This window comes from Schistocerca piceifrons, chromosome 3 (genome assembly GCF_021461385.2).
Source record: "Schistocerca piceifrons isolate TAMUIC-IGC-003096 chromosome 3, iqSchPice1.1, whole genome shotgun sequence".
NCBI lineage: Eukaryota > Metazoa > Arthropoda > Insecta > Orthoptera > Acrididae > Schistocerca > Schistocerca piceifrons.
The window spans coordinates 184,023,578-184,095,666 of record NC_060140.1 but is presented as its reverse complement, the minus strand read 5'-3'; the positions used below and the strand labels follow the sequence as shown (position 1 = coordinate 184,095,666).

The window sequence follows — 72,089 nt, the reverse complement described above, 5'->3', positions numbered from 1 at the left end:
GTACCACTGCGGTCGTGCGGTAGCGTTCTCGCTTCCCACGCCCGGGTTCCCGGGTTCGATTCCCGGCGGGGTCAGGGATTTTCTCTGCCTCGTGATGACTGGGTGTTGTGTGATGTCCTTAAGTTAGTTAGGTTTCAGTAGCTCTAAGTTCTAGGGGACTGATGACCACAGATGTTAAGTCCCATAGCGCTCAGAGCCATTTGAACCATTTTAACCACTGCTAATCATTCCCTTTCCTGTTCCACTCGGAAATGGAGCGAAGGAAAACTGATTGTGCGCTTTCTTATGAGCCTTGATTTCTCATATCTTGTCTTTACGGTCCTTAGGCGAGACGTGAGCTTCTACGTTCATGGCAGCAGAATGATTCTGCAGTCTGCCGCAGATAGTGATTACGCCGAAAGAGCATCTTCGCTCGATAGATATCCGTTTGAGTTCACGCAGCGTTTCCATAATATTCGCGTGTTGGTAGAACTTACCGGTAACAAATATGCACATCTGTGAACTGCATCACTCACGCAGTACTCCAGATTTGATCGCACAAGTGTTCTTTCCTCTATCTTCTTCACAGATGAGCTACACGTTTCAAGAGTGCTTCCCATTAACGGAAATCGACCACTCACCTTCATTGCAACCGACCTTAAGTGCTCGCTCTATTTCATGTTGCTTTGCAACATAACACCTTCATAATTAATCGACTGTACTGTGTCAAGCAGCAGAACACTAACACTGTACTAAAGCATTATAAGATTATGCGCTCAAAAACTATGACAATCAGTTTGATGTAGATAGTATTGTTGAATAATAGATAATGGAACAGTGGGTTAGCAAAACGATTATTTAATGAAGCATGGTATCAGTGAGTCACCTAAGATTAGAATGTTATTTAGTAGACTTAGAACACGAACTAAATTACTTTTGTTACCATGAGATGGAACATCTGCTCTCGCCAGCATACAGTGTTAACGGTGGCGAAAAATTCAGTTTCGCAGTTCATCCCTGTCTTGTGATATCGAGTGAGAACCAGCAGGACATTATGAGGGTCATAAGACAGATAATCATATGATTTAGACAGCTATGATTGTTCTGCATTTTAATGGACTATCTACAGTCGCAGGTTCGAATCCTGCCTCGGACATGGATGTGTGTGATGTCCTTAGGTTAGTTAGGTTTACATAGTTCTAAGTCTAGGGGACTGATGATCTCAGATGTTAAGTTCCATAGTGCTTAGAGCCATTTCAACCATTTTTCAATGGACTACCCTGTCCGTTTTACAATCCATAACAGATTATCTGTACCAAACTGACCAATAGCCGTCGTTTTATTGCGACTTTAATCTCGAGCGAGAAACATACAAACGCACAGACTGACAAACACCGTGCGAGGTAATGCAGTGGTTAGCACAGTGGGCTCGCACTCGGGACGACGATGGTTCAAACCCACTTCCAGCCATTCAGATTTAGGTTTTCCGTGATTTCCCTAAATGGCTCCGGCAAAAGCCGGGGTGGTTCCTTTGGAAGGACAGGGCCGATTCCCTTCCACATCCTTGTTACGAGTTTGTGCTCCTTCTCTAATGACTTCCTTTTTCAGACTAACAAACGAGTCAGGAAATAGATACCTGAGAAAATACAACACATGTGGTTGACCTATATATTCCCATCACATGTGTCCAGAACTTCCCAGCTGTCAAAATAAAATACAAGCACAGTTGTCTAACCATACAATGAAATTTCTTAAATATGTAGAAGCAGACGAACATTGCTGGCCGGCCGGTGTGGCCGTGCGGTTCTAGTCGCTTCAGTCTGGAACCGGGTGACCGCTACGGTCGCAGGTTCGAATCCTGACTCGGGCATGGATGTGTGTGATGTCCTTAGGTTAGTTAGGTTTAAGTAGTTCTAAGTTCTAGGGGACTGATGACCACAGATGTTAAGTCCCATAGTGCTCAGAGCCATTTGAACCATTTGAACGAACATTGCTTACACCGAGTATTCTGTACTATATGTCGGCCATTGTACTGGTGTAGAGGGGGATAGTTGCAAAGCTAGGGTTATCGCACGTCCGGAAAAAAGGACAAGTTATTCTCTTTCCTCGGATTTTGGATTGTCTGGAATGCTTTTTAAAATTCCATAAAATGCCGAGCATCTTTCTCTGTATGAATGTAATATTTAAAATGTTATGGCTCTGAGCGCTATGGGACTCAACTGCCGAGGTCATTAGTCCCCTAGAACTTAGAACTAGTTAAACCTAACTAACCTAAGGACATCACAAACATCCATGCCCGAGGCAGGATTCGAACCTGCGACCATAGCGAACTTGCGGTTCGAGACTGCAGCGCCTTTAACCGCACGGCCACTTCGGCCGGCTAAAATGTTATGATTAATTTTTATTAGCTTTAGTTAATTTTTCTCCTATTATGAACGTATGCGTCTGATTGCGTTAACAATGACAAATAATTTCAATTACAGCCACCTTGAAACATGAAAGAAACGTTTCCAATCGGTGCATTACTAACATAAGAGACGCGGCTCATTGTTGGACAGTTATAGTTGGACCGTGGCGTGAGTAGGAAGAAAAAAATGCTATTGTCATGTCTCTTTCTGTTAGATAGTATTTCTGTAGCACAAATTTCTGGAGAAAATCTGCAGTTAACACATTTGTACAGTGAACTAAGTGACTACTGGTCTGAAACTTTTATATGTTTACAGTTACTATCTGTAGTTGCATCTGTAGTTGCTTAAAGTGTCTCAAAACCGCTGGGTAGTGGTTTTATGGGGCAATGCAAGTGTCAACTCCGGGCGTTCATATTCCTCCAGAAGAAAATAACATATTTCTATTACTGAAATGTAACTTAAACAAAAACCTCATGGGAGTTCTAGTTCTTCCAAAACTGAATGGTTAAGCAAATTTCCTGCTCTAGAATGGTTATTAAAATGTTCCCTACTGTAAATTGGTACTTTCTCTCCCCACGATCTAATTGTGTACCATACAAGGATTCTTTGAAAGCGAATCCGTAGAACTGCATCTTTGGTCCCTTTACTGTGCGACGTTTATATTTCATTACAATATCTCAGCAGAGGGAGAAGATAATCATTCCAGTGTGGAAGCAAATGACACAGTTTCTCTAAACGAGAGACAAAGAAGCTAAAAGTAAAGTAACTGTCTTACAGAATAAGAAATGTGACATTTCCCTGAAAATATACACAGTTTGAATGAACTCTATATTGCTTATAAAAGCAAACTGTTCTACCTTGTGGAAGTATTCCAGTGCTTCCAGCTGATGAAATTTGAAAACATAGCAAAATTAACTTACTGGCTATTCTACGCTGTTTCATGAATTTTGCAATTTACAGCGTTACACCAGCTCACGTATTTGTGACATAAACTGAACGTCACGTCATTTCAAGTTTAAACATGCCCACACTTCGTTATTTGTGACTGAAACCACATTTTACGTAACGGTATTTCGATGTTAGCTAATATTGACAATAGTTAGTGGATAGAAGTCTCAGGACTCCGTCCAGTACAATAATTTTCGTTATGTAATTTCAATTTGAAACTCGCTTCGTGAAATGTCACTAAATTTCAATTTACGAACGTTAAAGTTCGGCAAATCTCTAATAATGCATTTGATGCTATTTTCAGTATTGTAGTATTAGTTTACACCTGGATTGACTGTCATATGAAGCAGTGTTCTCTAGTGGGGATGGCGGTTATGACTGAAACAACCTATTTTCGATTATTTTTTTCCACGCCAGTTTAACCTTATTGCTAAAATTGATTAACGTAACCGGTGGTAATTGGTTGAATACTAGAAAAATCCACCAGTTTTCTCGTATTGATTCTAACTCCGCTAAAAATCATCTTGTGTTCAGGGATCATATCAGTATTTGGGCGCTACGAACCGGTGTTGAAGAAGTGTGTTTCTGATGTCAGTTTGTCCATTGTCAAGAGTTACAAACAGATAAAGGCATATTATATAGACGTCGACAGTAAATCAGGTACTTGCTGATTTTATTGTGCCTTGTGAATGAACAGTTGATAAGTCTTTAATTTATTGTTACCATAATCTCCTTCCTCTTTTATTATTTGATAGAAGTGGAACACAAATCTTTAATATTTCACAGCAAATGAAGCATTGCACTTTATTATTACATCACATCGCAAAAATATTTCCAGACTAGGGTTGGTGCAATTCTGCAATGCAACGGATGTCCGGCGTCGACAGCGAGAAACTGCCGTATAGACCAGGTGGGGGCAGGTCTTCCGGCCGGCCGGTGTGGCCGTGCGGTTAAAGGCGCTTTAGTCTGGAACCGCGTGACCGCTACGGTCGCAGGTTCGAATCCTGCCTCGGGCATGGATGTGTGTGATGTCCTTAGGTTAGTTAGGTTTAAGTAGTTCTAAGTTCTAGGCGACTGATGACCTCAGAAGTTAAGTCGCATAGTGCTCAGTGCCATTTACAGGTCTTGCACACTGCACGTACACACGTACCTTAAGCCACGTCACACGGCAACAGTGACATATTTTTTCAGCAGTGCCGTCCTGACTATCATGCCATGTGTTTGTTGCACGTTTCTGTCGGCATTGTTACTAAAATAGCACTGATTGCTTTTCTCATTTTCTGTAATAACACAGTATTTCAAAATAACGTATATTTTACGTATAAAAATTACTTTTTTTAAGGTTTATTTAAAAACGAAAACTTTTAGCATTGTCGCTACGCCTAATTGATAAAAAAACACTTATTACAACTGAGACTAAACAAATACCGAAAAATATCTGTTATTCCGAACTAAAATATTAGGAACTAAAATAGCAGTTTTAACCAGTCGATTTTTTCCATTCCTGTTCTCTAAAGGTCTCTTGTGGTAATGCATTTTGTTTAGTCAAACGACTGTACAGAAAAAGAGATTCGAGAAACTGCAAGAAAGTTACATTATGTGGCTAAATTGAAGTCAGGCGGCAAATAATGCCAAACGGATAATTCGGATACTTTTGAGCATGACAGAACAATATTCACAAGGAGACAAGTTGTTCACTTAACAGTGAAACAACAACGGATAGTTAATTTATGTGACGATTGAATACCTCAGTTCACTTCAACGTATTAAAACTGCAGCTTTTCATCACTCTACCGTATGTAAAGCAATGATGTACACTCTAGTTTACTTACTTACTTTTAACTATTTGACAGATAGCAACACGTTGTAATCTCTTTTATGAATGCGCTTCATTCATTTTGCGTCTGTTTTAGTTAATCATTTGTTTTGTCTGTAATCCATAAGCGTGATGAATGGTCGCAAGATATGTAAAGAATAGCTACTTACGGAAGTGCGTTTGTGGAATGATAACTGAGATGCAGCAGGTCTTGAGTGTTTACGTTCCTCAACCTTTTCTACTCCTTTTCAGGAGAAGGAAATAATACAAGCAGTAAAATGTTGAACGTGCGTAGTAGTCGAGTTTTCATCCGATCTGAGCATAGGAACAAAAGAAAAACAAAAAAAAACAAAAAAAATGGTTCAAATTGCTCTGAGCACTATGGGACTTAACTTCTGAGGTCATCAGTCCCCTAGAACTGAGAACTACTTAAACCTAACTAACCTAAGGACATCACACACATCCGTGCCCGAGACAGGATTCGAACCTGCGACCGTAGCGGTCGCGCGGTTTCAGACTGTGGCGCCTAGAACCGCTCGGCCACCCCGAACATAGGAACAGTTAGCTGCCTTTTTCGCTATTGACTCTAGCACATGTGACATCGCCACATGATGCATCTACAGAAGTAGTCTGTAGAACTGTTTTCAGAGGTTTAGATTTCAAACAGCTTTTGAATGACATCTACCGCAGTTTTTAGCGACTCTTTAAGTTTACTGACAGTTCTGCAGTTCAGTGTTACTCTTTTCTGTGACCACTGCTAGTTTCTACGGTAAAGCTAACAATTTCATTAGGTTAATGTTGTACAGAGCGTCCACGAAGTCTCACCGCAACGGAAAGCTCCGCGTCCCTCGCTTTGCGTGGCGCGGAAGGTTGGCATCACATTCATGTCGCTGTACAAGCTAGGGCCCGGGATTTACTGCTAGTGGCTATAGGTGTGTTGGCAGATGGGGTTCAGAATTATTACCATTAAAAAAATGAAACAATTAATTATATTGATTCAGTTAAATACACTGTATTCACCAGTATGACATTACATGCTGGAAATGTCCTCGTTGTTGAAGGTTTAGCTTAACAATTTTATATTTATTTGCGAACACCTTCACCAGTGTTTCACGTATAATCGAATGTAGATAATCAGTTATCGCTGTCATCAGTTCCTTTGTTGTCTTCGGATTGTTTTAATACACAAATGCTGTAGACTCACCGCAAAGGAAATAGTAGGGCGGAGGCAGATTCGGTGGGCGCGGGGCCAGAGACCTACCGCACTTTCTCTGTCTCCAAATATTTCATCCAAAATAGGAGGAACTGGTGTGCCTTACAAGCAATAGCGTTGTCTTGTTGGAAAAGTGGATGACTGATCGCATTTCCATTCAGCAGGGCAATAAATGGGTAAATTATCTGGGAGATATAGAAATCGGAAGTGACGGTAGTATCGAAAAAGATCGGCCCTATAATTCGCGTTCCTGTTATAGCAATCCACACCACGATTTTCTCTGCGTGCAGTGGCGTTTGTCTTAAGACATGTGGGTTTTCTGATGACCAAATTCGTGAATTTTTGGAATTAATAGGAATAGGTGAAACCAAGCCTCATTACCGAGTGAGGTGGCGCAGTGGTTAGCACACTGGACTCGCATTCGGGAGGACGACGGTTCAATCCCGCGTCCGGCCATCCTGATTTAGGTTTTCCGTGATTTCCCTAAATCGTTCCAGGCAAATGCCTGGATGGTTCCTTTGAAAGGGCACGGTCGACTTCCTTTCCCATCCTTCACTAATCCGATGTAACCGATGACCTCGCAGTTCGGTCTCTTCCTCCAAACAACCCAACCAACCAACCAACCAAGCCTCATCGGTGAAAAAGGTTCGATCTAAAACACCAACATAACATCAGTTAAAAAATCTCTGAAACCATCCCCAGTTCTTTGGTTACGGCTTTATGTGTCGTACGGCAGACTTTAGCCTCTTGGGATAATCCCCTCACTGATTTTATTGGACTCTGCAACATGATGTCCGAAATGTCGCCAAGCTTCCGTTCTGTTAAAATCGTTGGCTTACCATTACATCATGAACTGAACCTGTTGTCTGGAATTTGCGAATTAAATCACTTCCAGTATCACGATGTGGACAACTCGAAGCAGTAAAACGCAATCTAAATTGCCGCCTCGCATGTCCCGTAAAAGTTTCCTCCCGCACGGAAAACCTCTTCCACTACAAACGCTCTCTTTGCAGTAGTAAGTATTCTCATTACACTCAGCCTATGCGAGAACTACACACAGCGCTGATGCAACACCACTGCATTTCCACAGAACATGTGTAGGCGAGACTTTGAATGTGTTGCCAATCTTAAGCGCCCCGCAAGACGAGACACGCGAAGCCCGTCGCTGCGGAGAGACTTTGGGGACGAACGGTGCTTGCGTGCACGTTTCACTTTCTGCTATCTCACCCAGACATCGAGTGTCAATTATCTGTTTATTTGTGGACAAATTGGGTGCTAAGTGTAATATTTCACTGCTAATAGCGGCGGAACAGTAATTGCGAAAGCTGCTTTTAATGAAGTTTCTGCCGGCCGCGGTGGTCTCGCGGTTCTAGGCGCGCAGTCCGGAACCGCGCGACTGCTACGGTCGCAGGTTCGAATCCTGCCTCGGGCATGGATGTGTGTGATGTCCTTAGGTTAGTTAGGTTTAAGTAGTTCTAAGTTCTAGGGGACTGATGACCACAGCTGTTAAGTCCCATAGTGCTCAGAGCCATTTGAATGAAGTTTCTCATATTATTTGTTCATATTCAGTTCATGCGTAAATTACTAATTACGATCTCGAAATAAATTATGCAATACGCTTCCCTGTTGAGTCAGTAAGTCTTTTCATTCAATTACAAAGACATGCGCTGCATCCTTGAGACCACGTAATAGCTGCACAAGTTCGGTCACCTCACCTTCAGACAATTAAACTTATTTCGCAGTTTTGATTATTTTTCTGTTGATTGAAGCAAGAAAGAAAAAGAAATTCATCGTATCGAGCGTGGGGCGGAATCTGAAAAATGGGCATACCAGGAGAATGTCAGCCGTACTACAATTTTTTTGGTGTCGCGAGGCTTAATTGTAGCCTGTAATAATGCGAGGTCCCGTGGCGGTAACGTGCAATAAAATGTTCTCGTGCTTGCACCTTCTTCTGGTAGTAATGAAGTCACAAGCTTTCGACGAAGTATTTCTCGGTCATTGTCAAGTGGGAATGACAGCCATCTTGAATACCGCTCCCATCGAAGTCGGCAGCTTGAGCACTGTATAATGTTGTACCGTAGCTCAGCAGCCCTCCTGTGGATTGCGAACTTGCCAAAGACATCATTAGTGTCGGGCGGGAGCTTTCGAGGTGCCTAGATGCAAATTCAGTGACCTCTACCTTACTAAATTTTAAAGTAGAAGTAAAAAACGGTATAGGCGTTCATAGAACGAAAATTCGACCAATTACTATGCGATTATGTGGACCGACATTAGGAAAACAGTTTTGCGTAGTATTTTTATCTTGAAGTAGCTGTTGTAACAGATAATAATGCTTTTTACTTGAAGATTGCTGTTTTTCATTTTATAGGTGTATTTTGATGATTTTGCACCTCAGCCAGCAGTTCTGAATGAATATTTCCTTTTGACCAACATTGTATCAATAAGTGTGTGCATTTGATGTCTTCGTTATTGTAATTATGAAAAAAAATTTTAAATCAATATTGGGCACTGCCCAAAACAATTTGTGAATTTTTTTGTGGGGAGCATGGGGGCTATGTAATTAGGCTGTTTAGGTTTTTATGATGGTAACGCCGCGTAGCGCTCTGTATGAAAATCACTGATTGTGCTGTGTGCAGTCTGTGGCTGGGTGGCATTGTTGAATATTCGCTATTGTAGTGTTGTGCAGTTGGATGGGAACAACGCGTAGCGTTTTTCAGTTGGAGGTGAGCCGCCAGCAGTGGTGGATGTGGAGATAGAGATGCCAGAGTTTTGAGAAGTCACTATAAGCGAACTATGTGGACGTGTGTCTGCCAGAAAAAGGAAGTTTGTAAAGATGGTTGTCATGAATTGATAGATATATGTGTGATGATTTTTGAACACTATTAAGGTAAATATATTGTTTGTTCTCTATCAAAATCTTTCATTTGCTGACTATGCCTGTCAGTAGTTAGTGCCTTCAGTAATTAGAATCTTTTATTTAGCTGGCAGTATTGGCGCTCGCTGTATTGCAATAGTTCGAGTAACTAAGATTTTTGTGAGGTAAGTGATACATGGAAGGTATAGGGTATTGTTAGTCAGGGCCATTCTTTTGTAGGCTAAAAATATTGTGTCAGTTTAGTGGTGATCAGAATAAGTAAAGAGAAAACTGTTTGAGTACGTTGAGTTTTGCTCACCTGTTTGAAAATCAAATAACGTAGAGAAGTTTACCAGCACAGTCATTCATAATTTTTCAAACAGGACGTTTCAATGTTGTCAGTCAGAGGTTTATAAAAATCCGTTTTTTATATTATAACGCCATTCCTCACTAAGGTGCATTTCAAGCAAGGTTGTGAAGGCTTTATTGCAGCGGTTGAATGCGCTTTGGAAGCATATGAACAACATGGGTGTCTTTTTTGTTATATATTTAAAGAAGCCTATATCAAGCGCGTAAAATGTCTCACCTCTTACAAGTATCTTGCGCATGTTGTTGGTAGATCTCTTGAGTATGTATCTCTTGCAGGCAGAAGATTAGAATTTGCAGGCATTCAGAGGCCTCTATTTTTTCTGCTCCAGATTTTTCTGAGTGCACTTCATTTTACAGCGTATCTTATAATCTAACAATGGCTACTACTGTAAATATCTCAACAGTAGCACCGTTAACACAATAGATTACAGTTAAGCTCTTGTTGTGGTTAAACAAATGAAAAGTGATGGCTGGCAATCTCATGGACAAAATGCTGCGTATGGCTGCAGTTGTGGAGATTGCACCCTTTGCTATTCAAAGTGCAACAGATGATCAAGGAGATTGCAATCTTTGCTTCTAACCGCAGCTTTTAGTAGGGAAATAAATCCACTTACAGCTGCTTTTGCTTCTTTAAGCCGCTGAATGCTGCTAGAAAACACCAAGGAGAATCCCTTATTGCCGTAAGGAGAATTCTGAAAAAAAATTTGAGGTTGCTGATTTTGCTTCGAGCTTCATTTGTACGTTTCAAGGATGTTGAGTATTATGCCGGCAGTAGAACAGGTAGAAGTTCCATCCAAACGCACGGCAAAGCCAAGACAAAGGCGCAGATGACCCGACTTCCATAGATAGGGCTTTATACGGAACGTGACAACTTCGGGTACTCACCTAATCCTTCAAAAATTCTCAGACAGACTATGCAGACCATTTTATTTTCCGACAGTTTACTCCCTCCGCTGATCGTCTCACCGTTGCCAGCTAGTGTTTCACATATGACAGTGAGTCGAATTAAGAAAGAGAAGTCCAGTTAAACTGATGAATATCAAACCAGACACATGATCCACCAAAAGGGCGTTTCTCATAGAGGTTACAATGTACTTCTTGGAGCTAAATGAGCGTTCATACTCAGCTGTTGATACAGTAATATTGTTTGGAACACAAAGCTATGGGAATAGATCACGAAGTTTCCTTTTAATGTTTCTGTATTCCTTAACTACATGGAATCACTTATAATTTTCCTGTTATCTGAGATTCTAAATGTTTGCAGAAATGAGATGTACTTTCTTCTCCATGCATACTGTCTAGTCTCTCGGGCCTTTCAAATAGACTGGACACACCGAGCGAGGTGGCGCAGTGGCAGCACACTGGACTCGCATTCGGGAGGACGACGGTTCAATCCCGCGTCCGGCCATCCTGATTTAGGTTTTCCGTGATTTCCCTAAATTAGTCCAGGCAAATGCTGGGATGGTTACTTTGAAATGGCACGGCCGACTTCCTTCCCCATCCTTCCCTCATCCGATGAGACTGATAACCTCGCTGTTTGGTCTCTTCCCCCACACAACCCAACCCCAATAGACTGGACACTGTTGGATGTCACAGAAAATCATTATATCTATTGCTGTTTTGCAAATCTTGATTCATTCCACTGTAAGAAAACTAAGTACTTAACAATCTTGATTCTAAATTGCCAGCAAAGCTCCTGTAAAACTGTTCTGCATGAACGATTTTTATTTTATTGGATACTGACAGAGGCACAGATTTGAATTTACTTAATTCAGTCATACTGTTAGCTGCTTTGGCATAATCGTCAGGATTTTGCTGCAACAACTTAAATATGGTAACACTCCTATTTATCAGTTTAACTGCCGCTGGCAGTGTCCCTTTGGTTCTCAGGAGATCGATTGTTTGGACGTGAGCAACAGTTTTTCCAGAAACATCTGAAAGTAATTTATTCCATGGTCTTCCCAGATTATGATAGAGGAAAGCAAAATTTTTAAGTTGTACTCCTACACAACTGTTTCTGCTTATCATTGTTGAGGCACCATCACATGAAAACATATAAAACATTCTTTACGATATTCTTCACTCATTCCAAAGAACATGAGCTTTTTAAGAAGGGCAGTAGAAATACGAGAAGCTGTTCCGCTCTCCGGTTCAATCAAACCCAGCAACATAGTTTGACAACTGTTAGTGTCCGCTGTGGAGAGTTTTAAATACACAACTAGTGTCTGCGTTTTGCTTAGTGTGGTTAGATTAATCTATTAATATATTTGTTCTCCTTTTGTTTTCTACAATGTGTTACACGGTTCTTTCATGCATACTTTTAGCGATATGAGATGGGATATTAGTGCAAGAGAAATTTGTGTGTAGGATTCCTCCCATATTAAGCCCATTAAGAGTTTGGAGATCTGTATCAACACGCATATACGGTCTCTGATATTATGTAATTTTGTAAGCTATTCTAAAAGCATGAGAAACGATTTCAACTTCTTCTTGTTCCAGTCTTAAAACTCCTTGTTCTGAGTATTGTTTTTTGCTTAATTCTACTATTTATGTTGCTGATATGTGTGATTTACTTAATTTTTGTTCACAAGTTTTTTCTTCAAATTCTGTTTTGTAGTTCTTTATCGTTTCCACAGCAATTTATTTTTTCTTCACCCATTCCCTCGAAATTTGAAGTCCCTGAGGCTTGCGAGGAATGAAATTTGCTTCTGAACACATCTTACATCCTAAGACACCTTCATTAATAATTATCCATGGATTTACCGCACTAAAGTAATTCCAGTGATCTGAAGTTCATCAGGGAGGCAAAACAACGGTGTCGTTAAATGAACTCTTTACACAATTTATTGGAAATCTTTCAGAGGTTTTGCACTTTCCTCTGCGGCATGGGTCTTTTTGCTGCATTTTCGGCACTAGTACTATTTTTAATCGAAAGTTTTGTAATATTAATTTCGCCTTCACCGGTTTCAGATACATCAGTAAACTCATTTTGCTTCTTATTTCGTGACCACATACATAACATTTAATTCCTAACAAGCTACTGCAATCGAAATTCTGTTTCATTTTTAACCTAATTCTACATACATCAAGTCTCTTTAACATAAAACATAAATGAAATCTTTGTTTCAATGCTAAGTAGCGCTGAGTATTACCGATAAACATTTAAGTTCATTTGATGCAATCACACGACAGTGGTTAACGCCAGACGAACTAATTCATTATTGAAGCACAGTTTTCTTTCTAGTCCTTTGTAACGTGCGACAAAACGAAGTATTTTTCTTCAATATCATCCATTATTTGGCGTATCGTATGAGATGATTTTCCATTACCTGACCAATTCAGTAAATTTATAGAATTTTTAAACAACTGTAGGATTAGTATTTAATAGCTGGTTCATACCGCTATAGGTTTTGGAACTTCCGGTACTCTATTCAGGCAGTTCTACAACTACCGATTCTGAGTGCCGGTGAGTACTGGTCCAACTAAAGCCCTGCTCTCAGGGGAGAAAACAACAGTTAACAAAATAAAAAAAAAAATATTATCCAGGTGCCCCCGATTTCAACATGAGGCCCAAAACTCCACACTGTAAATAGGGCACATTGCGGGACCACAAGAAGAGGCTTAGATTAGGGGTAGGCCGCACGGAACACCAACTTGGCAAAGGGAATTTTCAGGAAACATGTAGCAACAGTAATTTGGAATATACGAATAACGCTAAAGTCCGAAAACTGAGAGAAATACTGGAGAGGTCACGAAGTTTAAGTACAGTTGGATATGATTGTGGGTCCGCCTTGATTCAAAACACTTTTTGTTTATGTCATTCCCAAAACTAGTTTCGGTGAAATATCGCGATCTTCAGTGCGTGTCTTTATTTTTAAATACGAAAAATTAACATCGTCAGTTACATTGCGAAAAGAAGCATTATTATACGTGCACTGTTTGGTTTTACATGTATATATAACTATCTTTATAGTACCTTTTTACTTTGATGTCATTGCATAATTTCTGTTTGTTGCCGTTTTCAGCACAAAGCGTGTTATCTGTTAAGTTCTGAGCGGCCATCATTTACAAATATGAAAATGTGAACTTAAAAAAATCTGTTACTACAAACGGAATTTGCGACTGTGTTGTGATACAATTCTTGTAGACAGTATGTTGTGTGTTCTGCCGTGTAGGTCTGCTCACGTAAATTGTGCGGCTTTAGTTACTCCGCGAAACACAGAAAAAGCACAACTCCTCACTTTGGCAGTACTTCAGATGTAACACCATCTTGCTGTTGACATGTGTCGCGAGATGTATCGCTTATTATGTCAAATTTTGAAAGCTGTAGCCGAAATTCTGACGACTTCTGATCCTTACAAATGTCGAAGTGTGGGAGTAGGCGCCTGGCGCAGTATGCATGTGTTTGTGTGAATGGGGGTGGGGGATGTTATTTCTTATCTGTATCTGTTCTCTTAAAGCAATAAAGAGTGTGTTGTTGCAATGTGTTTCACTTTAATTTATAATGTTTTTTGTCTTCCACAAAAGCCTTTTGTGCGTAAATAGTGTTCTAACGGTAATTTGGGGTGTAAGCTGTTGCTGTGTTTCAGAATATGCAGGTCAGATTCAATATTTGCGATATGGTTGTTTCCATTTATTAAGTGTTCCGCGAAAGTGGAGTATGTGCTGTCATGTGTTCTGTGTACCTTGTTCCGAGGTTCATACATCTTTGTCCTATTTATTGGAACTGACAGAAGTTGCATTTGAGATGGTATTCTACCGCACTGCTAAATTTGTCTGGAGTACTGTTGCCTGATCTGAGTCTTTTTTGTGTCCCGTTGTTTGTTGTGAGTGCTATTTGATTACATTGTTTCTTCATTATGTTTACAATTCTATGTACTGTTTTATTATGGTATGTTAGCACCCACGATTTATTTCCTTTTGAGATGTGGCGTGGTCTGCTGTGTTATCTATGTGTTCTGCTTTCGTGTTTTCATACCCTTTAGCTGTGCACTTCCATTATCTTCCAGTTTTAAATTGTTGTTGATCTTTTTTATGGTTTCTGTTTTGTATTCATTTTCGACAGGAATTTCTTTTAGTTCCTGTGTGCGGCCTTGGGGTTTTATAAATATTTTATTCAATCTGTGGATCATATGTGTGAAAATGACATACTTATGTGTTGTTAGGTGACTGATTGCGTTATGGATAAAAGAGCTGGTGGATGTAGATTTTCTATAGATGTAAAATTCATGTTGGTTGTCTTTCCTTTTTTTTTTTTTTTTTTTTTTTTTTGTAACCTCCAGGAAATTGTTTTGGTTCTGAGCACTATGGGACTTAACATCTGTGGTCATCAGTCCCCTAGAACTTAGAACTACTTAAACCTAACTAACCTAAGGACATCACACACATCCATGCCCGAGGCAGGATTCGAACCTGCGACCGTAGCAGTCGCGCGGTTCCGGACGGAGCGCCTGAACCGCTAGACCACCGAGGCCGGCGGATATTGTTTTCTTAAGCTTCTCTTGTGAATTGTATTTGTGGGTGTGATGTGTTGGTTTTATTGTATATCTCTTCTATCCTACTTCGAGTTTCACTTATGAGAGAAATTATATCCTCTGCATACCGGTACCAAAATATTATTTTGTACTCTTTTTATTTCGCAGTACTGTTGAACATTACATTTTCTATATATGTTGTGGTTATCCTGTGGAAGAAGAGAAAGCTTAGTAAGAGGCGATGTCACTTCGGAAGCTGGACTGATGTTTGCACGAAAATGTTTTGTAACACTCACTCACTTTGTTCTTCCGACGTGGCAGTCTCGCTGTGATGAGCTGAGCAACGGAAATGGAAACACCTCAGCTCATCACAGCGAGACTGCCACGTCGGAAGAACAAAGTGAGTGAGTGTTACAAAACATTTTCGTGCAAACATCAGTCCAGCTTCCAAAGTGACATCGCCTCTTACTAAGCTTTCTCTTCTTCCACAGGACAACCACAACATTTATGAAAAGACTATATAACACCAGTATGACCTTATAGTGAAATTGTTTTTGTAATGCCAACTAGCCGGAAGGTGAGGTAAAAAAACCTTTACATATTTCTTGAGACAGTCACGGTCGAAAAACAGTCAAAATGGCTTCAAATTTCTGTATGTTATTACTTTTTTAGCAATCAAAGGTTACTTTCGTATCGACTAATTTATAAATACCCTGTACATCTCAGTGTCACATAAGAGAGTTTAACACGCAGCCACAAACATCTTTCATCATTTTCCTGATAAAATAAATGTCTGATGGATAGTAAAGAATATTTTAAATATAATCTTAAATCATTTCCCGTGAACAAGTCCTTCCATTCTACAGATAAATATTTAATTAAACAGAAGTAGCAGATGTAGTGTAGTTCGTTATTAAATCTGTGTTTCATAAATTTAGGGCACTATGCTGATTAAGAATCTTTAAATCGAGTATGTGGCATTCATAAACAAGTCATATATACACTGTCTGCGAATTGACTGATATCAGATAATTTGGAACATGTAGTTAACTAGTGAACTGCTAATGAAACTATTCTTCAAAAGGGAAACGTTTTATTTCCTCTGTGTACCTCCAAAAAAGTTTAGTGCCATACATCGCTTCACCGGTGTCCATAAAATTCAGACAATTTATAAAAGTAACGAAACGGCTAAAAGTTACAGTCGAATGTTATGAAACTTTGCTGATGTGTACAAAGCATGATATGTGTGAATAAAGTATGAAAACACACTACCAGGTAAAGGATTTACATTCGGTCATTGGACATGTTTGACTGTAGAAAATGGCTGCATCTGCTTGTTATAAATGTAACTTGCAAAGCCCGTCACAGCAAGGGTCTTGGGAGGAGGATTTCTAGTAGGAACGCGCTCCTAGAGAATATCAAAACTTGCAGCAGCAAAGCTGGCCTCTTCATACAGAGACTTGTTTGAGATATTATTCCATAGGAGGAGCCCTGTGTGGTCAATAATTGGCGCCTTGTAATAGTAACTCATGAGATATTGTCCGTTGCAAGGACGTAAATAAGCTTTTTTTATGCCACCGCTATGGACTACTTACAATTTAAAATGGAAAGACCTGTCTGCACTTTCACCTGAATACATATCACTGTCACATGTAGCGCCTGGTCCAAAGTCATCAATTTCAATGATTATTTGCCGTTCGGTTGTGGCTTCTCGCTCAATCGAGGCATATTCATTGTCGTTTTTCATTGCATCCTACACTGGAACTCATCCGCACAGCTTTTCTGTTGCCTGCTGTACTTACTGGAATGCCCATTGAAAATGTTACGTGGCACATGTGTTTGTTGTCTGTAGACACACGATCGTCTTAAAATGCTCTTCACGCAGATCTCTGTGATCACATCCTTTCGACAGTTACACAATGGCCAACAATAGTTGTAATGGGGTTTTGGTCTTATACTTCTGAGGACATAACAACAAGTACAATGATAGCTCATTATCATCCTTGGTTAAGATCTGCGGTTGGCAATGCTGATTAGAAGTTGATACAGTCTGTGGACAATTGCGAGCGAAACATTTAAACACCTCGCCAGTGCTGTTTCACGTCCTCTTAGTTTGCCAATGGCCTTTCGTCTTAATTCCTTAGGCCTTGATTCAATTCAGTAAAGTTAGATAACCTACTTCTTTATACAGTGCCAACTGGTATCTTATTTTCTGAAATGCAGTTGTTTGATATACAGAGTGTTCTGAAATTCCCATTACAAACTTCTAGCACTAGTAAAGGGTAGTGAGTACAGAATATTTCGAACAGGACTCCATGTCCGGAAACGCACCGTTTCCTTTCTGCAATTGTTTCAGTTCGAATGCATCCACGTCTGCTGAGGGAAAGAGAAAAGCCTCGTAGTTGCTTGTCCTGGTATGCAATGTCCTGGTATGCAGCAGGATAGACAGGATGACGTACGCTTCTTGTGCGGTAGTAGGCAAAGTTTAACTTACGAGACTCCTGTAGAGACAGAGGGAGATCTGTTGACATGAGTTCTGGCCGCTACGCTAGAAAAAAAGTGTTAATACAAACAAATATGCGTAATCGATAAAAGGATGTTTCGTTACGTTTCCTTTCGAATTGTTTCCTAATAACTGTTCTACGTCACGCCTCATTCAGTTCCTGAAGCAGAAGCGGATAAGGTTAAACATCTGAACTGAAACAGCCGTAGAAATGGGTTCCTATTCAAAATGTTATGTACTCAATCTCCTGTACAAGTTCTAGAAGTTTGTAGCGGAAGCTTCCAAACACCCTGTATACAGATGACATTAACGAATATTCAGCGCCACTGGTTTGCACGGCAAATTTTTATGCATCACTATTGTGGCAACTGTTTAAAGTAAACTGAAAATAAGTATTTTTCGTAGTTTTGCTCCAATTTTGGAAACAAATAAAGATAGAAAAACAATGAGCATTCTGTCAGAAATGTTTTTAGAACTGATATGTTGTCTGCAGCAGACTACAATTGAGCTTTTCAGAGTGGGAAAAGATCACAAAGCCCTAATTAATAACAGACGAACAGGTTTCCAGCGACTTCGAGTGGTTCGATCAAATATCCCATGGTCATTGTGAAATGTGAAAATCTTGCTTTGGGCTACTTCTTCATCTTCTTTGATACTACAGCCCTTTATGGGCTTTGGACTATTCAATAATCTGCCTCCGCATAACTCTATTTACTGGTTCGCTCCTCCATTCACGGGCTTCCATTTTTGCATGGTTATCCAACACGTTGTCCATTTAGCTTCCTCTTTGTTGACCATTCCTTCTAATGGAATATAGTCTTCCTTTCATTATACTTTTATGAACCCTCTGATCTGCCATCCTCTCTACATGTCCTAATCAATGTGTTCTCTGAGATTTGATGAATTTAACTGTATACGTAGTTCATGATTACACCTTTCTCTCCAATTCTCTGAGAATCTCTCAAGCCCTTATATTTTTCGTTCATATGGTCATAGGTTCTTTATACCCCTTCGCGTCACTGTCCACACCTGAGCCCTAAATGTAACAACTGGTCGTTCAGGGAAAATATGCTTTTAAGTTTCCTTTTCTTAAAATTGGAGAGTTTTAAGCATCGATAAATTCGCAAAATAGACTGTATTTGTTGCTTGTCTCCTTTCTCTAATACACTGCCTTATTTTATTATCGGTCACTAAAAGGACACCTAAATAACTGAAATGGCTGATACCTTTCAAACATTTATTGGAACTGGACATTATCATGTTGTATTTTCATTTGCAGTGAGTACAATTTTTTCCCCTTCTGATCCTACTACTGCACATAACTCATTGAGGGTGTCTATGTCTCTCGTCACAATTGCAATATCATCTGCATGTACACATATCCGACTGAATTTCAATGTTTTTTATGAGAAAAGATCTCCAGCTATGAGACTGTGAGGTTGAAGCTGTTAGTCATTTTATTATCTATCTTTACTTTTGCCTTTGTTTCCTTAAGTGTTAACTAGTATTAATTTGTCTGAGATGCCTGGTATTTGTAGTGCTTTATATGTAGCTTTTCTGTTAACACTGCCAAAAGTTAGTTTAGAATCAACAAACGGGAAGTGGAGAGCTATGTCTTGTTCAGAAGATATTCCCATTATTTTCCTAGTGACAATTAATTGGACCAAAGTCGGGAAACGACATTGTTGTTCTACAAGTATATTTTCAGAGCACCTTTTATCCTTGCAAAAAAGCACACCCATAAATACATATTCAATAGTGCTATCTGTGCCTCTATAGATTTCACATGACTGATGTCCTGAATGAGTTCTGACCCTACTTTGTCTTCACCAGGTGCACGATTATTTTTCAATGTGTGTATCATCGACTCCATCGTGTTTGGCTCTTTCCCTTTCCTCTTCTCTTGTCCTAATATTCTCTTGTTCCTGTGGAGTTCCTGGTGTCTGATCAGAGTTGATGTGTAGAATGTCTTCAAAATATATTACTCTTTTGTGAATGGTATTTGTGTTTTTCTTTAATTATCACAAAATCTCTGTTTTTAAATGAATTTAATGTTGGTTGAATTTTTTTCCTCATCTGTCCGACTTTTTTGGTTCGTTCACTGCCTTTAGTACTTCTGTCTCCAGAAATTGTCAGGCATTCTTTTTTATTTTTGGTACATAGTCTTCTGGTATTTGATCTTAATTATTTATACACTTCTACATTTCTTCTTGTCTTTTTTGCAGCCATTTTCAATCTAGCTGTATTTGTATACTCCGTTCTCAGTGTACTTTCGTCATCAAAGCAATCCTGCCATTCGTTTAATTTTATCCTAACTGTTTCTTCTGGTGCATTTTTCACCGTTTTCTGAATCCTCTTTCGCCTGCGATTCTGTACATCTATAACTGACGAGGCATGACGTGTTCTTACTGTAAAACACGGGATAATTTGGTTTAACACTCTGTGACCATTCGATTTAAATGTTCCTTTTGTGCGGAAAACAGATACTACTAATGAGTAAATTATTTCTAGCGGCAGTCTGAAATAGCATTACTGTCTTCGAGTAATACGTATGTCACTGATACTCGTGTGCATCCATTTTGGCCAACCTAGCAACAGCTCTTATTTTTGTATTTTACTACTCGTAGTGTAAAGGTCATTATAAAACTGTTTTTTTATTCCTTCTTATATTTCCCCTAAACGTGTTCATGCTGGTGTTATCCGTATATTCCTGAATTTCACTTATTATTCTCAGTCTGTTGAGTCTTTCGTTTATACGTTCAAATCGCTATAGATTCCAAAGTGATATCGCCTCTTACTAAGCTTTCTCTTCTTCCACAGGTGAACCACAAAATTTATGAAAAGACTGTATAACATCAGTATGACCTTATCGTGAAACTGTTTTTGTAATGCCAATTAGCCGTAAGGTGAGGTATTCCCTCGAAACATGTCGCAAAATAAACAAATAGTACAATAGTTAACAACAACAAAAAAACCTTTACGTACAGAAATGTTTGATACAGCACTCCCGGCGTAGGTTCTAGTCCTCTCTCGGGCATGGGTGTGTGTGTTTGTCCTTAGGATGATTTAGGTTAAATATTGTGTAAGCTTGGGGACTGATGACCTTAGCAGTTAAGTCCCATAAGATTTCACACACATTTGAACATTTTTTTGATACAGCACTGAACGCAGTATATCTTCAAGTTTTATTTACAAATGTTCAATGTGGTTACCTTTTGTAACATGACAAATGGCCCATCTGTTATCAGTTTCCTGCCAATCCCATCTGTAATCAGTTTCCTGCCAAACCCTATGAAGCAAGCCTTGATGTATGGCGACAACTGCTTCTATTAGCTGTTGCCGCAGCTCTAAGCGGAGGAACTAACGCTCTGTCTTTAAATTAATCCAGCGCACTGAAGTCCGTTGGGGTTACATCAGGTGATCGTGGTGACCCAGGATATTATTCCACCACTTCCAATCCAAGTCAGCACATTGCTACGGAGATACGCAACAACTTAACGCGCCATCTTGCTGAAAAATAAATTTTGTGCCCTTATCCTGTTGTAATTGAGACATTAGATAATCTTCGAGAATGTCCAGGTACAATACGCTTCTTCCAGTTGACTCGGCATGAAAGAAAGGACCGTAAATATCGTTACAGCTTACAGCCCAAAGAACGTTTACTTTTGGCGAGTCCAGTAGACGTTCGATTACGTGGCGTAGTTTTTGCTCAGCCCACACTCGAACATTATGCCGATTCACTTTACCTCAGGTACGAAAGGCGGCTTCGTCACTTAACACAGTTTTATTAAGAAAATCATCTTCAGCCTGCATTTTGTAAACAATAAGCTCTGCTTATTTTTCTTTGTCACTTTCTCTTGAAGCTTGCAACAATTCCAATTTGGAGGATTTGAATGACAGGCGTTTCCGTTATACCTTCCGCACTGCAACACTAGACATATTCAATTTTAAACTGGCACGGCTCATTTACCCGGACTACGAACGTAAGACTGCCGAACATGTTCAATTATTGCATCAGAGACTGATGACCGGCGTCCTATATGACACACAGCCAGTTTCAGTTGAACGATTGTACCAATTAATAAAAGTTTGTCTTCGAGGAGGTGGCTTACGGTGTTTAGGCCTGAACTGCCTCTGAACTCCAATAGTGGCTTTCGATTCATGAAACTATAAACTACACTGCCCACGCTCTGCACCATTATACGATTCCAAGATGACTACCGCCATAACTCATCACGCACGCCACGTGGCGGGAAAATCGGGAACTAACAGTGTTACGCGGGAATAAAACCTGAAGGTATACTAAACTCAGCGCTGTATCAAGCATTTCTGTAAGTTATTTACCCGTCTATCAATTAAAGGTTACTTTATAACTAATTTAGAAACACGCTGTATCTTAATGAGTAATGAAGATCCTGTTTGCCTCTAGTGTTGCAGTTGTCGACATCACTATTCTTGTAAAATTGTGATGGGTTATTTATCATGTCTTTCATTATCATGAAGATGCTGTCAGAACCTCCAAATTCTTGAAGAGGCGGCCTCGAGATAATTTTGGGTGAACACATTATTCTAACGAATCGCTTTTGAGTAATCAAACCTTCTTTTGTAACTGACGAGTTACCCTAGGAAATAGAGCCATAAGGCGTTATGAATGGAAATATCAAAATATCTTAAGATCTTGATTCGTTTCTAGCTAAAGCTGGCAGTTATACATAGAGCAGAAGGTGTTGAACTTAGTTATTTGAGATGTTCAATAACATGTTTCCACAAGCTCAAATTATTATCAATATGTACAGCCAAAATTTTGATGAATTTTTCGCTGTTCACGTCCTTCTACAAGTGGACTATATTAATTGTTAGTGTTATTCTGTTTGCTGTGTACGTATCACTAATGCTATGGCTTATTAAATTAGAACAAATCTTCACGATTCTGTTTGGAACACCCGTCAGTTCCATGAGAGTTGTATCACAGAACTTTTGTAGTTCTCTCAGTTTCATTGAAGGATGTTGGTGGTACTTACTGTTTGTAGCCAGACAGCAGAACACTGCGACTGCTTGTATATAAAGCTGAATTTGTGTAAATTTTGTTCGGTTATTTTTCTTCGTGTGCACGTGTTGCCTTGTCTTTCATCGCTTCTTGACTCTTTGTTTCTATTTACATTCCTCTCGAAGTACACCACTCTCCGCATAGGCTTCCAAGAGGGCTCAAGTGAATGTACCGTAGGTTTAATGTTGTCTTATATATGATGATAATTGCAGATTACGAATTTCGTTCAGCACTTTCAACTTGGTTGTAAGACATGTTTAACTTGAAATTACCTTCTGAAATACAGTTGCGTCAGTTATCAGCACCTGTGTGTACAGTGTGCATCTGCAGTGGCGTTCCAAATGGGAATTTCTTCTTGCTGTAACTTGCACTAGTAAAAGGGCGCCGGAAGTTACGGATAGGTAATCGTACTTCAGTGACTCTTCATACAGAGTACGGACACAGTTAGAATGGATCTGTATCTACTTTATTCTTCATTGTGAATACATTCCCAACAGAATGGGATGCATTCGAATATTCAAAATGAGCTGCCTTGAACGATAAGTGTGAGGAATAGACGTAGAACGTCGTTTAATACTTTGTGTGTGTCAAATAGTGACAATATTGCGTTTTTATTCCAGAGTCTCAATGTCTTCTCGAATCACTCCTTCATATACCTGTGTAAATCTTTATATTAAGAATAACTCCAAGAACGAGAGAGAAATATAATTTTAATAACATACTCGTGTGTTTGGTAACCAGTATTTCCAGATCAAAACATGACGGCTGTAAATCGAGTAACAAGTGTTTTTTTGAAACCAAAAGAACAACCTTGTCCCGAAAATTAACCTGCTAGGAAACATGTGCTATCGTCAGACTGTTGACAGTTATTACAGTACTGATTGCGTGTGAACAGAAAGACCAACTCTCAGTAAAGTGTCTGGTTTTATGTTGTTTCCAAAGATTGTATAACGTGTTGCATTCGGCGAGGAGAAACGTACGAATGAAGACAGTGCTTTAATTACTCCAAATTTGATTTCATTTAATTTTGCCCGCATTTTATGTGTGAAATCTTGCATTTAGTTCTCATGTATATTTCTGAAAATTGCAATACTAAGAGAAAATGATAATTTTAAACAAGGATAAGTTGTGGAACAGCATTAAGTGAATAGGATTGCAGAAGGACAGCGTGTGAGCTGATGTCCCACACTAGTACGTACGCCAAACTCATTTGGTGAAAATCAGCCGAAGGAAGTGGAAACGAAAGCAAATACCACTCATCAATGTCCTCAGGGTTGGCTCTAGGGTGGAGCGATGCAGGGATGTGCCATCTTTTGTGTGGGCACCAATAACGGCTCAGAGTGTGCTTGTGAACGCCATCGTTGGTTGACAGATGCGTAGTGTTTTCGCCGAGGGCCATTTTAACATGTCATACAATTGGAGCTGCATATATATCACACGTTATCATAATGACTGTAAAGTGGCAATCTGCTTTTGCTCAATGGCATAGCAAACAAACCTGAAGTGTGAAGGCACGGGACGCGATTATAAAAGCGTTCTCGACTTCCTACTATTGAAGACAATCAGGACACAAAGTTACGTTAGTTTCGTTTTATAGTCAGAGATAATGAGTCTGTTTTAGGCAACTCCACACGCCACATTTCTGCTGCTCATTTTCCAATTACGAGAGGGAGAAGCAGGAATGTTCAAGCATTCTTGGAAGAAAGACTAGTATCATTGCTTCTCGCCTGCGCGTTCGCCTAAGTGCAGCCCATTGAATATGGACAGAAAGGAAGATTAACGTTCCATCTACGATGAGATATTTAATGGCGGAAAATGTTTGGAATGTTGTAGTTTGTCACGGTCTTCCAGTATACGAAGTCCATGAACGGATATTCTCAAGGAACAAATCAACGCCATCTTTCATTGTATGTTACGACACACAGATGGTCCGACTGCAGCAGGTTGGGGCTTTGCGTCATACTACGACGGCTGTTCGGAAAATAAGGTCCGATCGGGCACGAAGTGGAATAGATCTGTTGGACAATGTTAATACACTGAAGCGCGAAAGAAACTGATATAGGCACGTGTATTCAAATACAGAGATACGGCTCTGCGGTCGGCAAAGGCCTATATAAGACAAAAACTCTCTCGTGCAGTTGTTAGATCGGTTACTGCTGCTACAGCGGCCGGTTATCAAGATTTAAGTGAGTTTGAACGTGGTGTTATAGTCGGCGCACGAGCGAGCGATGGGACACAGCATCTCCGAGGTAGTGATCAAGAGGAGATTTTCCCGTATGACCATTTCACGAGTGTACGGTGAATATTAGGAATCCGGCAAAACATCAAATCTCCGACATCGCTGAGGCTGGAAAAGGATCCTGCAAGAACGGGACCAACGACGACTGAAGAGAATCTTTCAACGTGACGGAAGTGCAACCCTTCCGCAACTGATGCAGATTTCAATGCTGGGCCATCAACAAGCGTCAGCGTGCGAACCGTTCAACGAAACTTTATCGATATGGGCTTTCCGAGCCTAAGTCGTACCCGTGTACCCTTGATGACTGCACGACACAAAGCTTTACGCTTCGTCGCCTTGGCCCATTAACACCGACATTGGACTGTTGATGACTGGAAACATGTTGTCTGGTCGGACGAATCTCGTTTAAAATTGTATCGAGCGGATGGAAGTGTACGGGTATGGAGACAAGCTCATGGATCCATGGACCCTGCATGTCAGCAGGGGCCTGTTCAAGCTGGTAGAGGCTGTGTAATGGTGTGGGGCGTGTACAGGTGGAGTGATAGGGGACGTCTGGTACTCCTAGATACGACTCTGACAACTGACACGTACATAAGCATCCTGTCTGATCACCTGCACCCATTAATGTCCATTGTACATTCCGACGGACTTGGTAAATTCCAGCAGGACAATGCGACACTCCATACGTCAAGAACTGCTACAGATTGGCTCCAGGCAATCTTTTCTGAGTTTAAACACTTCCACTGACCACCAAACTCCCCAGACAAGAACATTATAGAGCATATATTGGATACCTGGCAACGTACTGTTCAGAAGAGATCTCCGCCCCCTCGTAGTCCTACGGACTTATGGACAGTCCTGCAGGATTTCTGGTGTCAGTTCCCTCCAGCACTGCCTCAGACATTTGTTGAGTCCGTGCTATGTCATGTTGCCGCACTTCTGCGTACTCGCGGGGGCCCCACACGGTTTTAGGTAGGTGTAGCAGTTTGGTTGGTTCTACTGTGCAGTATGGCCGTTCGTCGTGTCACGTCGCTCTATCCACTACTGAGCGTACAGTAAGCACGTAAGTTGTCTCGAAAATATCCCGGTAACTGAGTTTGCCTGCCGTAGGATTTCGTCAGATTTCATGCAGCCCACATAACGTAACTGACATGCATTTCCTTGTTCGTGACAATTCTCGGCCGCACAATGCAGGGTCAACGAGGACGGACACTCCTGCAGCGTTTTCGATGGGAAGTCTTTTATCACCCACCAAACAGCCCGGACGTGGTTCCTCTGATTTTCATCTCTGCTCACATGAACCGCTGGATATCAAGACAACACTTTCGCACAGACAACGAGCTGCAGACCAGCATAGAGAAATGGCGGAAAGCACAGGCGGCTCTCCTAAGAAGAGGATACTGAAGTTGGTGCAACACTGCGACAAATATCTAAGTCGGAGTGGCGACTATGTAGAGAAGTAGGTGGAGTGTGTAGGAAATAAAACGTTTTTGATTTTCATCGCGTTTTCCATTTCGCGACCGATCGGTCCTTACTTTCCGAACAACCCTCCTACATTCTCACAAAGTTCTGCAATCCTTTCCATTTGTGTATTGCCACGCACCTAAGATGTGGCACAGCTATCAATAGAGTAAATTGAATCCTTCTATCCTTCTTCATGTTTCAATATTCACACTGTATATAAGTGACTTTCTAAGTGTCTCGCTACAGAGCCTAATTTGTTATTGTTTTGACACCTCATATTTTAGTTTAATAGTACATGGCATATTTGAACCAAATTTCTTTAAGACATTTTTCAAACGTTTTGTAGCATTCTACTTTATTTCATCTCATGTTTCGAGGAGATTAAATTTGCTCTGGGGTGAAGCAGTGCAAGGTCGTCCAAACTGACCTTTCCTGAAAGTTAATATACTTTTTAAGCACACAGTGGCGAGACAGACACTGATCATTGGAAGACACTTGTCTCTCCACTATGTCGGAGTGAACGATTTATTGTCTTTTTAATCAACAGCTTGCTATATACGCCGTTTTTAATTTTTGACACAGGAAACCAAAACTACCATCGATCACTAGGCGTCAACTAGTGATGAAGTTCACGTTACAATTAACGCAAATCCATGAAAGATTGCCATTATAGTCTGTGTAGCTGTTACAATACTATCTGCTTGAAAATGGCACTAAAATGTGGATTCAGTAGTGACATGGAAAACTGTGACCACAAAAATACCAGTATGCTCTGTAATCTGGTTTACCTGTGACCACTTCAAATATCAGATAGAAAGGAGAAAACTCTTAAATGAAACACACAAACAAATTATTATATTTTCTGATAAACTAGCAGTTTATTACCATTTACAATATTGAATCCAAACTGATACAATTTGGGTGTGTGAATAGTAATTTTTTTAATGTTTTTGTTTTATTCTGTGAGCCATTAAAAAAAACTTGGCATAATCTTGACCAGTGAGATACTTTTGTTTAAAAGATAATACGTACAGTCTCTTGCAAACATTATAGAGCAGCTTCATTACTTTCACACATGTTCATACTTTCGCATTCTCTCACATACACCCACGAACATTTGCATTTAAAAAAAGACATCTCCTCAATGTCATGGGCCTTTACACATTAATAATAATTAATAATATGTAATAATATATACATCACAAACATTGCCTTCGTGAGGGGGAGGGAGGAGATTGAGGAAAAATAAATTAGAATTAGTAATTTAATATATTTATATAAAACATTTCATTTTTCTGCCTGGCAAAACGAACAAAATTATACAGCAATAATATGTACTTCGAAGTAATATACAAATGAGACATACATAAGACATGCGTCATTAAGAAAAACTATACACTATTTACTAATAACAAACATACTAAATGACAGTTTGGATATTTCTGCTAAAGTCTCTCACAAATACTTTTACAATAAAAATCACAAATAATTCAACTCAACAGATATTTCGTCACGGCTTTTACGAAAATGTTGTACAAGCAGAAAAAGAAAACCTTCTGTCAGTGAGAACTGTGATAGTTGTTTAAGTAAATAGATGCAAAGTATCTAAAATATGGTTTTTTTTGCGCTTCGCAAAACATTTTTTTCATTTCAGCATAATGAGAATGAACATGTCAATCACATATGTGGTCAGGGAAACTTAACAAACATGACATGAATTCGTTGAATTTACAAATTCACAATTCTAGACTAAGCATGTCAGAATGGCAAAAGCAAACATCGTTCAATGGGCTTTAAATAAATATTTGTCTATTAAATTCTAGCGAAATAAACGTTTGACTGTAGCATTCATAATGTTCAGAATTTTCAAAACAAAATTTTACTTATTCAAAAACCATAGCAAAAAATGTGTTTTTTCATTTCACCAGAGATTACTTTCATGAGAGAATCGAAATCATCTGTCACACAAATAACTCAAGCTTTCAGATTCATACACTAACTCATACTAACTACATAGTTCTTCCTACTCCTCATCATTAATTCTGTCTACATTCGGATAACACGAAAATGAAAACAAATAATAAAATGAAAAAAAAAGAGAAACAAGTTGTAACAAAAGAAAAAAGACATGTTTTGGATTAGACCTGTCGCGCCCAACAAATTATTTTCAGCTATGAATATCAGAAAACTTGAATTTCATTTTCAAATTAAATGGGTGTGGTAAAAAGCGAAAATGTCAAATCAATATCCAGCACCCACATTTTACTCTATCACAATAGGGGAAATGAAAAACAATGAGGATGCCGAGCATTATGTAGAAAAAAATAAAGAAGTAAAAATAATTACACCTTCATTAACCCTCGAAAACAGAAATGCGCAAAAAGGATAGAATAAAGAACGTCAGAAAAGTTACTCATGCACATGCAGTTAGTATAGTTAATGCATAAAAAGAAAGGAGGAGTACAGCAGATATCAGTACAATACAGCATTTCAGTTTCACGACAAATTTGGCTGTCGACTGTAAAGTGCGAAAAATATGTGCACACGAATAAAGGTTGAAACAACACGAATAAAGGTTGAAACAACCGACGGCTAGCATTCAGAAATCAGTAACATTAACAGACTGTATAAACCTGAGTTGGATAGTATTCTTCAAAGAATCTTTTGACATTGTACCCACTCAGAGAGTACTGAAAACTGATTTTGAAAACATGTAGCAGTACAGAAGTACAGAAATGCAGATTTCTACATGTAGAACCATATATCAAATTTCTAATTTCTGTGTCTAGTGATGGCACGCGCCTGAAGCTGCATCTAATGTGAGAGGTAGCTTGCTCACACTGGTTTACACACAATTCTAACATAGAAATCTAAATCTAATTCAAAACATTTATAGAATTTCTGCATTTTCGACTATCGAAATAGGTTTCTACACACTCTAGCCACAATTATAACAATAGAGCAGTGAGATCTCTACAGTAATATGACTATATCACTCTTTCATAGTCTATGTAATTCACACACATATAAAATGCTCGTTTTAGTTCACAGTGGTGTACATATTAAATATTTTTTTTTTACTTTAATGACAACATAGTTCTTTATTTGGACGACTTCAATAGGAACAAAGTTTCATTCTGTCTCGTGTATTTCTTCAAGTAAAATATACTGAGATATAAAATAATTATATATGCGAACACTCCGCAAAATTTTGTGAAAAACTAACGAAGTATTTAAGCAATGACGTGATGCTCGTAGGTACACGGCGAGCGACAGAAGCTGCTAACCGACCTGCTGTGCTGCTAATGCGACATGAATTTGTACTTTTTAACAAATCTGTTCTCTACCAGACTATTAAAACACATCGAAGGAAAGCCCAAAACCGCAAGGATAGTTTCAGTGTGATAGAACCGACCTGTTCTAAGCATCTAACACTCCATCTAGTGCAGACCGAAATCGAGGCGAGGCCTCAAATGGGTAGGGAATTTGATATATGGCAATACAACAAAATCAGTTTTCTTGTCATAATGAGCTTGCGGGACGAGTAGCAGAAAAATCCTCGAGTTAACAATAATGCTTACATCACACATAACAGCTCAAATAATTCTCGTAATAATTAACAAGTTTCAACTGGGTGGGGGGAGGGGGGGTTGTGGAGGAGAGAACTTAGGATGGGGGCGGTTGCGTGTGCCCATGATATGGTAAGTTGTCAGTGCCTCGCTCTCTCGGCCGCGCAACGTATCGCCCACCCAGAGAAGCTACAGCATGCTCTGTACGTTTCCTGAATGCAATGGAGGCTCCATTCCCGGTCAGGATAAAACCACTGAACACTTTAGTGCTCTAGTACCGGTGGAATGTCGCAGTGTAGGTGGCAATCATTTGCTGAAAGTAGCAATTGGTCTTTTCTCTTAGCAAAAAACACTTTGCTGTGCTAATGGAGCTAGCAGTTCTCGCTATGTTACAGGAGTGGCCGGTACAGACAGAAGATGATGGAACGAGGCCTTAGCAGTGGACAGTGTCCAAGAGCGAGAACGGTCCGCTACTTTGAGGAGGGCCCGGGAGACGGACTTTGTAGGGTGGGCGGCGCGCAGACACGGCCGGGAGTGTAGGCTTGCGGCTGGGCTGCATGAGAGACAGGCGGCGAGGAGGTAGAACAGTACATACAACTATAACTTCACTTATGGCAGTTTGCCCCCCTGCACAATAAGTTTAATTTATTTATCTTCAAAGATATGAAATCTACTAGGAACCATAATCAGTTGCATTTAACATGCATCTTCACCACACCATCTTCAATATCATGTACATTTACAAAAAATCTTGTGAACAAAGAAAAACAATTTTTTATAGTAATAATATCCACATACGTACACTTACTACAAATATTACTTAAACTGGGCGAGGTTTCGTATTTTGTACGTCATTATTATATTTATATAATAATAAGAAGCTTTGTAGTGCCACACAACATAGCAGTTTTTTTTTTTTTACTTCATTTTGCATCTGCCGGGCGCGTTTCTTCGGCTTTACTTTCTGCGTTTGGCCTGGAGGATTGTTCTACAGTTCGATTTTACGAACGGCGGCAAAAACGAAATTCTGAGCCTGGTGTGCGATTTTTTTTTTTTTTTAAAAAAAAGAGTCAGCTTCCCTGCTGCACACAATTTTCCGAGTTCCTTCTATTACTCAGTGACCGCTCTCTGATTGTATCTCGATCGCGGTACCCCCCTTGCAGTTTTCACCCTGCTGTTAAAATTCGTTAAATCTCCTTCAATAAATTTATACAAATGGAACAGCTCATATACGAAAATATTAAAAATATATATCAGCTATTGGTTAATATATAATTGAAATATTTCAATTACGTATTATGATCTTCTTAAGGATACTTGTGTTCTTTCCCAGACCGTGGTCAAAAAATTTTTCTTTCTTTTCCTTTTTTTTTAGCAACTCCGCTCGTCGCTAGGCGACATCTGGCCCGCAGGGTGCGCGCTCTTGAGGAACTGCGGCGCAGAATTTTGTTTTCGCGATCAGAGAAATTCGTCGGGTGGCGAACCACTGCCTATCCTCAATTTGATGGGTTTCAAACGGGCCCAACTGCCTGGGTGCGTACTGGCGACCCTACAGTTAACGTTAGTTCCGATGTATCGACTGCCGCGCAAGCAGGAGGTTGATTTAGCAAATCGGTAAATAAAAAGGTCTCTCTCTCGTTTGAGTGAAGGGCTTTCAGGATTTATTAATTTTGCTTCGAAGCTGGTAGCAGTTTAGGAGTCGAGGGTCCGAAACCAAAGAGTAGCAAAATAGATAACCGCGCGTTTCTGCAGTGCTGTGTACGTCCTTCTCCCGTACTCACATCGGAAAGGAACAGAGACGTTAAAATGTTTTGTTAGAGGAACTGAAAAGAGGAAAGGGCATAGCATTGAGGATGAGCACTAGTGTCAAGACGAGCGCGCCGGGGGTGGAGCCGCGCCTCCCGGACCCCGAGCGGCGGTAGCCCAGCCACCCACGCGTTCGCCCGCACACCTTAAAAATGGCGACTCCACGTCCTAGCACACACCGACCACGTCCCGGCACACAGATCTATTAATAGTTACAATTATTAATATCTTATCATTAGTAGTATTATTATTATTATAGAAAAAGCATTCATAAACAGGAACCTTAGTAATGTTAGCTAAAGATAGGAACCTTGGGTGCTGGGATGAGGCCCGCCGAGGATGCGGCCGGGCGACTGCGGGGGCGGTTCAGCCCCCGGCGGCCGCCACGCCCACCGCCCCGACGAGCCCTTTTTAAAATCTGCGGAGCCGTCCTCGTCCCGAGCTGCGAGGGCGGCCCGTTTCTTTAATTTCTCATCACTCTCTCTATCTCCCTCTTTCCTTCCTTAAAATTTAAACATCTGATTTTATCTTTTGGCGAGCGCTCCGAGCCTTCTTTTAAAACAATCACGCGTGACAAGCTAAAGAACACTTCGAGTGATAGTTCTCATAGTACTGGGAGGCCGGAAGTGAGCGCCGAATTTCTTACGCTCAGCTACGAGCCACTGACCGGGCAAAGTTGACATCACTGAGAAAGTACCCTGGCTCAGAAAGCTATCTCTGAAGTGGTTGTTCACCTCCCGAGAAATTAATATGGCCTCTGTGGCTACAACTCTCTTTTAAGTTTATAACACACAAAAGTTTTCATACATTGGACCCTATCTGCTGAGCTAAACAGAACCCAAATCTGACAGAACACAGTTTCTCTTTTTTCACATTAGTTTTTAAACTTTTCAAGTGTAATTTTTTGTGTAGACGTGTCTTGGTTACATTTTCGTGTGTGTTTGTATCTGTATGTGTCTGTGTTTGTGTATGTGTGTGTATACATTTGCGTGTGTTTAACGTGTAGAATAATAACATGATAATAGTACAACCAGAAACAAACTGACATATACACAAACAATAAGCTAGTCACTTGTTTTTAATATATGTTTTTTCTTTACTCATAATTATTTTCTTTTAAAAATTGTCATCTCAGTACTCCAAAGTCACAGAAAGCAGCGAGGTTTGGATTTCATTATCATTAAAATTTCATGACATTTATAAAGTTTCTCCCTCTACAATTTTATAGTAATTTGCAGTTAATAATCATTGCCTTAATATTTACACATGCACGATCAATATACTGTAGCCACAATGCTCAGATTTTGAATAGATTTGCGTAGCTACTGTGAAATACTCTGCCCAATTCATACTTCCTTTACGTTACTTTTCATTAAAAATGTTAAGTTGCCCACGAGGCGACAACAAAAGAAGACACATTCTAGTGAAACGTGCAACAGTCTTTCAAGCACAGTTCAGTACGGTTCAACATGTATACACTCAGTGAGAAGAATAAACTCTGTGCCAAACGCTTAGGAATATTTTCGTTAGTGGCGCTGGTCATGCAGCTTTACTTTAGGAACTCGGTACACTCCAGTGGCTGCTCTGTAGGTGCAGTCAACGCCTTAGTAGCTGTTTGCAAATAAGACTCTAGTAACAAATCAGTCAGTATAAATTTGACAATAAATCCAATGTTTACCATTCTAAAGAAAATAAATAAACAGTTGATATACGTACTGATGCGGCTTGCAACAATAATTATTTTTTTCAGTAAGGAAATTATTTGCCAACAGTACACAAAAGTAGTTTTGAGGGATACAAAAGTAACAGTAAAATTAAGCTAGTACAGCTCCACGGTATTGACTATCACACATACACACCTAATCACAACACATGATTTGGTCTAGCCCAAAAATAATAAATCTCAAGTAAACAATTATCATCTCCATTAAGTTTATTCAGATGATAAAACTCATTCCAAAACTATCTTTGTTACATATCTGTAATAAATAGTAACTATGTATGTAGTATTCTTCCTAGGAGAAGTGTTAGGAATATCTCACGTGTGTACGGTTATTTTTTAAAAACCTGGCACGCTTGACGAAAAAGAATCACACAATCACAGTTTTTTAACTGCGACCGTTCCATCGCTTTAATTAATATTACACGACATAGAATCACAAACAGAACGTTTTAGAGTCTACCCTTGACCTACAAACGTCGGATACTAAACTTTCTTTTTTTTTCTCCAATGTCTACACCAAACAACATAGATTTCTTTTAAAAGCCCAAAATAATAAAAGACATGTCATTTGTCATTACAAGCTATTTATGGAACTGTAAAATACTTCTCCAGCATAGGATCTGCCTCTGTAGCGGCATTATTTGCGAGGAGAGTGAGTAAACTATTACCACGAGTTAACTACGTGTGTCGTTGTACGGTACAGGAGAACAGGTGTCCAGAGTTCGGGCAGTGTCACAGCCGAACGGAGGCCTGGTACATCGACGGCAGCAGCAGTTGCTTCGAGCCGCGGACTACTTGTCCATACGTTACAATAATTTGACAGGCCAGTGCCGGTATTACAATTTTTCAGACATTTCACGGTTAGTGATCCCATTCGGATCACGCACAGAAGTTACGGGCGAAATATTCTACAAACATACGTCAGAATGGTTCTCGGTAGTTTTAAATTTTTGAAAGGGGGGGGGGGGGGGAAGGAAGTATTGTGATTCTGCAGCAGCATCAAAGAGGATCGGGTCCCAACTTATGGCCATGAGGTTGGCTATTATGGATTTGCCAATTGTTTTTGCTCCAGGGGGCTAGAGAACTGAAAATATTTCCTGCAATTTAGTGGTCGGTCACGGAAATGTGCGGCGGAGAGACCATCTGGGAGTATGTTTGGTGGAATGTTCCGCCCCAGCATCTGTCAGTGTACAGTTGATTGGGCAGAGAGGTCGATCATCTGCAGAGTCACAGGTGGGTACTCCAGACTCCCACGCGGAGAGCCGAGGCGAGGGGGTTGTGGCCCCAGAGGGTCAGCTATTGGCCGGTGCTGGGTACGGCGGCAGCGAGCGGCTGCATCGCCGGCGAGAAGCGCTTCTGCTGCGCCGCCGCCATGCCCTTGGCGGCCGAGCCGTCGACGGAGCCCGCGCCGGTGGCGATGTTGGCGTTCGAGTCGGTGCTCTCGGCGGCGGCTCGGGCGGCCAGCAGCGTGATCTGGTTGACGACGTCCTCCATCTGGTGGGAGAGCGAGGGCGAGTCGCGCAGGCGTGCGCGGTGCGGCTCGGAGTCGGCGTGCGCGCGCGCCTCGGCGAGCGTGGCGCCCAGGTCGGCGGCCGGGCACAGCGTGCACTCGAAGCGCTGCGCGCGCACCAGGCGCACGGCCGCGCGCCGCTCGGCGGCCGCCTGCCCCGCGTAGCAGGCGACGCGCTGGTGCGCCAGCAGCGCCGCCTCCGCCGCGAACGCCAGCCGGCACTTGGCGCACACGAAGCCCGCCTCGGCGTCGACGGCGCGCACGTGCGGCGGCAGCAGCGCCTGGCCCTGCCCGTCGTCCAGCGGCGTCGACACGCGCACCGAGCGCACGCCGGGCTCCCCGGCGGCCGCGGCGGCGCTGACCGCCTGCAGCGCCGGCACCGACAGGCCCAGCGCGGCTAGCGGAGTGCCGCCGCCGCCGCCCACACCTCCCAGCTGTTGCTGCTGCTGTTGTTGTTGTGGCTGCTGCTGCTGCTGTTGTTGCTGCTGCTGTTGTTGTTGCGCCTGCGGCGGGACTGGGGGAGGGGGTGGTGGAGGAGCTGGCTGTTGTTGTTGTTGTTGCTGCTGCTGCTGCTGCTGTTGCTGCTGTTGATGGTGTTGGTCGAAAATGATGCCCGGAGCAGCGCCGCCTCCGCCTCCTGCACCTGAAACACGTCACGACAAGACTTAGCGCCCATGCAACTTCACATCTACAGACATCCGAATAACACACAATTCTTTTCCACGAGACACACAGACACAGATTACTCTGAGTAATTCGATTTGGGGAAGTATAGCCGAGTATGGTCATTACAAGGCTAGTATTGAGAACTCAGAAGATATGAACATTTTTCTCTCTAATTGCGTGCGGTGAAAAGTTGCTATTCCTTCAAACGCGGAGTTCCCACGCAGCGTCTCTCGTCACCTGGGTGGTCCGGAGACAGGCGGGTTCTGGTGATCTTTCCAAGCTTTCACAGCGCACCATTTAGAAGATGGTTCAAATGGCTCTGAGCACTATGGGACTTAACATCTACGGTCATCAGTCCCCTAGAACTTAGAACTACTTAAACCTAACTAACCTAAGGACATCACACAACACCCAGCCATCACGAGGCAGAGAAAATCCCTGACCCCGCCGGGAATCGAACCCGGAAACCTAGGCGTGGGAAGCGAGAACGCTACCGCACGACCACGAGCTGCGGGCCCATTTAGAAGAGATCAATAAACATTGCACCCTGGATTCTTTAAATAATCGAATTCTCATTACGTCACAATGATTTAATTTATCAGGTACATTCGGCAGTATATGTGCATAATGTCTTGTGGATACAGCTAGTGCTAAGGAAGGAACAAAGTGAAAAGTTATGGTTGATGTTGATGTTTCACTGAGTGAACATCAAACATGTAGTAAGCGATAAACATTTCCCCTTTAATTATGTTGTGGGAGAGTGAGTATATCACCAAAGGAAAGTATCGTAAACATTTGAAATTATGTCTGGAGTTTGTTGGCAGTCACTAAGTGCTCTAATTCACAAATACTGGATGAATATGGTCTGGGTAATATACACGCCGTGAGTTGCGCTGCCTCGCAGTTTCTAACTTGAATAGTTGTCTTTTGTCTTAAACCTTTAAAGTACGATTATATCTCAAAAAGAGTAATTACGAAAGTATTTTAAATTTATAAACTCGGTCAATAATTATATGAAATAATGAAAATCAAATTTTTGTGCACCTGGTTAAATATTTCGTAATTTACATCGTCCAGTCGCCGGCCGCGGTGGCCGAGTGGTTGTAGGCGCTTCAGTCCGGAACCGCGTGACTGCTACGGTCGTAAGTTCGAATCCTGCCTCGGGCATGGATATGTGTGATGTCCTTAGGTCAGTTAGGTTTAAGTAGTTCTAAGTTCAAGGCGGCTGATGACCTCAGATGTTAAGTCCCATAGTGCTCAGAGCCATTTGAACCATCGTCCAGTCAGGTTAATGTGAGCATCTTTTAAAAGCCTTTGCAGTGTGCTCTTGTGTGCAGGAAGAGGGTCAATGAGTTTCTGGAAGGTACGGACAGGGATATGGAGCCATACCAACTCCAGTACTGTGGCGAGCCGCATTAGGCTTCACGGTAGAGGCCCCGTGCTGCGGGCAACACGATCAAGGTGGTTCCATACATTCTCGAATGATTTTAAATCCGGGAAGTTTGGTAGCCATGGAAGTACGGTAAGCTTATCCTGGTGCACTTCCAACCATGCTACGTGACACGTTGCATCGTTCTGCTGGTAGATGGCATCGTGCTGAGGAAAAAACAAACTGCATGTTGGGAAACGTGTCCTTCATGGATAGATGAGCATAACGTTCCCTCCTTGTTTGGTTCCAGACGTTTCAATCCGTGCACGCTAACGGCCATCTGTCTGATAGGTCGTAAAATGTGATTCATCTGAAAAGCCCACCTGTGGCTACTCAGTGACCGTCCGGTTGCAGTAGTATCGTGCAAATTACTGCCTTCGTCGCCGATGAACAGAAGTCAGTATGGGTGCTTGAACCAGGCGCCTGCCCTAGGAGGCCTCTACGAAGCAACGGTCGTTGAGGAGACACTGTTGGTAGCCCCTTGGTTCATCCGGGCCGTCACTTCCTCAACAGCTGCACGTCTGTTCACCTCCGCAGCCGTCATTCACTCCTGTCATCCATGGCCCGAGCACCACAGTTACCTCGGCGCCGGGTTTGGATAGCGCCATTTTCCCAAGTACTGTGTACTTTAACCACTGTGGTGTGCGATCAGTTCACAAGCTTAGCCGTTTCGGAAATTCTTCTAAAATTGGCCCGAAAACCAATGACCACGCGTTTCGTCCACTATCTATCACCTGATGGACAGTGTTAATGCGTAATCTTACCCAGACGCACGGATAACATCACAGCCCAGACCCAGCATCCTGTGATCCACCTATTAGATAACTAACATGTTGACGGAGGTGACAGTAGAACTTTTGGTCTGATCAACGCGTTGGTGCGGGCGCAGAGGGCACCGTTTTCGGCCTCCCCCCTCCCCCCCCCCCCCCCTCGACACTGTTTATGTACCCTCCACTGCTAGTGCTGCCACCTGATATCTATGAATGGTTATTGCACGTTGAGTTCGAACATTGGCGCTGGTCACATTAGTGTCAGTGGACCGTCTAGATATACTGCTCTAACCAGCCGCTGTGGCCGAGCGGTTCTAGGCGCTTCAGTCCGGAACAACGCCGCTGGTACGGCCGCAGGTACGAATCCTGCTGTAATGTCTCTTGCAGCGGTCTCTCCGCGATATTTTCAGAAATTTTTATAAATTATATAACTCAGTACATATCTCGAAATATCTCTTCTTATCTTACCGACGCCGGCCGCGGTGGTCTCGCGGTTCTAGGCGCGCAGTCCGGAACCGTGCGACTGCTACGGTCGCAGGTTCGAATCCTGCCTCGGGCATGGATGTGTGTGATGTCCTTAGGTTAGTTAGGTTTAAGTAGTTCTAAGTCTAGGGGACTGATGACTTCAGATGTAAAGTCCCATAGTGCTTAGAGCCATTTGAATCATATACTGCTCTAATGGTGAGCAACAAGTTTGTCTGGTTCTCATTGCAGCCAGCACACTGTCCGAGGGCAGTATTTTCATTACTACAGCGATCAAATAGCAGCGAAGTCACAGCGCTGGTCATTGCGTACACGACATTCTACCACTGCCGCTTCCTGTACGAGACGAAATCACGGCCAACACTCCACGAGAGCGGCTGCCGGCGTTGCGCGCGATAGCGGCCGCGCGGCCAGATTTCCAAACTGAATCTCCTGTCGATTCGCGCAACGATACGTCGGCAGTGGCAACGCCCAGCGGCTGTGCTTTATTATACGGCGAACGCATTAAGAACTCTCCCCTGCAGACAAGGCAGCGCTCAAATCGTGACGGCGATATTTAGATGCCAATCGTGTTCTCCGGGAATAGATTTTGAGACACGATTACAATGGGTACCTTCCGTGAGGGCTGTTTCGGTTACTCGTTCTCTTTTTTGCGCCACACTGCTCCGGAGAGCGAGGCGCGGAGCGGGCGCCGGCTGGGTGCCGGTGACGCACGGCCGCGGATCTCATTAGGAGCCGCTATTTACATAAAGGAGGGCGGGTGCTGGCGACATTGTGTTTACACGCCGGTATGCAAATGTAATGTGATAACGAGGATGAGACACGCTCCCCCGCCGCTGCGTTTGCCGACGCAGGCGCCGAATACGGCGGCCAATTAGGCAAACCCAAAACCCACGCGGTCCGCTTGCCGTCGTCTCAGTTCGCGGTACCGGGGGGAGGGGGGCAGTGTCCGCCGCTCGGGTAGCTCACAGGTACAAATTACTGTGCGCGCACCCTCTAGTACTACAAGAAGGCGAGTTTACCTGAGGCAGCTGCAGCGCGGCACAACAGACCAACCAGGCAGCATTACTCGTAAATGCAAATTATTCCGCTCCTCGCAACAGTACTGGAAAACCACAAGTAAACCGTGGTGACCGAGTAGGAACTGGAGCAAATGTCTAGCAGAAAACGGACGAAATCTCCGAAGAAAATAAGTAAATATTTATTTCCCTACACTGCCACAACAAAAGTTAGTAGACCCTTTAAGAGGTTTCCAATTCACTCAAGATTTACTGTTACAGGATGCACATGGAGAACATGAAATCATTAAATTTACAGAGCAATAGCACGAGCGGTTCTCAGGTATCGACCCATCCTGAAACACCCATATTAGTACGTCGTGTAGCCTCCACAGACAGCAATGCAGGCGCTGACTCTGGTGTCCAGTCGATTGTAAAAATGGCGAATACTGTTCTGGGATACATTATACGTATGTAAGGGAGCATTAACCTGTTGGAACAACACATCACTTCCGTCTTGCGAAAAAATCGGACTAAAGTGCAAGTGACATTAATCTATGAAAAGAGATATCACTTGTGGGAGACTTTAACGCTCGAAAAGGAAAGACCGGAAACATAGAGGTTGTAGGAAGATACAGGAAGTAAACAAATAACGACAGTAGGAAAAGACTGGTTAATTTTTGTGGAGCTCGCTCATTAAGAATACAGAACGGCTGCTTTCCTCTCAAAAAAATGGTTCAAATGGCTATGAGCGCTATGGTACTTAACATCTGAGGTCCTCAGTCCCCTAGAACTTGAACTACTTAAACCTAACTAACCTAAGGACATCACACACATCCATGCCCGAGGCAGGATTCGAACCTGCGACCGTAGCGGTCGCGCGGTTCCAGACTGAAGCGCCTAGAACCGCCCGGCCACAACGGCCAGCTTTCCTCTCAGAGAAATACATAAATACACCTGGATGCAACCTGCAAGCAATTTAAGATAATAGGTTATACGATGCTAAACTAAAATACTCCTCCCGAACAAGCCATGAAGGTCCATCAGTACTGACCGGCCGCCGTGTCATCCTCAGCCCATACGGGTCACTGGATGCGGATACGGAGGGGCATGTGATCAGCACACCGCTCTCCCGGCCGTATGTCAGTTTCCGAGACCGGAGCCGCTACTTCTCAATCAAGTAGCTCCTCACTTTCCCTCACAAGGGCTGAGTGCACCCCGCTTACCAACAGCGCCCGACAGACCAGATGGTCACCCATCCAAGTGCCAGCCCAGCTCGACTGCGATTAACTTCGGTGATCTGACGGCAAGGCCGTTAGCAGGTTGTACGATACAGCCGCAAATTAAGAATTAAAAACGCAAGAGACTAGAGACTTCAGAAGTGCAGAATGTGAATTAGACCATTTTATAACTCAAAGCAAAAGCAAAAGTTGTAGTAAAATCAACATCCACGGCAAGAATAGTGAAAACAGTAAAATAGCAGAAGCATCCAAATATAATTTGGAAAATTGACAACAAGATCCTGTGAAGTTCCTACAGAATACGACATTGACTTGCAAATTAAATAATGGTAGGGACATCAGTGATCCACGCAACAATAATGTACAATGAAATGAAAGAGTGCATTCATAGTGCAGTACGATAAGTCTTAGGAATAAAAGAGAGTTCTAAGAGTATGGTTCAAATGGCTCTGAGCACTATGGGACTCAACTTCTGAGGTCATTAGTCCCCTAGAACGTAGAACTAGGTAAACCTAACTAACCTAAGGACATCACAAACATCCATGCCCGATTCAGGTTTCGAACCTGCGACCGTAGCGGTCGCGCGGTTCCAGACTGCAGCGCCCTTAACCGCACGGCCACGTCGGCCGGCTTCTAAGAATATGAATCGGGGTTGGTATACAAAAGGTATTGAGGAAATGGTGAAAAAGAAAAAAAAACAATTGTACCACAAGTGGCTAACTCGCAGGACAACGAGAATAGAAAGTACTATACAAGACGGAACAGAGAGACTAAAAAGGAAATTTCAAGAGCAAAAACAAGTGATGGGCAAAATGTGTGAGGAGATAAACAAGTATATGGGAGGTTCCAAAGTAAAATATGCCTGGAAAACAATAAAACAGCTGAGAGCTGATAAAGTAGAAAAAATAAATATGCCAATATGGGTGTTCAGAAGAGGGACATCACAAAAAGCTTTTGAGCGAGAAGAGGAATGAGTACAAACAGGCTGAAAGATGCACGTAACATATCATTATTGAGTCAGCTACCATCCATGGTTTGAAGTGCTGGACTATTATGGAGAAGAACTACAAGAAGATTCAAGTTGTAGAAACGGACTTCCTACGGAAAATAACAAAAAAATGGTACCTAACGGATGACGCAGAAAAATTTTATGATTTAGGCACTTAATGAGAATGGGGCAGCAAGAATACTCAAAATATATTTGAACATAGAGCGATAAACATAAGGAGCAGAGGAAAACCGCAGCTTAAATTCATTCAAGAGGTAGAAACACAGAAAGGACAGCAATTTGACCGCTGAAGACACAAAACACGTTATTATAGAGGCTCAGATGCGCGATGCATAGGGAGCCAGGGGTCACTGGACTTCATTTACACGAAATATACATATGTTCGTTTTCATGTTGTGTAGATCCACTTGCACCTCGTGTAACAAAGCAAAACAGAGTACGAGAAGTGTAAGTGGATCTGCACAAAATTAAAACGACAATATATTTAGTGTCGATGAAGTGCAGTGTAATAAAATCGAACACCTAAGTGTAGAAGGACATTTGGAATGAAGTAGGAAACAAAAAATCTAACCACTGAAGCTCCTTTGCAATAAAAACGCTTATGATCTTAATGAGACTTCTATTACAGTAGCAACTTGTGTAACTGCGAGCTCGGAAACGAATGCAAAATAAAGACAATACGTATTACGAACGACACTAACTACAGATCATGCATCTAAACGTGATCACCTGTGTCTACGTCGACGTTATGCAGCGAAGTTACAAAACGCACGAAAGAAACTGATATATGCACGAGGCAAAACTGCCTCACCTAGGCATAAAAGAGTATCTTTCAACGCATGACCTCCATTTATAGTCGCTGTTAATACCTGAGGATCTTCTGTTGTTTGATAGAACCTGACGGTTTTAATCAAAATTGACATACAGCTACTAAGCCAAATTATGGCATTTAAAAGCTGTTTAAAAGCATGAACATATCAGTACATCAAAATAATATTATTCACTTCAGTATGATTTGACACAGCACATAGAGGCTATAGTGGGTCACATACGCCACTCTTAAATGTAAAGCAAACGCTTACGTAAAAAATATACCAATGCTGAAGAATAAGAAAAGACAACTACACGCTAGATACTACCATAATGAATCCCATCACAAATTTAACCTGTCCTAAAATCAAGAATGCGTCAGTCTGCTGTCACTGGTAACAACAGACGGCTCCAGGTAACCGTCTGAAAGACGGTCTGTATGTCGCAGGCTCCTTTGATACATCGCGCACCCGCGTGCTATGCATAAGCAACCTGTCGTCTGCCAGACGATCAGTCGCTAACCTTCCTTGCCCGCGGAAACAGCACATCCCTGCCAAACAAGAGAGCAGGCATGTCCTGTAGCAATGCTAGAGCTCTGACTGGTGCCAGCCAATCAGAGTGCTGGACGCGCATATTTCGGTTGGTCGTCTAATGACGTTCGGTGGGTATGTTATACACTATGTGATAATAAGTATCAGGACACCCCCAAAGACATACGTTTTTCATATTAGGTGCATTGTGCTGCCACCTACTGCCAGGTACTCCATATCAGCGACCTTAGTAGTCCACTAGACATCGTGAGAGAGCAGAATGGGGCGCTCCGCTGAACTTAATGACTTCGAACGTGGTCAGGTGATTGGGTGTCACTTGTGTCATACTTCTGTATGCGAGATTTTCACACTCCTAATCCCCTAAGTCCACTGTTTCCCACGGGATGGAGCAGTGGAGGGACACGTACAGCACAAAAGCGTATGGGCCTACCTCGTCTGTTGACTGACAGAGATCGCCGACAGTTGAAAAGGGTCGTAATGTGTAATAGACAGACATTTATTCAGACCATTACACAGGAATTCCAAACTGCAATAGGATCTACTGCAAGTATTATGACAGTTAGGCGGGAGAGGGAGAAAACTTGGATTTCATGGTCGAACGGCTGCTCATAAGCCACACATCACGGCGGTAAATCCCAAACGACGCATCGCTTGGTGTAAGGAACGTAAACACTGGACGATTGAACAGTGGAAAAACGTTGTGTGGAGTGACGAATCACGGTACACAATGTGGCGATCCGATGGCAGGGTGAATGCCCAGTGAACTTCATCTGCCAGCGTGTGTAGTGCCAACAGTAAAATTCGGGGTTGGTGGTGGTGTTATGGTGCAGTCGTGTTTTTTAAAAAAAAAGTTCAAATGCGTGTGAATTCTTAAGGGACCAAACTGCTGAGGTCATCGGTCCCGACATTTACACACTAGTTAAACTAAATTAGGCTAAGAACAACACACACACCCATGCCCGAGGGAGGACTCGAACCTCCTGCGTGAGGGGCCGCGCAGCCTGTGACATGACGCCTCAAACCGCGCGGCCACTCCGCGCGGCTCGTGTTTTTCATGATGGAGGCTTGCAGCCCTTGTTGTTTTGCGTGGCATTATCACAGCATAGGCCTACATTGATGTTTTAAGCATCTTCTTGCTTCGCACTGTTGAAGAGCAAATCATGGATGGTGATTGCATCTTTCAAAACGATCGAGCACCTTTTCATAATGCAAAACCTGTGTCGGAGCGGTTACACGACAATAACATCCCTGTAATAGACTGTCCTGCACAGAGTCCTAACCTGAATCCTACATAAGACCTTTGGGATGTTTTGGAACGCCGACTTCGTGCCAGGACTTACCGACCGACATCGATACCTCTCCTCAGAGCAGCACTCCGTGGAGAATGGGCTGCCATTCCCTAATAAACCTTTCAGTGCCTGACTGAACGTATGCCTGCGAGAGTGGAAGCTTTCATCAACGCTAAGGGTGGGCCAACGTCGTATTTAATTCCAGCATTACCGATGGAGGGCGCCACGAACTTGTGAGTCATTTTCACCCAGGTGCCCGGATATTTTTGACCACATAGTGTATGTTCTAATCTGATGTTTATCCTTAATTACAAAGGTCGACTTTGTATATCAGATTTGTTTACGCATTATACTGAATTCCTCATACATTTGCGTTGGCAAATTCATTATCTTACACCTTTTCTTTGTCCGTAAATGTTACCATGTGTACCTCCATCCAAAACTGAATACTTAAAATTTGTTTCATACAAAATGTGTGCCATTCACTAATATCGTAGTTTGTTCGAGGAATACGCTTCACAGAAATGGTTCAAAACGGCTCTGAGCACTATGGGACTCAACATCTTAGGTCGTAAGTCCCCTAGAACTTAGAACTACGTGAACCTAACTAACCTAAGGACATCACACACACCCATGCCCGAGGCAGGATTCGAACCTGCGACCGTAGCAGTCCCGCGGTTCCGGACTGCAGCGCCAGAACCGCTAGGCCACCGCGGCCGGCACGCTTCATAGACTTGTCGCACTTGTATTTACAAGAGACAGTCAAATAAAAACGAAACAAACATGGGAAAAACGAAACAAACATGGGAAGAAGTAAAGTATATTCTTTTTTCAAAAGTAATCGCCATAACTGTTAATTTACTTATCCCACTGTGCGACAAGACGGTCAGTGCCTTCATGGAAAAATGTTTGCGGTTGCCTACGGAACCATGATTGTATCCAGGCGTGCAACTCTTCGTTCGAAGCAGGTAGACGGACACAACGTCTTTCTTCAGAGCTCCAAAAATATGGAAATCGCATGGAGGATGTGCAAGAGCTTACCAGCGAAATTTCTGCAGCGTAGTCGAAACAAGAGGCACGCCAGCTCTGAGAGAGTTACGATGATCTTTTTCTTTGACTTCAAGGGTCCGCTGCTCATTGCTTTTCTGGAACACGGCGTAACTCACAGAGGTACGCGGACACTTCGAAAAAACAGAAGAGCGCCGTCAAATCCAATCGCCCAGGAATGTTGACGGAACGCATCATTCTGTTGCAGGATAATGGCCGCCCACATGTTGCCAACATTGTTTCGACTACGCTGTAGAAGATTTGGCGGGAAGCCCTCACACATCCTCCACACAGTCCCAACGTCTCCTCATGCGATTTCCAAATTTTCATACCAAGAGATGAACGCCTGGGTGCAACTATGGTTCCGAAACTTTTGAAATAATAAACAGTTTACATACTTTTACCATATGTATCGTTTTCGTTTGACGACCCCTTATATCTCCCGCAACAACTTTTCAGCAGCACAGTTACGGCTATGCTAATGCGGTTCTTTGATTAATGTCACAGCGGAGATGGTGTCATCGTAAATTAATAACTTCACCAAAAGAGCTCTCTAATTTCAAGTTACTAATCTGTGTAGGCAACAGATGATAAACACGCTTTCCTAACCAAACTGAACCTATAAGGTTCGATTATACTGCACTTTGAGGAATTACCGTATGAGGTTAGCAGACCAAGATCAAAACTCAGTTCCGTTAGTTCCGAGTATAACCCCCTCCCCCCTTCCCGATCGCTTTATGCGTGATGTTCGCCACGTCCGAAACATTAATTTTTAACTCAAGTCTCGTTATTAATTGGACACATTTAGTTTCTAGGGTGTATTTCAGGGCAAAACCGAGTTCATAATTTTGTATGAATACTCAGATACAGTTACTAAAGGAGTATTAGGACGCAAATCAAGTTTGCTTTAAATGCACGCTGTAATGCTCTCTCGACCATTAAGTTAAGAACGCCTTAAGTTAAGAACGCCTTTAAGGCGACAAAGCGCCATTGTCAACGCTCACTGAGTTTGAACAAGGTCATGTAATAGGGGTACGAGAAACTGGCTATTCCTTCTGCGATGTTGCATAAACATTTGGCAGGAATGTAGCCACTGTACATGATTGCTGGCACCGGTGGTCACGATAATGTATGGTCGCAAGAATACCGGGCTCCGGACGGCCACTTGTCACTATCTACATAGATAGACCATCGTGCTTGGCGTTCGAGTTTTGGCGCATCGTACTGCATCTGCAGTAGCAAAATTGCAACGAACTGTTACAAATTGGTGACTTCAAGTACAGCCCCAAGCCATTCCACCGGCCCCAAACCACCACCATTTGTGCCTTCAGTGCTATCAAGCGCGAGTTCATTAGAGAGCGGTTGGAAGTCTGTTGTGTTTTCTGATGAAAGGGGGTTCTGGCTCGGTGCCAGTGATGGCCTGCAACCAATCTGTCTTCTTGCTAGACATAATGGACCTACACCTGGAGTTATCCACTGGGGTACGATTTCGTATGACAGCATGAGCCCTCTCGTTGTTATTCCACGCACTCTGACTGCAGATTTGTACGTCAGTCTGGTGATTCAACCTGTTGTGCTGTCATTCATGAACAGCATTTTAGGGGGTGTTTTCCAACAGGATAACGCTTGCCCAAATACCGCTGTTGCAACCCAACATGCTCTGTAGAGTGTCGATACGTTGCCTTGGTCCGCTCGAGCACATATGGGAGATCATAGGACGACAATTTCCGCGTTAACCGTCCCTGTATTGACCGACCAAGTGCAGTCATGGTACTCCATCCCGCAAACTGACATACGGCACCCGTACAACACAATACATGTACGCTTGCATCCTTGCACTCAACATTCTGGTGGCTACACCGGTTATTCATGTACCAGCATTTCAAATATTGAATGGCTTATCTGGCGCTTATATTAACCTGTGATCTTGCAATGTTAATCACTTACAATTGTTACCTAAACAAATGTATTCCCGAAATTTCATTACTCTACATTATTTTTCGCATTATGATTTTTTTCGTTGATGTATAATTTAGGTTACCTATCTTAAGGTACATGAAATATTTTTTCGGCCTTTTTTTCCAAACTATATGAGTAGTTTGCAGTACTGACACTGGTGTAGGCGTCCGCAAGGGGTTAGGGCAAGAACTTGCCGCTCCCCTCTGCCCTAGAGTTTGAAATACAGAGTTTTTTTTTTCATTACACAGTTCTTATACATCATGGATAATCATCAGTTCTCTGGATATAATAAGTTGTATTGCGTAACTTGCTGCCGAAACAGACCAACTTATTCACATCAAAAAGTAATTTTCGAGTCTTGCCTTTGCTGGATATGTTTCTTCGGTCTATCACTGACACTAACCATACAATGCTTTTCAAAAACTAAAATTAAAAAAAAACCTTTAAAACCCTTGTGTGGACGACGATTTTCTTGATTGCGAGACAAATAGCATTGCTAAAAACCGACCTGTTCTCAGATGTGTCTGTATCGCTCCTGTTTCATATTACTGAGCTCTTAATATAAATGACATCGACAAAGAATAAATAAATAATAGTAACACTGCAATTCGCTGGCATTGCCTACGATCAATCAATCGTTTTGTTCTCACTGGATTACTTGCATGCGCTCTGTGTATGGCCGATAAGGCCGGACATCTTACGGACAGTTTCAAGTGTCATCAGCTCTCGATCTGACTCTGTGACTTAAATGTCAAAGACAGGTAGTGTTCCGGTACGCCAATGTCGTTACGTTTTCAGAAACGTACAGCGCAACATGACTTTCAAGAGGCAAATGTCACTGACCCAGTAGCTACTGCTGTACTCTGCCTTCCCATAAATACGTTTAATTACGAGTAACATTCATGAGTCTCTACATAAGTTTGGTTAGAGTAACACATTAGATGCTTGCTTCCGAGATAACTGGCCCAACGTAGCTGTCAATGTGCGTCTGATTTCGAGTGACTTTACTGCATTCAGGCAAATGTTTGGCTAGTCCCTCATTTCACAAACGTTATATGAGAACAGCTTAGTAAGGAACTAACACACAATATGCCTTAAGCAGACTACTCGCACAAGGTTGAGACTTGTCCTCTTCGTTAGCACTAGCTACAGTGGAATGCTTCGGCAGCCGTTTTAGGTGGTTCAAATGGTTCAAATGGCTCTGAGCACTATGGGACTTAACATCTATGGTCATCAGTCCCCTAGAACTTAGAACTACTTAAACCTAACTAACCTAAGGACAGCACACAACACCCAGTCATCACGTTAGGTGGTCTGTGAAGACTATATAGGAGGGGAACGAATTTTCAACATCTAACACAACTTCCCTGACGTTAAGTTGTGTTGTGTTATAACTGGCAATGCATAACAAAAATTTTTTAGAAACCTCTAACGAGCTCTGTGTTAAAACAAGTCATGTTTCCGGTTGTGTATTTATTATTCGTCAATATTGATCTGTAACAAACTAAAACGATCGTTAGGTTGAGATTTGCCGATGGCGTTACAAACACCTTTTTTTCAAATTGTAAACAGCATCTGCACAATCGTGACTTCTTTTAATCTACGTCTGATGGCTGTGAACGCAAACAAAGGGAAAACCATTGAACTGAATATTACTGAACAATAAATTGTCAATGTCATCTACTCGAAGATGTTCGCGTTTTCCATTGCCCATTTTCAGTCTGCAGTTATATACAATGCATCTCAAAGCTTAAAGCTGTTAATGCGGATTGCGTCTGCCTGTCTCTCCGAACTGCAGGTATAAACAATAAGACAACCATGAGCTCATTAGACACAGACTCTTTATGTGTTTAGATAAGGCTCCGGCAAAGACTTCGGTGAGGAATTCTGGGAGGAACTATCTTGATAACTGACTGAAATAGTTTAATAAAACACTGATTAGCAAAGGTTGTATTAGATCTCAGTATTTTATTACTGCATTGTATCTCTCTCACTCTCTTCCACTTCGTGAAGTTGGCATGATATACTCATAACACGAATGCGTACAGAAAGCACACATGAATGACGGAATTACGACTCATATCTGGCTGATTCCCCCAAAACTGTGAGCCAAGTGCGAAGAACTGGCTGTCGCATTCCTTGGTTACTTTTTCCGTGTCTTTACCGTTCCGCTTTTGCTTTCCACTCATCACGTTCAACGGTAACGCTTCAGTGACAATAGAGTAACATCTGCAGAGAAGCAGTCAGCGATGCAGATCCCGAAACTTGTAAAGCCTCCAATGACACATTTGCAGGTAGGCATTGGTTCAGGAAACGGGAAAATGAACCATACGCCAGAACGGAAATGAGGTAGAAAGCCGAGGTGTCCGATACTGATGTTCCCTCGAGGTAATGAGCGGGATGATGATGGGCGGACCCGACTCCTGGCTTAACAGCAATTAACACTGACGTCACTTCCGGTGCTCCGGGCTGCGCGTCAGGGGCAGGGTTGTTTTTTGCGTGGCTCGCGGCTGAGGCTAATGATCAGGAAGTTGCGCCAGTCACCTGGCCCTGGGGCTGCTCGAGCAAGATGCTGCACTCATCACAGTAGTTACTGAAAGTATTATCAGTAAAGCAACTTTACAGCAGTAGTACAAAAAACTTCAGAGAGTTATATAGGTAGACGTAGAGATCTCCTTACACTATCTGATCAAAAGTATCCGGACACGCCTAAGTAGTGCGGAACTGAACACTAGGTGTCATGACACCTAGTTGACAAAGTTTCGTTTGTGAGACGTGTTTAAAGAAACGTTTTTGCTTCTAGTATTATATACATTCACCTCTGTCAGATTTTGGTACAAACTATGATGCCCTATGTAAAATCAATCGCTTTTGTAACAGAACTATGCAGCTTACGTAAGACATTTCAGGAGTCTGTAATACCTCACACCTTCTTTTATGCAAAGTACCACAAACCGTGTAGTTTCGTGGTTTTTGCGGCGTTTGGTTTATCATTTTTTCGTTCATCTTTCTGTTGATGTCGACTAGTCGCTCACTTGATCAAATATATCTCTGCTGCAGGCTCATTTTCAGGTGTCATCAATGGCGTGAGGAAAACAAAAAATGATATCCGCCCTTTATTGTTCTGCTGGTGGTCATAGCGAGTGGACGCAGGTCCGAAGTAAGCTCACATTTTGTATAAGATTTAGCTCAACACAGTGGTGAGTTGATAAAAACGCTTAGTGTTGCTTACATTATTTCAATTAGGAGCTGAAACTTCGTGTCACTATATGTTAAGAAGATTAAACAATAACCAGAAAGAAGACATGAAGTGTGTAGAGCAGACTCCCAATCTGGAAAGATAGGAGAGTTCATCAGGTTCTAGAGAGCGAAGGAATCATACACTGTGAGGCAGAAAAACAAGCAAAGCACCACGAAGGAATTGTCCGAAATGGACGGAAATCGGTAAACGATATGTGATGTACATGAAGAGATAAGGTTTGAAGCATTATGGACAAGGCCTTCCAACGACTTCGGGATTCTAGCGATCTGACGCGCCAACTGGACAATAACTGGCACCATATCCATCAGGAGGACATCGAAAAACCCTGTCAATCAATGACAAGCCGAATAACTCCTCGCCTAAGGGCCAGAGGTGGACGAACGCATTATTGTCTTGCTTAATTTGTGAATCTCCTTGTCTTCAAAAAAAAATCTTCAAATTATTCTAAAAACCGTGCGGGGTAACGGCGTGGTCTAGGGTGCCTTGTCACGGTTCGCGCGGATCCCCCAGTCGGAGGTTCGATTCCTCCCTCGGGCATGTGTGGGTGTGTGTTGTCCATAGCGTAAGTTAGTTTAAGGTAGATTAAGTAGTCTGTAAGCCTGTAAGTAGGCTGACTGGGTGTTGTGTGATGTCCTTAGGTTAGTTAGGATTAAGTAGTTCTAAGTTCTAGGGGGCTGATGACCATAGCTGTTAAGTCCTATAGTACTCAGAGCCATTTTTTTGTAAGTAGGCTGTTTAGGTTTTTATGTTGGTAAAGTCACGTAGAGCTCAGTATGAAAATCACTGACTGTGCTGTGTGCAGTCCATGGCTGGTTGGCATTGTTGAAATATTCGCTATTGTAGTGTTGGGCAGTTGGATGTGAACAGCGCGTAGCGTTGCACAGTTGAGCCGCCAGCAGTGGTGGATGTGGGGAGAGAGATGGCAGAATTTTGAGAACGGACTATCTGGACGTGTGTCCATCAGAAAGAGTAAATTTGTAATACTGGATATCGTGAAAATTATTAAGGTAAATACATTGTTTGTCCTCTATCAAAATCTTTCATTTGCTAACTATGCCTATCAGTATTTAGTGCCTTCAGTAGTCAGAATCTTTTATTTAACTGGCAGTATTGGCGCTCGCTGTATTGCAGAAGTTCGAGTAACGAAGATTTTTGTGAGGTAAGTGATTCATGTACGATATAGGTTATTGTTAGTCAGGGCCATTCTTTTGTAGGGATTATTGAAAGTCAGATTGCGCTGCGCTGAACATATTGTGTGTCAGTTTAGTGTTGATCAGAATAAGTAGAGAGAAATGTCTGATTGGATTGGATTGGATTGTTTGAGGGAAGAGACCAAACAGCGAGGTCATCAGTCTCATCGGATTAGGGAAGGAGGGGGAAGGAAGTCGGCCGTGCCCTTCCAAAGGAACCATCCCGGCATTTGCCTGGAATGATTTAGGGAAATCACGGAAAACCTAAATCAGGATGGCCGGACGTAGGATTGAACCGTCGTCCTCCCGAATGCGAGTCCAGTGTGCTAACCACTGCGCCAACTCGCTCGGTGAAATGTCTGAGTACATACAGTTCTGCTCAGATGTTTGAAAATCAAATAACGTAAGAGATTTATGAGCACATTAATTTTTCTAAGGGGACGTTTCAAGCCTAGGGACCGATGACCTCAGCAGTTTGGTCCCACAGGAACTTACCACAAATTACAAAAAATTTTTAATTCTAAAATTGTAGTCATTTGTTTGTCTGTACGTGTGCACGACATATACCGGTTTCCATTGCACTCTGATAATTTCTTCGTGATGCGTCTCTCTCTTTTTTTCGTACAGTGTATTATAACTTGTGAATTATGAAAAAATGGAGCACTACGTTTTAACAGTAGACAATATACGCCGTACAGTGTTTCAATAAACGGTAGAAGTGATGAATGTGAAGGAAGGAAGTAGAAAATAGTTGGTATAGCACGTACTGCGGTGCGGGAGGAGAACGGCACTTTGCGTGGTAGTCTACAGTGTAGCAGCGGAGTGGTGCGTACCAGCGGTGGGTGCCGTGTTGTGCCGCGCTGCGCGGGGCTCATCTGTCAACGGGCGGCTGCCGGCCGGCTCCCCCTCAGTCACCGCATCTCGTCTCTATGACAACATCCTCTGTTTCACTCGCTTTCGTAAAGAGCTTTAATTAATTAGGATTTCCCACCCTACTGGTTTTATTTAAACCACTCACTAACTCGGACTTCCAAGGGAAGTGTCATTTCAGGCGCTCACCCATCGCACACACGCTTCCACACACACACACACACACACACACACACACACACACACACACACAGCCAGCAGTGACGCACACGCACCGACCACGCACTCGCGGCTGTGGCTGGCGGCTCGCCCGCCGCTGCTTGTCTGTGAGCGCGTACGAGGGGCAAATTACAAGTAATTATCTCCAAGTTCAAATTAATTAAGTATTCTAAACGAGCGTGGCGGTGGCAGTAATGACGGTCTTCCTGTGTGAGCGGGCGGCGCCGGGCGGAGGCGGGATGGCGTCCGTGAGAACGGCCCGAGCCGAGCCGCGGAGCAATGCGTTGCAGCCAGCGATCGCCCACCAAACTGACCCAACTCGGGACGCTCAACGGCTCGATGAAATGCCGCTCTGGTTTTAACGCTGGGTACTGAAGGGAAACCTGGGGTTTAACGACCTGTCGACGCCGCGGTCTTTGGAGACGGATCACAAGCTCGGATAGGAGAAGGTCCGAGACGGAAATCGGCCTTGTTCTTGTCAACCCCAGCATTTGCCGTAAGGCGATTTTTAAACGGGACAGAAAACATAAGTCTTATTTGACATTCTTCAAAATGGTTCAAATGGCTCTAAGCACTATGGGACTTAACATCTGACGTCGTCAGTCCCGTAGACTTAGAACTACTTAAACCTAACTAACCTAAGGACATCACACACATCCATGCCCGAGGCGGGATTCGAACCTGCGACCGTAGCAGTCGCGCAGTTCCGGACTTTTTCTTTTATTATCGAAGGAGGGTGGGGAGGGCAGAGTGATCAGGGGTCGTAACCCGAGGCCTGGCCACTGTGTCTCCCTCGCCCGTCAAGGAATCAGGGATGGTAAGGGGAAATGTTTCGTGGGAATTATTTATTTATATTTATTTACTGTTTTTGATATATTTTTAATTTGGTTTTACTTTATACCACAACAAAAATAAATGTACCTAGCACCTCATCGTGCTCTGAGTAAACAAAACAATATCTCGGCACGTTCCTACACCGAGGTAATGTATATGGGGAAAACGAAAAAAAAGTGCAGCGTACATGATGCAGAAGGGTGTGTCGCTACTCTCCTTACGCTTCATCATCCAGGTACGCCTTCACGTATGTCGTATGTTATTTCACCGAGAATCGAACTTAATCTCGTCAGCTCACTCAGTGCGTGTCTTCTCCTACCTGTTGACGATCCAGCTGCGTAGAGGCTCGCGTGGGGCACTCCCTAAGTAATTAGAAAAATACTGTCCGTATTTTGGGTTCCGTACGATCTTGCAGTGACGTTCTTGTAGGTAGTTCCAAAAGTCGAATACATCTTTAGGTCCATCGTGAAATAAGTAGTGTACCGCATGCGCACGGATCCACGTGACTGCGTTGGTCTTGGTGCGCAGGAAATACTGTTGATCCGGAAATAGTAGAAACCGAGGTGTAATGTGTTCCGGAGTCACTCGTAGAAAATACGACAAGATTTGTCGCACCAAGCGCCATACGTCTTCTGCCGCTCCTCATGTGAGACGGTGTTCGTCCGTGTCTGGCATCCCGCAATCTAGGACTGAAGCGCCTAGAACCGCTCGGCCACCGCGGCTGGTGGACAAATTAAACTGGCTGGAGCATTATCGCACGATTCAGTAACAATCATTAGTCCACGAATGCCTACACGTCAGTAACCATGGTGATCACAGCTGACGGCTATGCACAGTCTGCAGCTATACGAGGGTTTGCCCAGTGACACCCTGAGTCGGATTGTAAAATTTCGACATAATGAAAATATTGTTACAAAAAGCACGAAAATCCGTTTTCGGAACGTTGAATATTACGTGGATGCTTCAACAGTGGTGACAGATCATATATGAGAACGTAAAACTATGTCAAGGGAAGGAACTTGAATCCGGATCTTTGCCTTTCACTGGCAGTGCGCAACCACTTAAGCAATTCAAGTACGCCCCACGGGCAGGGGCTTTCCTTCCACACTGTGGAGGCTCTCGTATGGTGGTGTGAGACCAACACCTTCCAAGAAACGATGAAGCAGAGGGACTGACTTTTACACTGCCGTAAGGTTGGTGCTGAGAATGAATTCTCTTACTCTGCTCAGACTAAAATCTGAACTTCATTTATGTTACAAGCCCGCATGCAGGACTGGGATTTGAGCCAGGATCCGTACCTACGTGATCGGTGCTCTGCAATGGAGAGAAGAGCTACGAGCAGAACTGAATCCGTTAGGGTGGTCTTGACTCGTGCTTGGATAGCTCATTACATAAGAGCACTGTCTAGCGAAGGGAAGATTCCGGGTTAAAATTCCTACTCGGCACACAATTTCGACCTGTCACAAACTTCCACAATGTTTCCAATTTACGTACAAGTACTGTTAATAGATATTGAGAATTCATTGTGAAGAGAGGTAGGTAACAATATCGATTTGACGGCGTCTGGGTAGTGGACTTCTCGGCGCCTCTAATCGACTGAGAGTATCCACGCATTCTCAATGCAGCCTATGTGTGGCGCACATGCAGGACATATCAAAGTTGGCGGTTATACAAGAGACGGTGTTGCCATCGATTGAAATAAGGGAAGAAACTTCTCCATGATGTTGATATTAGAGATACGACATAAACTCAATTGAAAAACTGTGGAGAAAACTAGAAGACGTGATCTTTTTCAAGTAACCAGTTGAAGAACTTATGCGAAACTATGGAAAAAATATATCGCAGTACTCATAACGAGATTTATATTCCATTGTAAACGATTCTTACATACAACGCCACCTTGCTGTGCGTGAAAATGAAGTTAGGATAAGCTGTTGTGGTGTCCTTTAGCCTCAAGACTGATCTGATGCAATTCTCAACACTATCTTGTGTAAGCCTCTCCACATCTGTGTAACTATTGCAACACGCATCCATTTGAATCTGCTTACTACAGCCAAACCATGGTCTCCCTCAACATTTTTTATCCCCAATATGTCCCTGTATTACCAAATTTAAGATATATTGATGCCTCAGAACGTGTCCTGTCAAATGATCCCTGCTGTTCAATTCTGTAGATATACAAGCTGTCCCAGAAATATTGCAACAAACTTTGAGGAGTCGTAGAGGGTGTCTTGAGGAAAAAGTCGAGGATAGGAATGTCAAGGATAGGAATCCATGTCCGGAAACGTCCAACGACGCTACGGAGCGTCGAAGTTACAGGCACCAGCTCCTGCTACTATGCAACCCCTTCGGCAGCAAACGTGACTTTGTATGCTGACGGACTGTAGGCGGAACGTATTACAACGTAATTGTTATTCAGTGATCGCGACTGATTGCCACGATCGACAGTGAAGAAGATGGAGGTAGCTGTTAAGTAGAAAGGCTTTGTCTCCGATGAATGCGATGCTCTGTTGCCTTAGTGGATGACGGTTTTAGACACGGATTTCCATCTGCAGTTTATGTTTCCCTTGCATACCGAAAAGAACTGGAGATTTTAGAGGGTTCCAGTAGAGAAATGAAATGCAGATGGAGCCTACATTCAGAAACATCATGCACCAATGCAACAGAACATCACAATGATATGAGGCAAGGCCATTCTACACAGCAGCGAGCTCCATCTTCTCCAATGGCGATGGTGGCTATCAATCATGATCACTGAATAACAAACAATATTGCGAGTCGTTCCGCCTATGGTCCATCAGTGTACAAAGTCACATTTGGTGTCGAAGGGGTGGCCTAGCTGCAGGCGCTGGTGCCTATAACTTCGACACTCTGTAACGTCGTTGGATGACGTTTCCGAGCATGGGTTCCTGTTCTCGATTTGTTCCTCAAGACACCGTCTACAAATCTTTGAAGTTTGTTGCAACATTTCTGGGACACACTGTAGATTATTCGTCTGTTTATACACGATGTTACAAAAAGGTACGGCCAAACTTTCAGGAAACATTCCTCACACACAAAGAAAGAAAATATGTTATGTGGACATGTGTCCAGAAACGCTTACTTTCCATGTTAGAGCTCATTTTATTACCTCTCTTCAAATCACATTAATCATGGAATGGAAACACAGAGCAAAGAAAGTACCAGCGGGACTTCAAACACTTTGTTACAGGAAATGTTCATAATGTCCTCCATTAGCGAGGATACATGCATCCACCCTCCGTCGCATGGAATCCCTGATGCGCTGATGAGACCTGGAGAATGGCGTATTGTATCACAGCCGTCCACAATACGAGCACGAAGAGTCTCTACATTTGGTACCGGGGTTGCGTAGACAAGAGCTTTCAAATGCCCCCATAAATGAAAGTCAAGAGGGTTGAGGTCAGGAGAGCGTGGAGGCCATGGAATTGGTCCGCCTCTACCAATCCATCGGTCACCGAATGTGTTGTTGAGAAGCGTACGAACACTTCGACTGAAATGTGCAGGAGCTCCATCGCACATGAACCACATGTTGTGTCGTACTTGTAAAGGCACATGTTCTAGCAGCACAGGTAGAATATCCCGTATGAAATCATGACAACGTGCTCCATTGAGCGTAGGTGGAAGAACTAAAATTAGCTCTAACATGGAAATTAAGCGTTTCCGGACACATGTCCACATAACACCTTTTCTTTATTTGTGTGTGAGGAATGTTTCCTGAAAGTTTGGCCGTACGTTTTTGTAACACCCTTTATAGGGTTATTCATTAGCACATCCTAGGTTTCAGAAGACAACTGAGGGAAAACTGCAAGACATACAGAAAACACACATGTATTAGTCGACAGAGCATGTCTCCAAGTTTTTAACTAACTTTACAGGTGCTCAATGTGGGCACCATTAGTCACGCCGCGGCAAATTTCAGTACGAGCGTGCAATTTATCAAATTCACTGCAACGAATTTTGAAGGAAGCTGCAACAGCAGTTCGCTTTCGAAATCGTTTCATTGGGTTACCTATCTGCTGACGCAAACTACTTCGATCTGACATTACGGAGTGTATGATTTGTCTACACGTTCTGACACGTCTGAGCCCTCGTGCAGCTACACCACTGCATTTCTTACGAATTGAAACGTCGAGAGATATTCCGTTTGCTAACATGTGTCATTCTTTTGTATATCTTGTACATTTGGCGCAGTCGCCTCCTGACACCCTGGCAGTACTTACTAATTACTATGTACAGTTTAGCCCAAATCTTGTAAGGTTTTTGAACATCTTATACCACCTTACATTGTGTAAGTGTTTCTCCACGTACGCATATGCTCGAGCTTATCCTGAGTTTTCTCTAATAAGCTCGTCACCGAAGGGACATTCAACTCTAGCTTTCCTTTCTTTTATTTTTGCGTTACGTCGGGCGAGTTTTGTGATCAGCACATACTTGCAGCAGAGTCAAAAGCGAGCTTCTACAGGGTGTTTCAAAAATGACCGGTATATTTGAAACGGCAATAAAAACTAAACGAGCAGCGATAGAAATACACCGTTTGTTGCAATATGCTTGGGACAACAGTACATTTTCAGGCAGACAAACTTTCGAAATTACAGTAGTTACAATTTTCAACAACAGATGGCGCTGCAAGTGATGTGAAAGTTATAGAAGACAACGCAGTCTGTGGGTGCGCGATTCTGTACGTCGTCTTTCTGCTGTAAGCGTGTGCTGTTCACAACGTGCAAGTGTGCTGTAGACAACATGGTTTATTCCTTAGAACAGAGGATTTTTCTGGTGTTGGAATTCCACCGCCTAGAACACAGTGTTGTTGCAACAAGACGAAGTTTTCAACGGAGGTTTAATGTAACCAAAGGACCGAAAAGCGATACAATAAAGGAACTGTTTGAAAAATTTCAACGGACTGGGAACGTGACGGATGAACGTGCTGGAAAGGTAGGGCGACCGGGTACGGCAACCACAGAGGGCAACGCGCAGCCAGTGCAGCAGGTGATCCAACAGCGGCCTCGGGTTTCCGTTCGCCGTGTTGCAGCTGCGGTCCAAATGACGCCAACGTCCACGTATCGTCTCATGCGCCAGAGTTTACACCTCTATCCATACAAAATTCAAACGCGGCAACCCCTCAGCGCTGCTACCATTGCTGCACGAGAGACATTCGCTAACGATATAGTGCACAGGATTGATGACGGCGATATGCATGTGGGCAGCATTTGGTTTACTGACGAAGCTTATTTTTACCTGGACGGCTTCGTCAATAAACAGAACTGGCGCATATGGGGAACCGAAAAGCCCCATGTTGCAGTCCCATCGTCCCTGCATCCTCAAAAAGTACTGGTCTGGGCCGCCATTTCTTCCAAAGGAATCATTGGCCCATTTTTCAGATCCGAAACGATTACTGCATCACGCTATCTGGACATTCTTCGTGAATTTGTGGCGGTACAAACTGCCTTAGACGACCCTGCGAACACCTCGTGGTTTATGCAAGATGGTGTCCGGCCACATCGCACGGCCGACGTCTTTAATTTCCTGAATGAATATTTCGATGATCGTGTGATTGCTTTGGGCTATCCGAAATATACAGGAGGCGGCGTGGATTGGCCTCCCTATTCGCCAGACATGAACCCCTGTGACTTCTTTCTGTGGGGACACTTGAAAGACCAGGCGTACCGCCAGAATCCAGAAACAATTGAACAGCTGAAGCAGTACATCTCATCTGCATGTGAAGCCATTCCGCCAGACACGTTGTCAAAGGTTTCGGGTAATATCATTCAGAGACTACGCCATATTATTGCTACGCATGGTGGATATGTGGAAAATATCGTACTATAGAGTTTCCCAGATCGCAGCGCCATCTGTTGTTGAAAATTGTAACTACTGTAATTTCGAAAGTTTGTCTGCCTGAAAATGTACTGTTGTCCCAAGCATATTGCAACAAACGGTGTGTTTCTATCGCTGCTCGATTAGTTTTTATTGCCGTTTCAAATATACCGTCATTTTTGAAACACCCTGTACAAATCTATACGTCGGCTTGCCCCGGAAGTAATGGACAGGCGATCGCCACCGATTGCTCGTTGGCCGATCAACAGCGAACCTCATGCCGCACCGACAATGCTTGTAGACGGACAGAGATTCGGGCCAATTATAAGATCGCCGGCGGCGCCCGCTCAGAGCCGGGCGCTCTAACGTTAACAGCGGCAGATGCGCTCATCGCCCAGCGAGCAACACGCACCGCTGAGTGGCCCAGTATCTGATGCCTGCAGCAGTCGGGACAGAGCCCTGCTGTAATTAGCGGCGCGGCCCCGTTTCGGCACGCTCCGCCTTCACGGGGCTACCGGAGACACTGCCGTGCCGGGATGGCCGTTACACCAGCCGATAAGGAGCGGGCTGCGTCGCCCACGCCTCGCCACACCTACACTCGCGTGCCGTCGGGGAGAGCGTAATTTTGTAACGCGGCCACGCCGCAGAATGTCATGCAGGCAAATCCGTTTAACAGGGTGGCAGCCTTGACATTTCATATGACAGTAAATCACTTTAACGAACTTCTTGCTGCGGAACATTGTACTTATTCCCAAGGATGCAGGCGCAATAACACCGAAAAGGGGAGCACCGCCGTCCGCTATCCGTCGCTAGCGGAACAAAAACGTGAGTTCGCGGCCTTTTTTTATTTTGCGAAATATCCAGCCAGATATGTGATTTCGTTGTGAGCAGAAAGCCTTGTCCTGGAACTGAGGAACAAATGTGTCCTAGCAAAACTAGTGCACGATTCCGTTAAGATATTCCAAGGAAGGAAAATTTCCTTCATCAGGACATGCCCAACTCTCTAAGTAATGTAATAACTGCAACAGCAGTGTTTCTGCCTCCGCGGCTTTTGTTGTTGATAATTCTTCCGGGTTATATGGCCGTGGTCCATGGAATTCTTCTGCTCTTAACGTTTCGTCCAATACTACGTCCTGCAGGACCAGCCATACCTCTGAAGATGTCCAAAGTAGTATTGGACGAAACGTTTGGAGTAGAAGAATTCCATGGACCACGGCCATATAACCCGGAAGAATTATCAACAACAGTGCCATCCGGTCGTGAAAGCCTTCATTGTATGATCCGTGGCTTTTGTTACAAAATTTTTGTGCTGAAACAATACTGCTAGTTAGAATTCAACTGGCAACGTGAGATGATCTACTGTACTGCGTGATTCAAAACAGTCCTCACATAATGAAGGAGTTGGTAAGGGACTCGATATGAAACAACTTTGAAACAACAACTTACGGTCTTGAAAGTGACGCTGTGTCCGTGAAACGTTCGGAATAGGTACAATCAATGTACACGCACCTCAAGTTCGGCGAAGATAATACACTTTTATATGAATGAGTGGTGCCTGGCCGAAGGGACAGACACCACGCTGAATCCGCAGCTATGATACATATTATGTAAATTGGTAGTAGAGAGTGTTTATCCAATAACGTTGTACATTACAGATGGTGTTAAAAATGGCGAACACCACAGACATAACATCTTAGTACAAAATTCTAACGTACAAAATGGCTCAAATGGCACTGAGCACTATGCGACTTGACTTCTAAGGTCATCAGTCGCCTAGAACTTAGAACTAATTAAACCTAACTAACCTAAGGACATCACACACATCCATGCCCGAAGTAGGATTCGAACCTGCGACCGTAGCAGTCACGCAGTTACAGACTGAAGCGCCTAGAACCGCACGGCCACACCGCCGGCTCTAACGTATAACAGGCATCGCCTGTTCTCTATTAGACGCTGCAAGAGACCTAACCAGAATTGTTTCGTCCTCGGAAACTGGTGTCTCATAAGCCACATAAAAAAATTCAAGAGGCGTCAGATCAGGGGAGCGAGGTGGCCATGCAACTGGACCCACCTTTCCACTCCAGCGTCTGGGATATGTGGCACTGAGTACGGCGTGTATTGCGCAGAAAAGTATGCAAGTTCCCTGTGTAGCTGCGGACCACAGTATATACACTGAAAAAGTACATCATCTTCGCTCATGTCACTGATTGTCTTTGTTGTTCCTGACATTCCAGAGCCTTCACTGGCTCAAGATTACTGCCAAGCGCGTAAGTTCCTATACCAAAGATGCTGTATTTCGAGTCCTTTTTCACCTTCTTCAATTTGTCCGCAACCTACTGAATTAACCTGCATAGCATCTCCTCACTAAATCACCAAAAAAACTTTAAGTAAAGTGAAATAACGCCTCTGGTCCGGCTGGCCGGAGTGGCCGAGCGGTTCTAGGCGCTTCAGTCTGGAATCGTGCGACAGCTACGGTCGCAGGTTCGAATCCTGCCTCGGGCATGGATGTGTGTGGTGTACATAAGTTAGTTAGGTTTAAATAGTTCTAAGTTCTAGAGGACTGATGACCTCAGATGTTAAGTCCCATAGTGCTCAGAGCCATTTGAACCATTTTCCCTGGTCGAAATAAGACCTTATGCAGTCGCAAAAGAAGGAGAAATTCCCACATTACGTATAAAACTCAGTCTGTGGAAGAGAGGCCCCAAAACAAAAAGACCTCATATGTGAGTGACTGCTTTGGTTTCTTTACTCGGTATAGTAGAAACACGTGTCAGTATTCACAGGATGGCCATGTCATGATGTTACGTGACTCGTGTTAGCAATGCAATATTCGTGTGAATAAAAGAATGTTTCGGTCCACTGGCTCGATTTCATGTTGTCTAGGAGATTGTGCAGTATTCGGTAACATTATCACTGCACGCTAGGCTGCCTCCGACGAAAAGACCACTAACAGCATAAAATTTCCGTGCATACTGGCATTTTAACATATTCTTACAATCTGAATTTACTTCGTCTTCATGAAACACAATTTTCTACTCTGCTTAGAGCCGAAAACTCTCCTCAATGTGTGGCGCATGCATACAATCACCCTCGCGATGTCTAAGAGCTCGGAAATTCCCGCGTAAATAACTGATACGCACAAGTAATATCTTGGAGATAGCTTTAAAGGGCGTAGTGGTGCCGTCTGCTGGAAGATGATGCATTATAATGTTTTAATGTTAAGCTTGTATATCATGGTAATGTATTTTGAGAATACTGTATTAGGGACAGATGTCGCATTTAACGATTTTCCTTGTTTTATACCGAGTTAAGTGCGTACCTGCAGGAGGTACAGTATGCTCTGGGCCTACGTACTTCGTCCTTAATGTTTCATTTCTCCAGGAGGAACAATAATATCGACAGAAAGGTTTTATATTTAGCAACGTACTACTCATTTTGCCTGACTATCTATACCTCGCATTAATGAGTTCATTATTGGCGCTTGTCATCATCTGTATGTCATTAATAGAGACATTAATTATCAAATCCTTTCCCATATACAGTTTATTTCAAGTGGTAATGTGTGTGATTCCGACAATAGCGGAACTAAATTAAGACTAGAAATTAAACTTCTGATTATTTTCAGCGTGGCAATGAAGCGTTCACGATGTATGCACACTATGTATATAATCTTCGTCGCACATTGCAAATGGATTCCCCTATCACCAGGTCCGCAACCTTGCCTCATACAGTAGCAGTGCAGACGACATTACGTTGGCAAATATAGGTTTTAGGCCACAATGGACTATATAATAAACTCAGCTGAATGAGATTTTCTTGTTTGTGGTGGATACCAGTAATCATAATAGTTGTTTCAGCGGACTTCCTTTAAACTGACATCATCGGAAAATCTTCCTCTACACCCGGCAAGGGACATAAAATGCAGTTAAATAATTTTCATTCTTTGTCTTGAACGTTGTAGGAGAAATGGACAGAAGATGACTTAAATGTTTTGGTAATAATCGAAGAGTGCTTACGTCAGAAGAGATTAAAGCGGAGAACACATTTTGAAAGGGGGTACATAGCTGAGTACCTGGCTTTGCCTGGGTATGTATTTATTCCCATCCTCCTTCCTCCTCTGTCCATGTCCTCCCCCCCCCCCCCCTCTGCGTCTATCTGTCCATCTCCTTCTCCCCCTCTCTCTGTCCACTCCCTCCACTGCTCACTCTCTGTACATCTCTTCCTGCACCATCTCTCTGTCCATCTCCTTCTCCTCTCGGTCTCTGTTCATCTTCTTCTCTCCCATCTCTCTGTCCATCACCCATACCTCTCTCTCCACCTCCTCCACATCTCTCTCTGTCCATCTCGTCCCCTTTCTCTGTCAATCTCCTCCCCTCTCCCCCCCCCCCTCTCTCTCTCTGTCCATCTACTTGTCTTTCCTTTCTCTGATGATTTCCCCCAAACACTTCGTCAATCTCATCCTTCCCCTGATTGTGTCCATCTCCTCCATCCTCCTCTCTGTCTGCCCATCTCTTATTCCCCCTTATCTCTCCAAATTATCACCGCCAGGTAAATAGGTTGCTCGCTCTTACCCCTTAGAAGTTCTTTCGAGATGGTAAGTAATATATGCATCAAATCTGGTCGAAATCGATACAGGGACTAGAAGGAGCTTTCAACCCTTCAGCTTCGTTTTCACGCATCTCAATGTTTGTTACGTCACAGCTCCTGAGCTATGCGTCGCACAATGCTATAATTTTGCAGCTACATCCAGTGGTTTATGTGGACACTTCTACGAAATGTGTTGGGGATAGAGCCAGAAAAAAAAAATTAATAAATTAAAACATCATGCATTAGGCAGTTTCTCACGCATCTCAGTGTTTATAGAGTCATATCTCCTGAAATATACTATAGTAAGATCTTGCAGGTACAGTCAGAGGTGTATGTCTATACTGCCTGCGAAGTGTGTTGCGCATAGAGTTAGTAGTAAAGAAGTAATAAACTGAACCGTCATGTCTGACGCGGCAATTTTACTGCATGAACATCGAAAATGAAGCGATAAACTTTTCCCCGTTCATCATTTTGTGGGGGATGTAAGCGAGAAAAAGTCTCGTAAAGGTTGGAAGTTACGTGTAAAGTTGGTTGCAAGCCACTAAATTCTCTCAGTCTGAGCAGAAGCTCATTCTGGGAAGGTTGGGGAGGAAAACTGGCCGTGTCCTTTCGAATGAACCATCCTGGTATTCGCCTTAAACGATTGAGAAATATTACAGAAAGCCTAAATGTATATGGCCGGACGGGGATTTGATCTGCCGTCCTCCCAAATACGAGTCCAGTGTCTGACCACTGCAACACCACACTTTGTAATAAGCAAAGGGGACGTTGTGAATTAACCTAGAAACTTGTACAAATTTTGACAGCGAGGAAATGTAAAACATTAGATTAACTCATCAGCGGACCAGAAGAGATAGTTTATTGTACGGAAAAGAAAACGCCGTAGTAGTTCATCGTGATGTTTTAACACTCGTAGTTTTGTCCCTCAACACAAACGATGTAAAACTCTGGAAGCGTCGGAGGAAGGAAGGCTCGTGCGTAGGCTGAAGCAACACGTGCAGAGCGAGGAAGGTGGAATGCGGTGCACTAGTAGCTGCTCGCAGTGCAGCGTGTCATCGCGAACAATGGCAACGGGTCCACACGAGGCCATGGCGCGCAGGCTCGCCTCTCGCCTTGAATGGCAGCGTCAGCATCAGCGGCAAATGCAATTAGCACCGCTTCCGCGCAGAAACAAGGCCGCTCCTATGGCTTTGCCATAAATCCTTTTAATTGACACGCTGCCACCTCGCGTGGCGGGGGTTGCCACCGAGCAGGGATGCCAACTGCGCGGACGGCCTGCTGGCCGGTCGGCCGGCCGGCCTGCCGCGTAGGTGGCTGCAATGAAATGGAAATTAAAGCAGTGACGTAAGCGCGGCTTACGGCGCAAAAGTGGATGAGGTCGGGGATTATGAAGCCGCACAAGCTACCAATTAACAGGTTCTAACGCGCACTCGGACGTCAATACCGCCGCGGGCTTACACGAGCTTCGTGCCGGTGAAATATGGAACACGCGAGAACGGCGTTTCTGCGCCGGGCTTCGCTTCCCGCCCAAGCTCGGGAAACACTCTCAGCGAGTCTCTTATTAGTGCTTCGGCAAGGGGTGCGCTGTCTTATGCGTCCAGATTGTTTCCTTTGCAGTCTACTACTATCAGATAACGAGTTCGGCTGTTGCCTATCACAGCTTAATAAGCAAACTCAGCAGCTGAGATCGCTACGAAGGAGAAAGTAGACAGCTCTCGACACGGAGGTAGACGGTTCGAATCTCTGAGGGCAAATAAATTTTCATCGCAAGTATCAAGCCAGAAAGAGGGTTGTGCGACAAACTTTCCGCAGTGTTTCATGTAAACTTTTGATGGCGATCCGTCTGCCGGACGGCATATTAAGCTTATGGATTCCTTTATTAACATTCGAGAGGAGTAGATACCAACCAGGCCCGCTTATTCGCTCCCCTCCCCCCCAATTTCTCTCTCTCTCTCTCTCTCTCTCTCTCTCTCTCTCTCTCTCATCATCATCATCATTAACAACAACAACAACAACAACAACACTAACACGACTGTACACGCTCACATTATATTTAAAACACAACAAAAAATGGTTCAAATGGCTCTGAGCACTATGGGACTTGACTTCCGAGGTCATCAGTCCCCTAGAACTTAGAAATACTTAAACCTAACTAACCTTAGGACATCACACACATCCATGCCGGAGGCAGGATTCGAACCTGCTACCGTAGCGGTTGCGCGGCTCCAGACTGTAGCGCCTAGAGCCGCTCGGCCACCCCAGCCGGCAAAACACAACACTTATCTTTCATGGCGAAGAGTGACCTACGAAGTTTGAATAAGGTAAAAACTCTTTTCCGATTTCCCATGTAACAATAATATATATATTCATCCCACACAGTAAAAATAGGTCAGCGTGTGTCTACACTCATGTTTGAGCAGACAACATCATTATATGAGTAAGCGGCTGCATCGATAGTTACGTGTCTCACGGAGCCTCTGGTGCGGGGTTTCGACAACGATCCCCTTTGTCCCATTCTTGATGCGATGTCACGTCACGATGTACGCTTAGAGTGCACACACGCTCGTAAGCGAGTGACTTTTCCGGGACGCTGCAGCAAGCAGACGTGTATGTGGCGAGCGGAGCCAGACTGAGCTGCGTTTTCCCATTTTCTAAAATAATATTGGTACTAATTCGTGTTTCACATGTACATCTACATCTACATGGATACTCTGCAAATCACATTTAAGTGCCTGGCAGAGGGTTCTTCAAACCACCTTCACAATAATTCCCTATTATTCGAATCCCGTAGCGTGCGGAAAAAACGAAAACCTATATCTTTCCGTGCGAGCTCTGATTTCCCTTATTTTGTTATGATGAGCGTTTCTTCTTATGTAGGTCGGCGTCAGCTAAATATTTTCGCATTCGGAGGAGAAAATTGGTGATTGAAATTTCGTGAGACCATTCCGCTGCAACGCAAAGCTCCTTTGTTTTAATGATGTGCATCCCAAATCCTCTATCATTTCAGTGACACACTCTCCTCTATTTCGCGATAACACAAAACGTACTGCCCTTCTTTGAACAATCTCGATGGGCTCCGTCAGTCCTATCTGGTAAGGACCCTCACCGCGCAGCAGTATTCTAACAGAGGACTGCTACATTTTCTAAGAGTTCTACCAATAAAACCAAGTTTTTGGTTAGTCTTCCCCACAACATCTGTGTGTTCCTTCCAATTTAAGTTGTTCCTAACTGAATTTCCTAGGTATTTAGTTGAATTTACGGCCTTTAGATTTAACTGATTTATAGTGTAACTGAAGTTTAAGGGATTCCAATTAGCACTCATGTGGATGACCTCACAATTTTTGTTGCTTTGGGGCAACTGCCAATTTTCGTACCCTATAGATAACTTTTCTAAATGTTTTGCAACTTACTTTGATCTTCTGATGACTTTACTAGTCGATAAACGACTGCATTTTCTGCAATAGTGCGATGTCATTCATAAAAATTTCATCACAAATGGCTGTAAATGGCCTTCAAGTAGCCGAACATAGCCATTTCCAGTAAATGATCTGTTCAGTTGGACCAGAGGTTTCAGTCCATTCCATGTAAACTCAGCCCACACTATTATGGAGCCATCACCAGCTTGCACAATGTCTTGTTGACAACTTGGGTCCGTAACTTCGGGCGGTCTGCGAATCACTCGAACCCTACCATCAGCTTTTAACAACTGAAATTGGGACTCATATGATCAAGTTACGATTTTACAGTCATCTACGAAAAAATGGTTCAAATGGCTCTGAGCACTATGGGACTTAACTTCTGAGGTCATCAGTCCCCTAGAACTTAGAACTACTTAAACCTAACTAACCAAGGACATCACACACATCTATGCCCGAGGCACGATTCGAACGTGCGACCGTAGCGGACGCGGGACTCCAGACTATAGCGCCTAGAACCGCACGGCCACTCCGGCCGGCACAGTCATCTACGGTCCAACCGATATGGCCACGAGCCCAGGAGAGGCGCTGCAGGCGATGTTGTGCTTTTAGCCAAGGCGCTCGCGTCGAAAGTCTGTGCCGTAGCCCATTAACGCCAAATTTCGCCGCACTGTTCCAACGAATACGTTTGTCGTACGTCCTACATTGAGTTATGCGGTTATTTCACGCAGTATTGCTTGGCTGTTAACAGTGACAACTCTACACAAACGCTGCTGCTCTAGGCGTTAAGTGAAGACCGTCGGCCACTGCGTTTTCCGTGATAATGCCTGAAATTTGGTATGCTCGGCACGTTCTTGACACTGTGGATCTCAGAAGATTGAATTCCCTAACGATTTCTGACATGGAATGTCCCATGCGTCTAGCCCCAACAACCATCCCTCGCTCAAAGTCTGTTAATTGCCGTCGTGCGGCCACAATAACATCGGAAACCTTTTCACATGAATCACCTGAGTACAAGTGACAGCTTCGGTAATCCACTGCCTTTTATACCTTGTATGTGCGACACTACCGCCATCTGTATGTGTGCATATTGGTGGCCTATGACTTTTGTCACCTCAGTGTAAGGTTCAACCTGTAATATCTCTTTATATTCTACTAATTATCCCTGCACAATTCTATGAGTGAATTACGTTTCCTACCTGACCGTCTATATACTCGCAGAATCGATGTGCAAAGTAGTACAGTACTATTACTATTCCATGAGCGCATAATTACTCTTTGTAATATTCTCTCTGGTGTGTTGAGGGGACTTCTAGGATCTTCTCAGTGCCGAATAGCCGCATTGAATAACTGTAATTTTTCTATCGAGATCACTGGAAGAAAGAGATTGAAAATATATTGTATGCTACTCAAGAAAATATATGCTGAGCATTTACATCAAAGGTGTGTAAGGAATTTCATTATATATATTCTCTAATTGGAAATTTGCACGGAGGTTTCGTTTCGTTGGTAATCAGAAGGGAACTCCCGATGAATTGGAAACGAACCTGCAATTATTAGATCCAAGAGCTCCATTATTTCATCGGATAATGAAACTCTATCAAAGCAAACTTTCCGCTTCATCTGAGGTTTCCCGACTGACTACGCAACGCAAGAAAATCAAGACATTTTATTTACACAGGATTGCAGATCGCTTCGAATCATCGAGACTGCGGACAAGGAGAGTCATCGTCCGATTCCGATTAAACAAGTAAAGCTTAATTACAACTTTCTTGAGCGACTGTGATGACTGTGACATGGCTGCTTATGAATGAGATCATTAATAAAATACTAATAACTAACTTTCCTCCTCACCAGCAACCAGTATATACACAATATTAATTAACATTATAAACCCTTGGGGAAGGGCCGGCCGCGGTGGCCGTGTGGTTCTAGGCACTGCAGTCCGGAACCGCGGGACTGCTACGGTCGCAGGTTCGAATCCTGCCTCGGGCATGGATGTGTGTGATGTCCTTTGGTTAGTTAGGTTTAAGTAGTTCTAAGTTCTAGGCGACTGATGACCTAAGATGTTAAGTCCCATAGTGCTCAGAGCCATTTTTAACCTTGGGGAAGGGAACGCAGAAGAAAAGTTTAACATAGCTTGTAGCAGATACAAGGCGGTGTAAAAATGAATTTCATGACTGACTCATTAGACTGTGTAAAGACAAATGATGAAGATGAGAACTCGACGCCTACAGTGGATATACGTATTATCCATGAACCATGGACCTTGCCGTTGGTGGGGAGGCTTGCGTGCCTCAGCGATACAGATGGCCGTACCGTAGGTGCAACCACAACGGAGGGGTATCTGTTGAGAGGCCAGACAAACATGTGGTTCCTGAAGAGGGGCAGCAGCCTTTTCAGTAGTTGCAGGGGCAACAGTCTGGATGATTGACTGATCTGGCCTTGTAACATTAACCAAAACGGCCTTGCTGTGCTGGTACTGCGAACGGCTGAAAGCAAGGGGAAACTACAGCCGTAATTTTTCCCAAGGACATCCAGCTTTATGTATGATTAAATGATGATGGCGTCCTCTTGGGTAAAATATTCCGGAGGTAAAATAGTCCCCCATTCGGATCTCCGGGCGGGGACTACTCAAGAGGACGTCGTTATCAGGAGAAAGAAAACTGGCATTCTACGGATCGGAGCGTGGAATGTCAGATCCCTTAATCGGGCAGGTAGGTTAGAAAATTTAAAAAGGGAAATGGATAGGTTAAAGTTAGATATAGTGGGAATTAGTGAAGTTCGGTGGCAGGAGGAACAAGACTTTTGATCAGGTGATTACAGGGTTATAAATACAAAATCAAATAGGGGTAATGCAGGATTAGGTTTAATAATGAATAAAAAAATAGGAGTACGGGTAAGCTACTACAAACAGCATAGTGAACGAATTATTGTCCAAGATAGACACAAAGCCCATGCCTACTACTGTAGTACAAGTTTATATGCCAACTAGCTCGGCAGATGATGAAGAAATTGATGAAATGTATGACGAGATAAAAGAAATTATTCAGGTAGTGAAGGGAGACGAAAATTTAATGGTCATGGGTGACTGGAATTCGTCAGTAGGAAAAGGGAGAGAAGGAAACATAGTAGGTGAATATGGATTGGGGGGAAGAAATGAAAGAGGAAGCCGCCTTGTAGAATTTTGCACAGAGCATAACTTAATCATAGCTAACACTTGGTTCAAGAATCATAAAAGAAGGTAGTATACCTGGAAGAATCCTGGAGATACTAAAAGGTATCAGATAGATTATATAATGTTAAGACAGAGATTTAGGAACCAGGTTTTAAATTGTAAGACATTTCCAGGGGCAGATCTGGATTCTGACCACAATCTATTGGTTATGAACTGCAGATTGAAACTGAAGAAACTGCAAAAAGGTGGGAATTTAAGGAGATGGGACCTGGATAAACTGAAAGAACGAGAGGTTGTAGAGAGTTTCAGGGAGAGCATAAGGGAACAATTGACAGGAATGGGGGAAAGAAATACAGTAGAACAAGAATGGGTAGCTCTGAGGGATGAAGTAGTGAAGGCAGCAGAGGATCACGTAGGTAAAAAGACGAGGGCTAATAGAAATCCTTGGGTAACAGAAGAAATATTGAATTTAATTGATGAAAGGAGAAAATATAAAAATGCAGTAAATGAAGCAGGCACAAAGGAATACAAACGTCTCAAAAATGAGATCGACAGGAAGTGCAAAATGGCTAAGCAGGGATGGCTAGAGGACAAATGTAAGGATGTAGAGGCTTGTCTCACTAGGGGTAAGATAGATACTGCCTACAGGAGAATTAAAGAGACCTTTGGAGAGAAGAGAACCACTTGTAGGAATATCAAGAGCTCAGATGGCAACCCAGTTCTAAGCAAAGAAAGGAAGGCAGGGTTTATACAAGGGCGATGTACTGGAGGACAATATTATGGAAATGGAAGAGGATGTAGATGAAGATGAAATGGGAGATAAGATACTGCGTGAAGAGTTTGACAGAGCACTGAAAGACCTGAGTCAAAACAAGGCCCCGGGAGTAGACAACATTCCATTAGAACTACTGATGGCCTTGGGAGAGCCAGTCATGACAAAACTACCATCTGGTGAGCAAGATGTATGAGACAGGCGAAATACCCACAGACTTCAAGAAGAATATAATAATTCCAATTCCAAAGAAGGCAGGTGTTGACAGATGTAAAAATTACCGAACTATCAGTTTAATAAGTCACAGCTGCAAAATACTAACGCGAATTCTTTACAGACGAATGGAAAAACTGGTAGAAGCGGACCTCGGGGAAGATCAGTTTGGATTCCGTAGAAATGTTGGAACACGTGAGGCAATACTAACCTTACGACTTATCTTAGAAGAAAGATTAAGAAAAGGCAAACCTACGTTTCTAGCATTTGTAGACTTAGAGAAAGCTTTTGACAACGTTAACTGGAATACTCTCTTTCAAATTCTGAAGGTGGCAGGGGTAAAATACAGGGAGCGAAAAGCTATTTACAATTTGTACAGAAACCAGATGGCAGTTATAAGAGTCGAGGGGCATGAAAGGGAAGCAGTGGTTGGGAAAGGAGTGAGACAGGGTTGTAGCCTCTCCCCGATGTTGTTCAATCTGTATATTGAGCAAGCAGTAAAGGAAACAAAAGAAAAATTCGGAGTAGGTATTAAAATT

At 43.0% G+C, this 72,089-nt stretch overlaps 1 protein-coding gene across 1 annotated transcript; it reads right to left on the bottom strand.

Annotated features, from left to right (window-relative positions):
* Positions 1–34,708: 34,708 nt before the first annotated feature.
* Positions 34,709–52,689, bottom strand: LOC124788500 (zinc finger protein squeeze-like). The gene is made up of 3 exons (XM_047255769.1): positions 52,686–52,689; positions 35,426–35,565; positions 34,709–35,368 (listed from the first exon to the last, which is right to left on the bottom strand). Exons 1-3 carry the CDS (start codon positions 52,687–52,689, stop codon positions 34,709–34,711), a joined length of 804 nt encoding a protein of 267 aa, XP_047111725.1.
* Positions 52,690–72,089: the final 19,400 nt, after the last annotated feature.

Bases quoted from the DNA above. Each gene is read 5' to 3' on its own strand.
- LOC124788500 (XM_047255769.1), bottom strand. The intron at 35,369-35,425 runs GCGCAACAACAA...CAACAACAACAG, and splicing joins CTCCCCCAGTCCCGCCGCAG to CAGCAGCAACAGCTGGGAGG.